Source organism: Solanum pennellii, chromosome 10 (assembly GCF_001406875.1).
Source record: "Solanum pennellii chromosome 10, SPENNV200".
In the NCBI taxonomy this organism is placed as follows: domain Eukaryota; kingdom Viridiplantae; phylum Streptophyta; class Magnoliopsida; order Solanales; family Solanaceae; genus Solanum; species Solanum pennellii.
The window spans coordinates 6,323,965-6,385,876 of record NC_028646.1 but is presented as its reverse complement, the minus strand read 5'-3'; the positions used below and the strand labels follow the sequence as shown (position 1 = coordinate 6,385,876).

Genomic DNA, 61,912 nt, shown 5'->3' with positions numbered 1-61,912 from the left:
TACAAATCTCTCAAGACTCAACTCCCAAGAAGTCAAACCCACTTCTTGTTACAAATCTAGGAATTATTACAACTCAATAATAAACCTAGAACAAATCAACAAAGACTAATAACCTTAGACTTTAATTGATCAAACTTCAATATCCAATAGTTCTGAGTAGAACAGGTTTCGTGAACCTGGTCCTTATGTTGCTGTGATGAAGGTGAACCTGGTTCTTGCGTTTCTGTGATGAAGGCCCTACGTTTTTTCTCCAGAAAATACTCTCTCAAGATGATATATTTCGTGAATATGCAATACCTATTGTTTTGGCTTTGCTGGAAAAATTCTCTCTATTTTTGTGATTGCAAAGACACTTTTTTTCTTCAATTTCTTGATCCTTTTATAGATTTGATTTGCCTTCAACTTCTACAAGGAAAGGAATTACAAATCATTTTCCTTCTTGAACTTGTCTATATTTACTTCTTTCCTTATTTGACTTGAATTATAATTTCTTTATTTCTTTCCTTCTTTGGCTTGGATTGCTACTTTTTTATTTCTTTCCTTCTTTATTTATTTCCATATTTGTTTCCTTCTTTTCCTTCTTTACAGTTCTGCACTTTTTCTTCTTTGCCTCAATACTTTTTCTTCTTTGTCGCAACTCTCATAATTGTATACATACGACACCATGCCTTCACTTTATCAATCATCAAAACTACTTTATTTGTTCTCCTACTTCCCAACAGATCCCAAAAATTTTTAAATCGTGAAAATTTCAGAGTCAGCCCAAATAGCAAAACGAAAATAAGATATCCGGCAAAGGTTGAAAAATAAAACATGTAAAAGTTGATGGATTAATGATTTTAAAAAAAATCGATGAATGATTTGAATTGGTAAAATAAACGTCTTGAATACATGGTAGTATAAAGATAGATACACTAGAGGAGGTTCAAAGAAGACGAATTAGAAAAATACAAAGGCCTAACCTCGATAAGTCTCTCTGAAGTTACATGTCTGATTTATAAATAGATAAGATCTCTTGGCTTGAAAATGAGAAGGAGTTTGTATTTTGATGACACGACAAGAAGGACAAATGGACGGATACACCATATATTGTAGAACAAATATCCAAAATTTGATAGAGGAATATATTAGGTGGCACCACTCACGGTATTCTCCCCGGATGACATCCATTGGTCGTAGTACTTAAGGACTTGAGTGAAGTTTTGCTATTGATTAATGCATTACCTTTATAACCTATAAATAGTAGTTTACACATAATTGTAAGTAACTTGATTCCAAGGAATACAACAACACACTTATTTTCTTTTACTCCAATTTTTTTTCATATTTTACTAAGTCTTTATCTTACAACACTCATTGAATATATCGATCTTGCATCTAAGGCATAAAGCACTCGAACAACATTGAATCTAATACAAATGTTTATCATTAGAGTTCTAACGCTCTACACAGGTTTCTTATTACCTTCTTTCTCATCTACATTAGCTTTTACTTCAGCTACTAATGATCGAACCTGACAAATTAATCTAAAAGACATATCTTTGACCTCATATAAATTCAACTCTACTATTATTCAGATAAGCAATTGTGAGGATTAGGTAGTAAAACATTAGCAACAAGAATATATTCTATTAGGACTAGTAAAATCAACATTTGTTGTTTTTTTTAATCAAATAAATACTAGTGGTTAGGAGAGTGATTGGGGGTATAAAATAACTTCTATAGTGCTAATTAAAAAGTAACACTTTTTCCTCAATGGATGCAAAAGTGCAATAGTGAAAAGGAAATAGTGGACCATCTCATGCTAATTAGCCGGCCAAGAAATGGTCCTATTCTTTTGGATAAAGAGTCTCTTCATATATCCTTAAAATAATTCATTTTCGATAGACAAATTTGTTGGATTTGTTTGTTTAAATTTTCCTTTCACCAAAAGTCATAATTGGGTTGGCTTCTTCTATACTTAACACCCTCTTTTAGTTAGTCAATTTTAAAAAGAATTGATATTCCTTCCGATTTAATTTATTTGTCTAATTTCAATTTGACATAAAATTTTAAAAATTCTAATAAGTAGTTGAATTTCACGATCTTAAATTAATAATATATAAGACATATAAAAATATCTTTTAATCTTATAATTAAATATGTTATGTAAAAAATTAAAAGTAATTATCATAAATTATTTTTTAAAAAAATAAACTTTTTAAAACGGATTATAAAGAAAATGAGAAATAATATTTGAAGGAAGGAGGGGAGAGGGGAGAGGGGAGAGGGGAGAGGGGAGTGCTTTATTTTATTAAGTACAAGTACAAATTTAATTTATAAATAAGAGAATATTAATATCATATTTTTAGACAATATTTTTTAAACATTTTCTTTCATTTTAAAATTGTGTCTCATCAAATACCATTACAAAATAATTAAATTAATGGTTTTGATATAATTTAAATAGATTGAATTTAATATCATATTCTTATCACTTAAACTATTGCATCAGCCTCTGATTTAATTAAATACGTATACGCCATGATAAGCGATTAAGTAATAGGCGTTAATCGTCATTAGCAGTGACTTGATGTATTTATCAATTTTGTTTAAGTATATGATATTCTTATTGATAATATTCCTTTTACCCATTATAACAATTTGAAAAGAGTGAAAACATATAAACCTGCAATATGTGTTGCACAGGGAAAAAAAAAACTATGTATTTATTAAAAAAAATTGTTATCACATTTTTCTTTATTCATCTTTTTATCGATAAGGTTAGTATTAGTAAATTGAAGATGTAATTACTACACAAAAAATAACTTTTAAACGTCAATAAATATACAAATTAATAAAAAGTGTCAAAGTCTTTATACGAGCATTAATTAATTGAGGCTAATTTATTAAGTTGTTGTCTGTAGAATTTGTATCGAAAGGTGAATACAACCGCTTGGGTTTTCCATTAGCACAGCGAGATATATATAGTTACATAATTACAGTGGGCTAAAGCCCAGTATACAGAGTCTAAACCTAAACCTAATCTTAGTCAACACTCCTCCTCAAGTTGGAGCATGAACATCGTGAATGCCCAGCTTGGATAAAAGAAACGAAAAATTAGGATGAGATAAAGGTTTGGTAAACAGATCAGCTCGCTGGAGTCGCGTGGGAACGTAATGAGTCGAGAGCTCGTGACGTCGTACACATTCACGTACAATATGGCAATCAATGTCGACATGTTTCATTCGCTCATGAAATACTGGATTAGCTGCGATGTAGAGGGCAGATTGGTTATCACAATATAACCTCGGAATTGAGGTAGTCGCGACTCCAAGGCAGCCAAGAATATGCTGAATCCACCGAATTTCGTAGCAAGTGTCAGCCATGGCCCGGTATTCAGCTTCGGCGGAAGAGCGAGAGACTGTAGTCTGTTTCTTGGTCTTCCCAGAAATGGGAGAGCGCCCCAACATAACAAAATAGCCGCTGACAGACTTTCTGGAGAGAGGACATGTAGCCCAATCAGAGTCACAATAAGCCATAATCTGTAAATTACTATCTGCTCGGAGAAGGATGCCCTGACCAGGATGACCTTTGAGGTAACGCAGCACACGCATAGCAGCGTTGAGATGGTCAACTCTGGGCTCATTCATAAATTGGGACAGGAGATGAACTGAATAGGCCAAGTCCGGGCGCGTAATAGTCAGATAGATGAGACGACCAACCAGACGACGATATTTACTTGGATCTCGGATCAGCGCGCTGGTCGACGTAGCCAAGCCGTGACCAGGGGGCAAGGGGGTCGATGCCGGTTTGCAGTCGGTGAGGCCGGCTTCCTGCATAATTTCCAGTGCATATTTGCGTTGGGACAGCACTAAACCGGTTGAGGAACGGGCACATTCGATTCCCAGAAAATATTTCAAAGGCCCCAAGTCCTTCAGCTGAAAACAATTGTGTAAATATTTTTTGAATGAAGCACATAGAGTGAGGTTATTACCTGTGACTAAAATGTCGTCGACATAAATTAAGATAGCCAGGAAGTTGGCGCCACGTTGAAAAATGAACAGAGTATGATCCTTATGAGCCTGTTTGAAACCATAACGCCTCAATGCAATTGTCAGTTTTTCGAACCAATTTCTGGGTGATTGTCGTAGACCATAGAGAGATTTTTGCAGTCGACATACTTTGCCTGGGTGTGCGGTAGAATAACCGGGTGGAAGTCGCATGTAGACCTCCTCGGTAATATCCCCGTGTAAAAAGGCGTTATTTACATCCAGTTGGTGAATTTCCCAATTCTTGGCAACGGCAACGGACAATAAAATTCGTACAGTTCCCATTCGGGCAACTGGAGCAAAAGTATCCGTGTAATCTGTTCCAAATTCCTGATGATTACCTAGAACAACCAGCCGTGCTTTGTCCCGTTCTTTAGATCCATCAGCATGAAATTTTGTCTTGTACACCCATTGACACCCCAGAGCGCGTCTTCCTGCTGGAAGGTTAGTCAACACCCAAGTCTGATTATTTTCCAAGGCTCGAATTTCTGTTTGCATAGCCTCCCTCCAATTAGCAAATTTAACAGCATCTCGAAATGATCGGGGGATGTCTGTAGCAGAGATGGCAGCCAAGAAACCACGATACCTGTCATGTAATTTTTCATAATGAACGTAGTTAGTGATAGGGAACCGTGTACTTGAACGAGGACTAGTCGTGGGACAAGTAACGGAAGGTACGTGAGTAGCAGATTGGCACACATATTCAGAAAGGTAGCCAGGTGGATGACGAACGCGACTCGAAGCACGGGCAGGTGGCGGAACCTCGCGCTGGTCGATGGGAGGTGCGGTGGTTGTGAGTGCTGACTGCTGAGGCGTAATGGTGTTCTTCTGTGGCGTACTGTTGTGCTGCTGGGTATTAAAAATAGTGTTTGGATCGGGTGACGAGGTAGAGACAGCAGTGCTGTTCTGCTGAGTATTAGAACCAGTGTTTGGAGTGGGTGACGAGGTAGAGACAGCGACGGGAAAGTCGGCTTGTTGGACCGGTGGTGTGGACTTCGTGGGCTGCGGGTTGGTATGTGTGGGCGCGAAAGGAAAGGTCGTCTCATCAAACGCGATGTCACGCGTATGAAAAAAACCATGAGTTTCCAAATCGTATACCCGCCAACCTTTTGTCCCGGAAGGATAACCGAGGAACATACATTTGAGACTTCGAGGTGCAAATTTATTTGGTGGACGCTGGATGTTTCGAACAAAACACAGACACCCGAAAACACGTAATTGAGAAATATCTGGCGGGGTTTTATTTAGTATTTCGAATGGGGATTTGCCACCGAGGACACGGCTAGGTGTGCGATTGATGAGATAAACCGCAGTACGTACACACTCCCCCCAAAACTCGACTGGTAGTGACGCTTGGAACATTAAGGAGCGTGCTACGTTTAAGATGTGACAGTGTTTGCGCTCGACCCTCCCATTTTGTTGGGGGGTTCCGACGCATGATGTTTGGATAAGGGCACCCATGTCGTGATAAAACTGACGAAGAGGAGTATTAAGAAATTCAGTACCATTGTCAGATCGGATAGTTTTTATAGTTTTATGGTACTGAGTTTGGATTAAGATAAAGAATTGTTTTAAACAAGATGTGACTTCACTTTTATCTTTTACGAGGTATACCCATACAGCTCGAGAATGATCATCTACAATGGTCAAAAAATAATGTGACCCAGAAGATAGACAGGTGGAGTAAGGACCCCATAAATCACAATGAATTAAATCAAAAATGGACGCAGCTTTATTAGAACTAGAAGGAAAACTTGAACGAGTTTGCTTAGAATAAAAACATATCTCACACGACTCTAAGTGTTTGATATCTGAGGGGGTTTTATTAAAAGGAGGGGAACATAACATTGCAGAAGACGGATGACCCAGTTGCTTGTGCAATAACTCGACCTGGTCGACTCTAGAAGCTGACACAAAGGCTTGAGACTGGAACACGTATACCCCGTTACGAGATGTACCCCGACCAATCTCCGTTGTCAAAACACGATCCTGTATCACACAACAACAATCATCAAAAATCACACGACAATTGTTTGACTTAATCAGACAGCCAACAGAGATCAAATTGCATTTCAGGTTAGGGACAAATAACACATTGTTCAAAATTAAGTTGGCAGAGATCTGTATGCTCCCACAAAAATTTGCCACAACTCGAGTGCCATCCGGGAGACCAATAGAACACTCAGGGACAGATATAATATCATAAAGTGATGAAAAATTACCCCTCATGTGATGTGAAGCACCACTATCAATTAACCAATCGGGTGACAGAGCATGTACCGTACCCGTGTTATTGGCTGATTGTGTAGGAGTGTCTAGCATATTCAATAGTCGAGTCATCTGTTCAGCCGACAATCCAGGAAAATTCCCGCCTTGGTTGCTGCCAGTCGTCGCTGCTGGTGTAGGGACTGTCGGCGTGTGCAGCCATGCCCCCACCACGGCCTGCAGGTTGTTCTCGGCCAAAAGGTGGACCACGACCTCCACGTCCTCCCCCATGACCCCTTCTTCCTCCGCTGGGAAATCCAATCAAAAGAAAGCACCGGTCAGCAGACTCAATGAGTGCATTTGTATTTCGGAGGTGGTGTGGGTTGAGTTTCAGCCGCGAATGCCAGTCCATCAGTTTGGTCATCTCGGTTACGCACAATCGACTTATGTCTCTCCTCTTGAGAGACAAGATAATAGGCTTCATTTAGAACAGGAAGTGGTCGGGTGCCGAAGATTCGGGAGCGAGTGGCTCCGAACTATGCATCGTCCAGTCCGAGAAGAAACGCCTGCGTCTTCTCCTCCTCAAATCGAAGACGCATTTTGGCAGCCGCAGGACATATACAGCCGCAAGTTGGATCAATCGAACCATACAATTGGTTCCAAACAGTGATGAACTGATTGTAGTAAGAGACTACAGATTGACCTTTTTGCCGCAACATTTGTAGATCGGACTTTAACTGCCATGATTTTGGAGCATTCGTGCATCTGTACCTTGCTTTTATATAAGTCCACAATTCGTGGGCAATTTTGTGAGCGACTAGACTAGGCTGGATCGTTTCGTCAGCACTGTTAAAGATCCACGAACATATGATGGAGTTGTTCTCTTTCCAGGCATCGAGTTCCAAATCGTTCGTCGGTTTTGGAAAATCGTTTACATATAGAAAACCAATCTTGCTTCTGCCTTCGAGTGCATTACAAATCGCTTGCTCCCAAACGTCAAAGTTATCTCCCTTCAGCAGATATTTAGTTAGAGAGTTGCTTGGTCCTTCCGATGGGTGCAAGTAGTAGACGGAGCTCGAATCATGGATCGGTCGAATCTTCGCAGCAATCGTTGTGGAAACGGTGCTGGATTGAATGGATTCGCCTGTCATGATTTTTCGTGGGGCTGTTGCGATCTGCGAGTTGGGTGGCTTTGGCGTGCGAGATTGCAACGACGATTGGGAGATCGTACGTTGGCGGCGGAGGTGGTCGGCTCTCGGCTAGGATTTGATTCCCGGTCGAGGCTCTGATACCATGTAGAATTTGTATCGAAAGGTGAATACAACCGCTTGGGTTTTCCATTAGCACAGCGAGATATATGTAGTTACATAATTACAGTGGGCTAAAGCCCAGTATACAGAGTCTAAACCTAAACCTAATCTTAGTCAACATTGTCGTTAATTAACTGCCGCTAATTTATTTTTGATATAGTGAACATATATATACGTATTCTCGAAATTGCTTTTAGATGAAATTTTTGTATCCTTTAGTTTGGTGTGCACAAGTAAACATTTAAATTGGTCTAAAGTTGAACAAATAAACACATGTATTTTACATGGCGTCCTATGTGACAGTTGTGTTATGTCACGTAGAACACATGTGTCAACTTTATACAAATTTTAATGGATACTTGTGCATACACAAATTTAAAATGAACATAAACATTAGATAAAATCAACTTAAAATGCATATTTATATTTATACCTAAATTAATTTATACGAACAAAATATTATAAGAATTTTAGTTGTCATTTGATCATAAATTTTATTTGTTATGAAATTTGAAAATCTAATCTTCAAATATTTTTAACATTCGGAAAATTAACCCAGTCCAATTTTCGAAAGAAATTTTATTTTCACACTTACAAAACAACAATTTTTTCCAAATAAAATGTATTATAACTTCAATAACTCAAATTTTCAAACTTTCGAAAGTTAAAGCCGGAGTTTTGAATATTAACTTATTTAGAATTAACCTCTAAAACATAGACCCACACAAGGAGATAGGAGTTAGGACTTCAAAATTTTTAATATAAAAAGCATAGTGCATCAAATTTTTTTTCAAGATGATATATATATGCTGTTTAAGTGGCTTACCACAAATATAAAGAAAGTGATTTATACAAGACCAACACCTGGAATATGAAAAGTTCAAATTCATCATACTTTATTGGAAAATCAAATCTATTAGGAGGGGACACTGTGGCACTATTTATATATTTATCCAGAAATATTTTATATCTAATTTTGGCTATTTCTTTAGTGCAATTATTTTTGGCAAGTGGCCACTTTTTAACAAAGGCATACTTGGCAAGTTGTTTGGCAAACTTCATTGCCTTAGTAGATAGGGTCGCGTGCCGTGCACCACTTCTTAGGCGCCTTCAATTATATGCATTAATCTCAAGTAGAAAACATTTGGAATTTCAAAATAAATATGTATAATTAAATACGATAATATATATTATGTAGTCAACGTGATTACATACTAAACAAATAAGAAATTAAACACAAATAAAAGTTTCAAAATTTACATCGAAGATGTCTCGTTGAAAAATTATATTAAAAATTGAGATGTTCAATTAAAACATTAGTTGATTCAGGTGTCTGAAAGGAATATCTTGATAGATTTAAAGGGATGAATAGATATTAAACTATAGATAAAAATTTCAAAATTTACATTGAAGATGTCTTGTTGGAACATTAATTAGGAATTGAGATGTGTTCAATTAAAACATTACTTAGCTCAAATGTCTAAAAGAAATATCTTATAAATTTAAAGTAATGAATACATATTAAAGTATAGATAAAGGCATAAAAAAATTTAACTATATACTAAGAAGAATAAATTCTATAAATTTATTCGTAAAAAATAGAATATAGAAAGTAGATAGTGAAGCTAGAATATTTTGTATGTTGCGTGATAATTGAATCAATACAACAATGCCCTTTATATAGGTTTGTTCTAGCATGTAGCTTTGGATTCACAAAAATAGTATGGAGTTTTGGAGACCAGATACATCTAGAGAACATTTAATTATTTAAATGTTCATCAAATTTAGATGTCCAAATTTTAATGAAAACAAGTAAAGGTTAATATTTATATAATTTATTTCACCTTCTATTTTACGCATAAATTATGTAAATATTAATTATATATAATTACCAAAACTCAATGAAACATCATATAAAATTAATATTTGAATAACATTAATTTCATACAAAAACCTACCAACCAAACGCATAAAATTAAATATATAAATAACTTTTACTCTATTCATAATTCATCAAATAATATATAAAATATATACACAAATAAATTAAGAGAAATTTTAAGAAATAGCAAACATAATAGATTAAAAAAAGGCTCTAAAACTATAATTTTGATAACTGCACTCTGTAGCTATAATTCATTTTCTATGGAGGCTGTGATTTGTATATTTCTGTCCGTTTGTATAATATTTCGCTTGCGAATATATAAATAGGATAAGTATATACAAATTATGTATTTATATATTTAGAAATTATTCAGAATTCCTTTTGTACATTTTTTTTGTCAAATATGCAAACATGATAATTTATTATGAATTTTTCATAAATAATAGTATACAAGTAGTTATAGGATAAACATATACAAAAATTTGAATTTATACAATCAAACACCGAACTAATTACAATTTTCTTTAACTCTAGTTATAGTTTCTAACATAGGCTAAATATTTGTTATTTTGCATAATTTTCTCATAATGTTACTTGAAATAGGCCGATTTAGAAAACTACTATTCACTTCTCTATTAATAGAGTATAGAAAGTAATATAAAAGAGCATTGAAGTTATGATTCTCTATTTTACAAAAAATAAAACGTAAAATAGAAATGAATCGGAAAGGAATAATGCACAAGTATCCCTTTAATTTATGCCCGAAATCTCAGAGACACACTTATACTATACTAAGGTCCTATTATCCCCTGAACTTATTTTATTAATAATGTTTTACTCCTTTTCGACTTACGTGACACTATCTTATGGCTCCAACGCTGATTGACTTTTTTTTTTCAAGTTAATGTCATGTAGGCCGAAAAGGGGTAAAAAATTACTTATAAAATAAATTCAGGAGTATAAATAAGACCTTAGTATAATATAAGTATATCTCTAAAATTTTGAATATAAATTAAGGGAATACTTATGCATTTTCTCGAATTGAAAATAATATTAGATATGCATAGATTGGGTATCATCACGCAACACAAAGGAGAGTGTAAAGAGGTAACCAATAATGTATAGAGCAATGGATAAGAATTTATCAATTTTGTTCCACATACAATCCTAGTCATAAATGATAAAACTACAATCTACAAAAATCTCCATTCCCCACATACAGCAAATACCTTTTGACTTGTTCTACAAACACAAACATCAAACCCAAAACTATTGTGTATATACCATCAGACACTGACACCTTAACCTCTTCAAACATCCACCTCCCTATATACACCAATACTATTAACACCCTTATATGGAAATTCCATGATTTTCTATGTTTTTCCATTTTTCACGTTTTCTCCGTCTCAATTTATTATGATATGTTTTGTTGAGTTTTCCTTTTAGATTTAGTATTTTCTTTATCTCATTTTGTATGATGTTATCAATTTTGATATGATATTTTTAACTGTTATTTTTAAAATTTATAGTTTAAAATAATTTTTAAATATTTTATATAATGATGAATTATTTTATTAATAATTTAAGAAAATGAAATTTAAATTATTTTTAATTATAGTAAGATGACATTTTTTAGAAACAGATCAAGAAAGAAAAAAATGCGCATAAAATGAAATAAATGAGTATGTGATATTTTTTATTTAATATTTTCTAACCACAAAATTTATAAGATAATATACATTTTTAAATCTAAAATCATAAATTTCATTTTATTTTTTAATTTTGTGTACAATAAACCTCTATCTCAAATTATATGACTTGTTTTTCTTTACCGTCAATCTAAAAAATAATAACATATTTTTATATTTAACTATATCAATTTCACGTTAAATGAAATGATTTATAATCATATGAATATTTATTTCAAAAATCATAACGTTAAATTAAACTACGTCATATAAATCGAAACATCAAAAACAAAATATTCGAATTGGTAGGCATAGAAAGTATATTTTTAAAGTTAGCGTTAGCACATTACTCAACAACTCAGGAGTAATTTCTCTCTCTAACTAGTCTCTTTTTTTAGAGTCATGGGTGCTAATGTTTCTTCTTCCATTGACTCAACACAAAATGAATTATCAAAATCAAAAAAACTCGAAGATATACCTGAGGCCTGCGTTGCTCTAGTATTATCTTATTTAAATCCGCCGGAGATTTGCATGATGGCCCGAATTAATCGGGCCTTTCATGCAGCTTCTTCGGCGGATTTTATCTGGGAATCCAAATTACCTTCTAATTATAAGTATATTCTTCACGAATTACTTGGCCTGAGTGTCACAGGGATAAGCAAAAAGGATATTTTTGCTAAGCTTTTCAGGTCTAATTCTTTTGATGATGGAACAAAGGTTAGTTTGAAAATTTTCTTATTTGATAAATTTTTAAAGGGAAAAAAAGGATAAAGAACTATCATAAATGGTATGTGGATACTCTCTGTCATATTTTAGGGACATAGATGTCCCTACCGTCCAAAAACTAGAGCATATATACTCTTTATACTAACAGACATACATGTGGCACAATCTTATCCTTCGACCCGACATCGGATCGATGGATAAGATTGCGTCACGTGTCTCTATTTAGTCTTCCGTTAGAGTGAAGGGCATATACGATCTAGTTTTTGAACGACAGGAACATCAATGTATCAAAAGTATGACGAAAGATATGTACATGCAATTTACGATAGTTCGAGAGTATGTTTATAATTTTTCCCAAATATACTATTTAAGAAAAAGTTATCGAGTTTGACTGAAGTCAAGAATTTTTTTATGGTTATAGGAAATATGGATTGATAAGAATAATGGAGGAGTTTGCTTGGCAATTTGTTCGAAGGGAATGAGGATTACTGGTATTGATGATCGGAGATATTGGAATTATATTTCCACGGATGAATCAAGGTGGGTTATATTTATTAGTTACTATATATATTAGTCTCACTCCATCTGAATGAAACTAGATAGATAAATAAAAAGATATTATTTTATTTTGTGTTTTTGTTTGAGATTTGAAATTCGAATTCTCTATAAAATTTTAGCGTAAAAAACTTTTGAAGATTATTATTAGTCATAATTATTCAATCTGGTTATTAGCTTTTACATGACCTCCTCATAAATCTAATCTCGTGAATATTTTCTAAATTAATTTATTTTTACTTCGGTTAAATCGCAGGAGCTCCACTTTTTTGGAAAGATAAATAGTGGTAACAATAATGAAATTTCAGCCAATTATTTTTGCCTGAAAGGAAAAAGTTATCTTATCAAAGTAGATTCTCATTTAAAAAGATTTATGTGTTAAAAAATAACAAACTCTAGCCAAATATCTCATATATAAATTTGTCCACCAAATAGTTGAAATAATAAATCATTGGATCTTAAATAAGATATTTACACAATTGCAATTTCATTTTTTAAATATAGTAATAATATCTAAAGAGAAGAAATACACCGTTAATAATTCATTATTATTAACAAAACTAATTTTATTTGACTAAAATGATAGAGATCAAGCCAAGTGTTATTGTCTAACTCATTTTATTAAAAGTAACGTGTAATAGGTCACGTATATATGCTCCCTTTTTTAATGGAAAAAAGAAAGTGACACTTTATTAATAATAAAAGGAGAAAAGGCAATAGATAAAAACACAAGTTGAGTGTTTCTTTTTTTCTTTTTGAGATGCAGTCTATTTCAATAAATAAAATAAAGAAATAAGTTTAAAGGTTCCTTAACAGGAATGAAGCATATAATTGGGATTTAAAAGTCAGACTGAGTATATTTTTGTTTTATTTTCAATAATTTATGGGCATTGTGCATATAAAAAAGAAATATGTTTATCAATTTTGGATTAAATATATTTTAAAATGAAGTATAGTTGAAACTAGGATTTAAAAAGTGAACAAATGAATTAGTTAACTTTCTCTTTTAATAAATGAATTTAGTATTTTAATTCAACAACTTTCATTATTAAATGAAGTTATGGACTAAATCAACAGAATAATTACTACTACAAATAAAGCAAGAGTTGATTTATATAAACAAGATATTTCAATTTTATATTTCACTAAATTATGCTCTTTGTTTTAACTCTACACTATTAAATTTATCTTATATACACGAGACTCTATCCTTCATCTGGTTGTTAAGGATTCGATTCTCCACCTTATAATCTTCTTTTCAACTTCCCTTGGTGAGGGTTCGATTCCCCATCTTATAATTCACGATAGACTGATTGATTGACCAGTATTTTCTTATAGGTTTCAAACTGTTGCATATCTTCAACAAATGTGGTGGCTTGAAGTTGATGGAGACCTTGAGTTCCAATTCCCAGTAGGGACATATAGTCTATTCTTTAGACTTCAGCTAGGCAGGGTCACGAAGAGGCTAGGCCGTCGAGTCGTCTATAACTCAGAACACGTTCATGGTTGGGACATAAAACCAGTTCAATTTCAATTAACAACATCAAATGGTGAACGTGCCATATCTCGTTGTTATTTGGACAACGTAGGTACATGGACACATCATCATGTGGGAGATTTTGTAGTTGAGGATCCCATGATCATGACAAAAATAAGATTTTCATTGACACAAATAGATTGTACACATACTAAAGGTGGTCTATGTGTAGATTCTGTTTTAGTTTGTCCAATTAGTTTAGCAAAAGTGTTGAGGTCTTTTGATAGTTTGATAGTTACCAAATGATCACATCATGTTTTGGCATATAGTAGAGAAATCATGAGTGTATATGTATAGTTTGTTTTTAGTATATGTTGTTTGTTTCTTGTATATATTGATTTTGTGTTTTTCTTTCTTATTGCAATTTTTGGATCTTAGATGAATGTATGTACATTATTATTGAGTTTTTTCACAAAGTGAATTGAATTTTCATTTTTTTTTTTGGTTGTTCAAGAATCAAGATGATTGAAGCACTTGTGTATATTTATATCAGTCAAAATAATTAACTATATGTATAAAGAATACACATATATTTGTATATCTAGTAAGCAAAATTGGGCGAGGGGGGAGAGATGATCGTGATTGGGAGAGGAATGAAAGAGGCAAGAGAGACATAGAGACTAATTGTATTTATGTATCGGTTAAATAGTTGTATATTATATATATACATTTGTATATATGACAAGCTAGATTGAGAAAGAGAAGAGAGAGGCAAGTGAAATTGGAGAGGGAAGCGAGAGGCGAATGAGAGAGGGCAGAGAGTGGGAGAGAAGTGAATTGTATATGTATATCATATATACTAGATTTGTAAAGCCCGTGATGAGCACGGGCCCAAACACTAAAATAATTGTATTTAAAAGTATTTGAGTTAACATCAACGTCAAACATATACCACTCTTGGACATTTCATCAACTAAGGATACAACTTTTTCAAGTGATTTCGATTAGTGTATCCCTTGTATTAACATTGAATATGTAGTGTGATCAAAAGAATATTCCTTTAGCTTCATATTCTTGAGGATATCACTTGCTGAATCCGATATGCCATGTCTTCAATTTATGAGCTGGAACAATTCTACATTATATTCAACACTTCATGACTTATACCATCTCTGTCAATATAAAATGTTTTTCAAGAACATACATCTTCCTAGACTAAAAAGAGGTGAACAAGTCAAAGTTGACAGATTTTATTTGATACAAAGTGGATCATCATTCCTAGATCAGTAGGATAAATTATAGTTTACCACAACATATCGAGACAAACACCAAATCAACTGTTAGCGAAAACGTGAAATTATAGAACAAGGAAGAACAACAATATTTAACGTCGTTCGGATCAAAATGATCCTACCTCCACCAAAGAACAACTGCACCAATATTTATTTCACTCTACAAAGAATACAATACAAGAGAGAAAACACAAATGCCTTAGAAGGTGAGAAGGCAAGTGAGAGAATGATTTGAAAATGAATTAAGAGCTACCTATTTATAGGAATAAATTCATCCTATTGATGCCATACATGACATCACTATATGTCAAAAATGTCAAGGTTAAGAATATGAAACCATTTTATGGTTTGCCTAAACTTCACCTACCAAGATACTATCTTTGACTTTTATTTTGTGCTAATTTTCTTCCTACCAAATATTCATGTTAATTCATCTTCCATTTAGTTTAATTCCAAAACAACCAAACCAACTCTTTCAATCTTCACCTTGGTTTGTGTTCCAAGCATGCGTATAAACAACTTTGGCCAAAACTTCTAAGCTTACAGGGCAATCCCACTGTAAGAAACAAGAAGAATCAAACCTTTGTTGAACATACCAACTCTACCTACCAGTTGTTCTCTTAGAGTTGCATCAATTGATGCATACTCCCGCCAAGTCCTTGCAGTGTGCAAACTTGGCAAGCGGGACTATTTTGGTCAACATGTCTGCAGCGTTATCGTCTATGATAACCTTCTCAACCTTGATAGCTCCCTCTTCTACGACATCTCGAATAAAATGGAATCTGACATTAATGTGTTTGGTGCGCTCATGAAATCTTTGATTTTTAATCAAATGAATAGCACTTTGACTATCACATCTTAGAATTGATTCAGGCTGAACCTAACTCAATTCTGCTACCAAACCTTTCAACCAGATAGCTTCTTTCACTGCCTCCGTTGCTTCCATATATTCTGCCTCTGTTGTAGACAAAGCGACAATAGACTGTAAAGTCGATTTCCATCTAACGGCACTGCCAACGAGAGTAAAGATGTATCCAATTTTGGACCTCCTTCGATCAAGATTCCCTGCATAGTCAGAATCTACATAACCGAGAATTGAAATACCTTCACTTTTCCGGAAGGTTAGGCCAACATTAGGAGCTCTTTTGAGATATATCAATATCCACTTGACAGCTTCCCAATGCCTTTTTCCTGGATTTGCCATATACCTGCTTACCACACTTACAGATTGGTCAATATCTGGACGTGTGCACACCATAGCATACATTATGCTACCAACTGCGCTCGCATAAGGAACCTTTGACATATGATCCACCTCACCCATAGACTAAGGCTTTTGTAACTCTGAAAGCTTGAAATGAGAAGCTAACGATGTACTTACAGGCTTGCTCATATGCATATTAAATCTTTCAAGAACTTTTTCGATGTACCTCTTTTGAGAAAGTGTACAACACCATTTTCTCTTGAAATCTCCATTCCAAGAATTTTCTTTGCAACTCCCAAATCCTTCATGTCAAACTCCTCCCTCAACAGTTTCTTTCAAATATTTATCTCTGTGATGTTGTTAGCAGCAATAAGCATATCATCATACAACAATAGATAAATCATAGAATTACCAGACATCTTCTTGTGATACACACAACTATCAAATGCACTCCTCAAAAATCCATGTTTAGTCATGAATGCATCAAATCTCTTGTACCACCTTCTAGGGGATTACTTCAAACCATACAAAGACTTCTTCAGTTGGCATACATGGTCTTCCATTCCTTCATCTAGGAAACCTTCAGGCTGATCCATATAGATTATCTCTTCTAGATCACCATGTAAGAAAGCAGTTTTGACATCAAGCTGTTGAAGCTCTAAATCAAATTATGCAACCAATGCTAGTAGCACGTGAATTGAGCTATGTTTCACGACTGGAGAGAAGATCCCATTGTAGTCAATTCCCTCCTTCTGACTGAAACTCTTTGCAACCAATCTCGCCTTGAACCTAGCATCTTCCACTTCTGGAATACCTTCTTTCTTTCTGTAGACCCATTTGCATCCAATTGTCCTCATCCCCTTTGGCCTTTTAACTAAGACCCATGTCTCATTTTTGTGAAGAGACTCCATCTCTTCCATCATGGCTAACTGCCATTGTGCAGCATCTTTGCAATAAGTTGCTTCAACATACGAAGAGGGCTTGAGATCCTCAATCTCTTCTTCTGCAGCTACGAACCATGTGCAATCAAATTTTCTTGCTCTATAAGACGTTTCGGTTTTTGTATTTGTCTTTTGTCCCTTCCCTTCGCAATTGTGTATGGTTCATTGGCAGCAAGTTCTTTAAGATCTGCATCTTTTAACTCATCAATTTGAGTCTCTTGATCTCGTTACTTGGTAAGCTCCACCGGTAGAGATCGTTGTTCCGGTCTCTTGATAACTCCATAGAGACTTTACGAGGATCAAGTATAGAGGATTCATCAAAAGTAACATCTCTACTAACTACAAATTTGAGTAAAGACAAACACCAAAGTTTGTACCCTTTTACTCCATCTACATATCCTACGAATATGGCCTTTTTAGCCCTTGATTCAAGCTTTCTTTCATTAACATGATAATAAGTTGGACACCTAAACATTCGTAAGTATGAATAGTTAGAGGGTTCCCCTGACCAGACCTCATTCGGAGTCTTAAAGTCAATCGTTGATGCTGGAGACCGATTGACAATATGAGAAGCAGTATGAACTGCTTCAACCCAAAATACTTTGGACATCTTGGCTTGTAAGAGCATATAACGAGCCTTCTCAAGAAGAGTTCTGTTCATTCTCTTGGCAACTTTATTCTGCTGTGGTGTATGTCTGACCGTCTTATGCCTTGGGATCCCATGAACCTTGCAGAAATCATTGAACGTTTCACTGCAAAACTCCAAGCCATTGCCTGTGTGAAGATACTTGATTTTCCTCTCCATTTGATTTTCCACCAAAATCTTCCACTCTTTAGATGCTCTTTCCTCCATTCGATGGAAAAGCTTAGAGGGACCCCATAAATCTGAATGGATGTAGTCTAGAACCCCTCCTGTCTTGTGTTTGCCAGTGCTCAAGCTGACCTTTTTCTGCTTCCCTAAGACGCAGTGCTCACAATATTCGAGTGTGCTGATCTTCTCACCATTCAAAATGTTGCGGTTGCTCAATATCTCCAATCCTCACGCGCTCATATGGCCTAGTCTCATGTGCCATAATTTTGTCTTGTCATCATTAGATAAATGCAGTGTAGATGTATTTATAGAGCCAATAATGGTGCTTCCCGTAAGTGTGTAAAGGCCATCCTCCAGCTTGGCCTTCAACATGACTAAAGATCCTTTAGTCACTTTCATAGTTCCTCATTCACTCATGTACTTATAGCGTTGTTTATCTAGTACCCAGGGAGATCAAATTCTTCTTCAGATCAGGAACATGATGGACTTCTGTAATAGTCCTCATGACTCCATCATAGCATCGAACACGAACTGAACCAATGCCAACTATTTTACAAGTTGCATTATTGCCCATTAGTACGGTTCCTCCACTTGTTTCATAGCTACTGAATCAATCTCTCCGGAATGTCATATATAGAGTACAACCAGAGTCTAAGACCCATTTGTTGTCATAGACTCCACTTTTACATGATGTTGTTTGTACATAATCATCATCATTATCATGTACTTGCTCAACAATGGATGCACTCGCCTTTTCTTTGGACTTCGACATAGGACAATCTCGTTCAAAGTGCCCCTTCTTTTGATAGCCCCAACACTCCGCATTCTTTTTGTTCACACGAGCTTTGATTTGTACTTCGATTTGCTCCTTCCCTGTTGGCTAGTACGACCTCTTATAAAGAGTTCACTAGCTTCGTCACTTTTGTCTCCTTCAAAATGCATTCACACATCACAAGAGTTAAGTGCTTGCCACACTTGCTCAAGTTTGATAGGTTGTTTTCTATACATCATTGAATTCTCAATATCACGATATTTTGAAGTCAATGAATATAACAAAGAACATGTAAGCGTCTTCTCGTCCTTTTTAATTCCAGCAGTTTGTAAGTCCATCACTAGTTTATTAAACGCATCTAGATGGTCTTGCGACAAAGTACCTGAATCCATCTTAAATATATGAAGATGCTGTTGTAACAACATTCGTGTTCTCACTGACTGATCCTGGTAAAGCCCTTCCAGCTTTTCCAATAACTCTTTGGTCGTCTCTTCGGTACTTGTACTCACTTCATAGAGTATGTTAGGTGCAAGGGACAATTGGATTACACTCAATGCATCTCCTTCAATCTTCTCCTTGTCGGAATCCGATATCTTATCGGGGTATTTTCTATCAATAGCATGGATTGAACCTTCCCTTCTGCAGTAACGCCATCATCTAGATTTTTCAGATATTGAAGTTGTTGCGATCTATCAATTTCAAACTTCATGGAACTCACTTTTTTTTACTTGTTCTTCCTTTTCTACTACAATATATTTGGAAGAAAACCAAAGTAATCCTTTTCTGGTGTGGAAGTTCAGACTGTGCTACAACCACATAGCCTACTCAAATAGAACCTTGGCTCTGATACCAATTGTTAGCGGAAACGTGAAATTATAGGACAAGGAAGAACAACAATATTTAACGTGGTTCGGATCAAAATGATCCTACGTCCACGAAAGAACAACTGCACAAATATTTATTTCACTCTACAAAGAATACAAGTGAAATACTATAAGAGAGAGAACATAAATGCCTTAGAAGGTGAGAAGGCAAGTGAGAGGATGATTTGAAAATGAATTAAGAGCTACCTATTTATAGGAATAAATTCATCCTATTAATGTCATTCATGACATCATTATATGTCAAAAATATCAAGGTTAAGAATATGAAACCATTTTATGATTTGCCTAAGCTTCACCTACCAAGATACTATCTTTGACTTTTATTTTGTACTAATTATCTTCATACCAAATATTCATGTTAATTTATCTTCCATTTAGTTCGATTCCACAACAACCAAACCAACTGTTTCATCAAAATATTATCGTTGCACATTCCTAGACAAAAAACTCTGCTTCTGCAGGAGAAGCACACGAAAAGGAATAAAAGTAAATTCAAATCTCAAGTAGAACCACAAGAAATAAAAATGAAAACACTAAATCTGAAGTAAACATATTTTTTATTAAACAAAACCTATGTTAAGCTTCACCCAATTAGATTTAAGTTTTCCAATGAAACATGGCCAGTGCATTTGCTAGCTAAATCTAGTGGTATATTAGCTTAAATCTTATAATTGCACGTCATCCATCAAAAGCAAGAATGGATGCTAAAGTTAAAATTCGTAATGATTCTAGTGATGTGTATAGTATATCATGTTCGGTAACTTGACTCATTTTCAATTTGCAAGACCAACTTACATTCACAAGAAATCAACATATTGTGAGTTCGCCGAAGATTTATACAAAGGTTTTTTTCATTGGTTTAAGCCTAAGTGATATTAATGATCAAATGATCATCATCCTTTTTCTGTTGTAAGTCATCGAATTAATAGGTGTATGCATAGAATTTTTTTGCACTTGATAGGAAAACATAAAGGCACAATCCAATCTGATCTCAAGGATGTATGGTTATCTCAACAAATGATATTTGTCAGCTAGGAGTGTCCAAATAAAGAGTGTTAGATAATTGAAATGTTCCCTTGCAGAACATAATTGTTATCTCCCATAATGTTTCTGTAAGGCCAAAAAAAATGAAGACTCCAAAAAAGGGAGTTTACATTCAGATGAAAACGTCACACATTATAGGGACTCCAAAGTAGAGTTTAGTATTATTTCATGATATTATATAAGCCTGTAGTCGACTTTATCCATCGTATAATGTATTATAATCTAAGATTACCAAATTGATCTTAAGCATCATATCTTATCCTTACATGATCATTCTTTCAATTACACGAATTTAATTATTAGGATCATGCAACAATCACCGTATTAAGTTATTGCTTCACACTATCTGATGAAAAATTCTAAACCATATTCAACTTAGATAAATATCCAATTCACTACAAAAACTTAATTTATTGGTGAAGTGTTCTCTAACTTGTGTTCCAATACTATAGTTGCAACATTTATCTAATCCAAAAACAACTTTTCAATACAAATACAACACCAAAATTGGTAACTGTCCATTATCAATACACAAACTCGAGAACTGAAAATTCTTTCAACATCAATTTGAAGCATCTGAAAGAATGTGGAATTATACCTGAAGGCTTGGAAATTGGAGAACGTGAAATCAATCTTTTTGTATAATTTGACCTGCTTATTGTTTTGGGCTTGGAAGCAGCCATCCTTTGAATAAAGCATAATAGCTCACTGGTTAGATATCATGAAGTCTGATTTAGTTTTCTGACAACTTAGCATAGGTCTCTCGAGCGACATATGTTCTTTCTCTGCAAATTGAACTTACGATTGTCATGTCAATTATGTGGTCATTTTATTGGATATCTGTTAATTCTACGCAAAATAAAAATTTTATGACTGAACTGATGTATAGATTAAATGATGTATCGATAAATTCGAATTCACCAAAAATCACATAGAAGGACCTTTTTGTGTCTTACCGTTTCATGTGCTCATTTATGTGACTTCCCCTTCCATTTTGGTTGTATCTCTTATCCCACTTTTCGTTTTGTTGTCCTTCTGTTTTCATTAGAAGTATTATCCATGCTCAATCTGGAGAGTAGTTGACCGCCATATTACTTAATTTTGAAACAAAAGAACTCAGAGAACACTAAAGTGTGTAACAAACATGATCGAACACCACTTGGAACTTGAAGTCTACAACAACAGTTTAGCAGAAAGAGGAAGAGATTATGCTTATTCAGTTGAGGCGAAATGTAGAGCACACTTTGTAAGAATTTTATAATATTTTAATTAATGTTCGGTACTTATATATGGGAACCTTACAATTGTTTGAGAAAGTAGACAAATGAGTAATTTTTGTATTCTCTTAATATCTGGTTTTCCATAAAGATACCTACATCTCAACCTTTTGAGTATCAATTCACCAATAATGAGACTTATTTAAAGTTCATTTAATGAATCCACACATTCTTAAGGCTTTGTGTTTAGCCAGACCACTAATGGTGATCTCTCTCATATTGGCCCTTTGTTTCAATTCCTTATATCCCTTCCAGCTTCATTCATACGCAATCACGAACACATTATAATCATAAGGTATTTACCATACACATGGGAAAGTCGATTGTTGATTAATGAGGAGAAATCCAACACAAAACATGTAGGATGCAACTACCTACTCCAATTCGTGTCATGAAAGAAATATATGAGCAAAATATACTTCTTCAATCATTTTGCAACTTTTTGACCAATCTCTTGTGACTCAAGTGTATTTTGCCTCAAAATCTCACTTGTCATATGTACCAAAATATGTAGGACTTCTAAACTTCATACAATGCAAAATCATAGAGTACTTGTTTCAATTAAAAGTACCCAGAGATTCTCAGCTCATCCATTTTAGTGTCTGAAGGTTCCATGATAGGTACTTTCACACATCTAGCCTAGGCCGCATAGCTAATGCAAATTATAGTGTACAATCAAAGCTTTCTAGGTGCAGCTGGGAACTTCCACAAGAGCATTGCTATCAACATTTACTCCATTCTTCTTACTATTCACAAACACCAAACAATTAGAGAGATCGAGTGATTTCATGATCCCTTGCTATTTGATTCAATTTTGAGCGAAAAATATAAAAAAGTCTAAAGACATTCAGATTATTTTCACAAAACAATAGTATTAATATAGTCCTTAGCGTCATTATGTAGTCAAGTACCTTGACTTTGAGTGTCAAAATTTTATCTCCGCGGATCAAAATGATTTCCACCAAATGTTTCTTAATGCATAGAGTGTTGACTGTCATTTTTTTCTCTTAAATCGAACATCACGAAAAAGTTAGATAAATAGTAATGCTACTGTAGAATTATACATGTAAATAAGTGAAATACCACTACAAAAGATCAATAAAATTAAGGTAATTGTAAAAAGACTTAATTGGTAATCCCTTCTTCGCAGGAGAACAATATATTTTAGATAAAAAGCAAAAGATAACAATAAGCGGAGGGAAGCACATACTTGAATTTCATCAGACTTTCGACATTTTTTAAAGTGGCCAACTCTTGGTACTAAACTCTCTTCACGAGACACAAGTCTTTTTTCGTTGGGAAATTTATGCAAACACAATAATGACATAAATTACTTATAAAGTCATCTGATTGGCAAGAGAATATATTTTAGTATTTCAAAGAAGATATATTCATAACCAAAAACACTAAGAAGAAAAAGAGGATTTTTATCTTGTTGTGGGTTATATGCTTCAACTCTTGTTGGCTTATATAACACAAACATCAATCAATAGAAACATCAAATACTAATCGAACCACCATAAATCAGCGAGATTCGACATTCAAAACACTGTAGGAGAAAAAGAGTGTTTTTACCACCATTACAGACAATCAATAGACCTATATTTGTGCGGAGAATCTAACATCAAAGTGCAATACAACTGTTTCTTGCAAAGACAAGTACCTACGTGTCTAATAGCCAATCAAATAAGCCACAAAGCCCAAACTATTGGTGTTGACATAAGATAAAAATACGAAATTATCCTTAAAAATTACAACTATTGATGCATTTTGGTATAGCTGCATATAGCAGTGTTTAAAAATTACAAACTGATGGTGCATTTTGTACAACTGCATATAGCAGTGCATATAGCAGTGTTCGTACACTGCTATATATATATATATATATACACACACACATATATAAATATATATGTATACACACACACATATATGTGTGTATATATATATTTATATATATGTGTGTGTATATATATGTGCGTGTGTGTCTGTGTATATATATTTACATATATTTGTATACACAAATCTGATGCATGAGATACAATAATAGTTAAAGTAAGATATATTACATTTTATACATGATACACTGATCTGATATATATTTTATACATGATACATTAATCTGATGCGCGAGATACATTAATCTGATGCAAAAATACATTAATCTGATGCGTATAAATGGGAGATTTTGGAATTTTATAAAACTAATAGGAAATAATGGTAATAAAAGAATTTAAAGTGGAATTTCTGTCATTTGCTCCGATAATAACATATATTTAGTTAGGTAGTTTTTCCATGTAAATTTCCCGCAAACTTTTGGACCGGTAAGGCCCAATTCCTTTTAAGCCCACCCCATCTCGATCGTATAGAAGAAAAAACGACATGATTTCATGTACCGATCACACAAGTAAAAAAACATTGACTGATCAAACTTGAGAACCCTTTTTCAGTTTTCTTCTTCACCGATTTCCAGGTAATTTTGAGATTTTTCTATGTGCTTCCAATTGCTTAATCGGTTTATGGGTTATTTGTTTTCTCAGCTGTATATGCTTATGTTGACAGCCATGTATAGTGTGGTCCAATTTTTAGACGACAGCAACTTTTTTCATACCATAAGATATAGCGGAGGTCAAAATTGCTCTATATCTTATAATTGTAGTATTATAGGGCTTTTTCAGTAGAATTATAATTGGATGACTGATATGAAGGTTTCTTATGTAATAATCGGGAGATATCTGGTGGAATGGCAAGTCCTTAGGTTTGTTGAGTTAATTATATGGAGATAAATAAAGGTGGGGTATTGGAAAGCTTTTGAAGGAAATGAGCATAATTTTCTATAGTGGAAGATTAAACTCTTGTATTTAAGTATCCTTTTGGTGCATCCTTGTAATGAAAGGTGTGGGCGCCTTTTGTAGAGATCCATTTTTTTTTTTTTATTGTTTCTTCCATTATTAAGGAGTATATTCCTTGCTTGATTAAAAAGGGATGAGGTAGACCTGAAATTACAGGAGTGGAAAGTAGTTTAGACAAGCATACAACCAGTTGTGGTTGATGTTTATTCAGCCGAAAATCGAACAAAATGAAAGCTAAATACTTGTATAGGCTATACTGATTTTCTAGGATTAAGACTTCAAATTCTTATTGTTACACTTCAGCTTCAGGCTATGTTGCTCGGACTCTTCAAAAATGCCAACGGGTGCATGTCCATTTTCCGAAAGTAGTGTGTTTTTGAAGAATCCGACACGGGTTCGTCATCAAAAGTAAAGAGTTCGCCCAACTAAGGCTTCGGGTACTGGTTAGGAATCCTTCTAGTTTGTTGAGGATTTTATGTCTACGTAGAGATATTGGTGAATTTAAGCAACCCTTGATTTGCGTTAAAAGACTATTTGGAAGTGGAATGAACATGGCTTCTGACATAATGGACATAGAGGATTGATTTAGTTGATGCCAACTTAATTTGGATAGAGGTATAATTAATTGATTGTTCGATCTTTTAGGGACCTGTTTGCTATTATTTATTTATTTTTGAATTGGCAAATATTGTAGATGATAGTTGTTATCTTTTACTGTTCTTCCTTTTCCATTTCTTAAATATTGATGATTTTCATGCGAATTTATATATGGTGCTGTACCAGGTTTTGGAGCTTGACGTCGATTGGATTGACTTTTATAGTGGCTGGTCAATCAGAATGGAGTCTCGGGCTGATTTTGTACAGTCTCTTGAAAGTGACGTGTCAATTAATATTCTGGCATGTTTGAATGAGCCAGTAGATGTGGTCCGTGCAGGCTCCGTCTCAAGCCTTTGGCACCATTTTGGTGAGTTACGCAAGCTGAAGTGTGATGAAAGTTATTCTTGGTAGTGACATATTAAAAAGTATTTCTTTTCTCATAATAATAACTCATCTTGCTGAGCTTCACATTTCCTTCTAGTATTGAAGCAGTCTACTGTACCCGTTTCCTATCTGAATATATTTGTTCACGTAATTGGTGGTTATGGGTATTTGAGGGCCATACCACCATAGTCTGCAAAAATGAAACCATTTTGTATCTTCTTAATGTAGATTTACCCTCATATTAATTGATCGTAGATTAATGCCGGAGATGTAAGCCATTTTAGGATTGTCAATTCACAACAGTTTCTTTGTTTGCAGCTAGACCTGTTTTTAGCAACCAGGCTATAACTAAGGGGCCGTTTGGTTATTGGTTAGAGTTATGCAGACATTAGTTATGTAGGGTTAAGTTATGCAGATATTAGTTATGTAGGATTAAGTTATGTAGGTATTAGTTATGCAGGGTTTAGTTATGCAGGTATTAGTTATGCAGGGTTTAGTTATGTAGGTATTAGTTATGCAGGATTTAGTTATGCAGGATTTAGTTATGTTGAGTTTAATTATGCGGTATTAGCTATGCGGATATTAGTTATGTAGGTATTATTTTGTTATGTACAGATCATAATACATGAATTATTAACTATTGACTATTAAACTTGTTGTAAATTATTAATATAAATTATTTACAAAATAATAATACATGGTAATAAAATGTGGAATATATTGAATAATATATATAATGCTAATATTTGATTAGCATATGTACTGTCAAAAAATATACAATTAAATTTTTAATATTAAAAAAATGTTTATATTTGCATAAATAAATAAAAATGGTAATTTTATATAAAAAAATGAAAATAGTCTATATATAATAGGAAAACAGTAAAGTTTTCAATTAAAAAAAATTTAAAAGAAATGAAAATGGTCTATATATAAAAAGAAATAAAAAATAAACATATATAGAAAACAGTAAAGTTGCCAATTAAAAAATAAAATAAATTTATAGGGTAAATGTGTAATTTATCATTTTAATACATGTATAACTAATGCCCACAACTTATTTTACCTTCTACCCTGCATAACTTTATACATAGATTCCCTCATAAGTTATGTTGGTATTAATTATGTAGGACTACAAAAAATGCAACCAAACACCGTTTTAATTAATACATGAATAACTTTTATACAACATTTAAATTCTTACCAACCAAACATGGTATAAGTAACTTTTATACCTAACACAAAACTTCTACCAAACATAGTAAAACTAATGTAACTTTTAATACATGTATAAGATGTTTCTTATACAATAACCAAACAGCTCCTAAGAGCCTATTTGGATTGACTTTTGACTTATGAGTTATAAGCCAAAAGTCTTATGGATTTTGACTTAAAAACAAGGGCTTATAAGCACTTTTTATTTTTATCCAAATACATTGAAACTAATTAAAAATTATTTTGGCTTAAAGGCATTTAAAATAAGTCAATCCAAACAGGCTCTTATGTATTGATTAATGACTCAGACTTCGAATTGTGAAAAAAAAAGAAGAAGAAACTGTCGTCTATCATAGGCAAATATTATGTTGCATATCTTGGGTTTTTTCTGTATTGATATGTATGTGTTTGACTCTAAATTGTACAACGGTAGTGTCCATGTTCAGTGGCGGAGCTAATTTTTAATAAGGGGTTCAAAATCTGAGAAGTGAACACACGAACTAGTGGAAGGGGGTTCGACATTAATTATACATATCTAAAAAATAATTTTAACCATATATAAATAGTAATATTTTCCGCCGAGGGGGTTCGGATGAACCCCCCTACTTATGTGCTGCCTCCGCCCCTGTCCATGTTCATGAAGATATTACCTATTATATTCCTTGTTTCTAGTGTTACCAGGTTTGAATCTAATCAATGAGAATGTGGCATTACCTACATGACGGGATGGTCTTGGTGATTTTGCCAACCTAATAAAAAACTAACTGTAAATGGTCCAAAAATCTGAGCTTCCTCCTCTTTTTCAAAATAAAAAAGATGAGCTTTCTCTCAAGGTGCAAAGGAGAAAACATTATGAAATGTAGTTGTTTTAAAAAGAAATCAGGCCATCATGCTGCGGGTGTCTCTTACTTAAGTCATAGACGAATAATTCTTCGAATGGGTAAACCATTTCGTTCATCTTCCTCTTTTCCTTAGAAAATAGTGATGATATAAACACAAATTCTAGTTACTTGTTTATGTTCCCAGCTTGTGTCAACTAAGGTAGAGCATAGGGCAAATGATCTGTCACACAAGTTTCATTATTATCGAGAATGTTGCACCAAAGGGTATAGTCTAACATGGATTATAGGAGGCCAGGGTTCAATTTCTAAGAGAGGCAAGCAAAAAGACGATAATTTCTTCTCATTTTTCTAAGCCTTGTTGAGCTTTTTTTTTTTTAAGAATAGGCCTTGTTGAGCTTAGTTACTTTGTATCGGTACTGATGGGAGGTATCTATACTCAATGGGTCAGTTGAGATGAAGACATATTGCTGTTTACATAAATAGCTTTGTCAAGAATGTTTGATTCCTCTGTATGTTTATTCAGATGTCCAAAATAATTAAATTAAAGAAGTGATCCCCTGTCTACTCCCCTCCCAAAACACCCCCACCTCGAAGAAAATTAAAGAAAAAAGAAAAAGAAGGATGATAATGAGGAAGAGCAGGTCAAGTGAGGTAGCCTATAGGATGTTAGATAACTTACTTGCATCCAAATGTGTAGAGAATGATTATTCGGTCAATTGTATGAATTTGTGGCTGTAACTTCAACTGGAATAAGAAACACTTTTGTTTCCTCTTACTATAGAATAGGATGAAAACACAAATGTTGTTTAACATATACACCGTTAGCTGATATAACTAGGTATTTGATTGCAAATGGTGCGATGATCTTCCGTCAAGAAGTTTGATCTAGAAGTGATCCCCATGGTCTATTTGCTATTTCTGAAGTATTGGTGATGTGATCAGAATAAAAAATTCTCAAGTATTGGTCATTTGATCTAATTTAGTGTTGCCTTCCTTGTTGCACGTGGTCTTGTAATAACGGCCTTCTGAAGCTAGTTCCTTCTCCTCCTCCTTAAGCATAGGATTCTCCTTGGTCCTTTTTATGCAACACTCTGGGTTTCCCTAGGGGACTATTTTTCTCTTTATACACAAATATTGGCAACAAACACGTTTGGCTAATAGTTCATCTTCCGAATCAAATAAATACCTATAACAAAAAAAGTCCAAAGTCCATTGAAGCACTAGAAGAACATTACTACTATTTCCAACTCTTTTCAAAAAGCCATTTGTACGCCTTAGAGTGAACAGATAATCATGGCCACAAGATTTTCATACTATTATTAAGATATACTTAACACTCAACTGTCCCAACTCTTATCATATCTTTTTTTTCATTTCTTCTTGAACAATCACAAATACTTTTTTGATGTATGGATTTATTATCAGAAATTCAATGCATAGTCTCAGCATTCAATGTGATTTCCTGAATAATCGCTTTTTCAATTATTCAATGTTAAACCATATTAGTCGGTCATAAAAGAGAAGGAGAAGGAGCTAGCTTTGCCACCAATCTTCCGCTGACCCTCGTCTTCCAATACTTCTCCAGTTCTTCAAAATTTCCAGAGAATTTATTGGCATTGCGTGATTCACCCCAGCATGCGAAAGAACATATGCCACTAATTGCAGTTGTCTCACAATACAAAAAAAGAAGCTCATTGTTTCAGCTTCCTGTCCACAATGCAGGCATCTTAAGCAAATCTGAAGGACTCTTCTTTGTAGTCTCTCATGAGTTAAACAAGCCCTTTAAACTATAATTGATCAGAAGGATCATCATAGGGGAGGTGTGTTTTAGGTCATATTCTCGATAGACGTGCCTGGGAGAGTTCTATAAAATGATTTTTACAAAACAAAACATTCAGAAGGGAGAGATTTTTACCATTCCTTAATAAGCTGCCGTCTGACCCAATTAATTTATTTGAAAGTTGGAATATTTCCTGGAAATACATTGGAATGCCAGTTGTTAAACTTACTGGATTTCCAGCTTGATAATGCCACATAAAATTCACAATCACTGTACACAAAATTAGTTTAGTTGGCCCTTTATTCAGAAAAAATATGGGGATGCCAGTTTTAATACTAGGAAGTGGGGAATGATAAGGTGAAGCAGAAAAGTCATTTGAGATTCATTATCATTTGGGAGAAGAATGTCCTTGTTTTAAGTAGAATAGTAACATTGTGACTTATTTTTTGCAGTGATTACCAATGGGATTTCCAAGCAACTATGTCTGAAAAGGTTTCCTCAGCTTTCTGGGATTGCACGTATAACTGAACCAGATTGGATAACAACAGAAGCAAATGGTGCTGGATCCAACAATTCCAGTTGGGATATTCTGAAGAGAGACCACAATGTTTATGCTTCTCTCCTTCATGCTATTACAACATTAAACACATGTCAGTGTGAATGCATAGCATATGCAGTTAGTGCCTCTAGTACAGATAGATTTCCTGCCGAAAGTGTTGCCAATACTTTAACAACTAGGAGATATCTTGGTGGACATTCATACTGGTCAAGTAAAGGTCATGCTGATCCAGATTCCCCCGAGACATTAATTTACAAATTGAAAGCCAATCTGTGTGTTATTAGTGAAATTAGTCTACAACCTTTTGAAGGTGATTGCTTCGTCTTTATTCTGTCTTTCTGTTATATCTCCCAGAGGCCTTAGATACCCCTCAATTATTTCGGTATAAGTTTCAAAGTTTTTGCACGTTTTACTTGATCCTCTTGATTAATATGTAATATCTTATTCAGCTTTTTACCAGCCGGGCCAGCCTATATACTCTGCAAAATCTGTTCGATTTCGGTTAGGACACCCAAAAAATTCACTAGACGAAAATGATGTCCTGCAAATGCCTCAGCAACAGGCTGCTGATGACAAGTTTATATGGACGTATACATCAGAAGTATACCATATGGAACAGGTAATCTTTTATAACTTTTTTTCCTTACAAAGATGGTATCAATTTTAATTTAATTTGTTTTTGTCATGGCAAGTATTTCCCACTAAAATATTGCCAAAGTAGTGTCATGTATTATTTCAATTAGTTTGAATTTTATCTATAAGTCCTCAATAGGAGCATAGTATTTTGCATGGAAAGAATTAACATATTCTAACATTGATGAGCAGAAAAACTGCTTGCAACAGTACAAGCTACCAGAACCAGTACTTTGCATTGGTGGATATCTGCAGATTGAACTGCTGGGTAGAGTTCAGAGGCAACATTCAGACAACTTGTTTTACACATGGTTAGTTTTCCGCTCTCGTCTTCCTTTAAAAAATCAATGACTCCTCTATTGCTCTACCCATTGGCAAGATTTATGCGCTTGTGTCATAAGCATAGAGATCTTTGCTGAGGCTTCTATCTACGCTAATTTCTCTCATGTGATTATATTCCTGTCAATATGTTGCAGACAATATAGAGCAATTCTTAGTGTCTTTTTTTTATTTGGTATAGTATTGGTCAGTGATGATCTTAGATTTAGCGATATGATCAGTGAGGACTCAGATAATCGCACTCAACTGATCGGAATTGAGGCGCAATAGTTGTTTGTTTATGTTGTGATTGATAATATGCTGTTTCATTCACATTTGCAGCGTTAGCCATGTGAAAGTCATGGGTGGTGGTCCTCTGTGCCCTGCATTTGACATAGATATCCTCGAACCATCAGGGAAGTTTGCGTTGAAGTACACCCCAGGAGTATTCCGATGAATGTTGCCAAGCTTTTCAGAAAACTCAAATATGTCTCCAATACCAGCAGAGGAAGAAGCAGTTGAAAATGTAGGTGTTATGGGGTTTCTGTTACAGGCTTACCATGGGGGTATTGAACCGATGGTATGGGATGAACCCATGGAATGGGATGACGACGATGAAGAAATGGATGAACTTGGTGTACTTTAGTAGTATGAACTTGGATGATAATCTCTTGTATTTAGTTTTAAAATTTCCACCAAATAACTGTCAAACTTGTGTACTTGAGTTGTTTGCCTTTGCAATTTGCTTGTGCTAGTTTTCTTCTTATATATGAGGCTTGCTTACATGCAAATAAGCAATTAATTCAGTCACAAAAAAGGTGCACCATCTCTATTGTAGGTTGGTACCTCCAAACCAACCATTTTTTTTAACCTATTTAAAAAACATAGGGGAATGCTGTTTGGATGGTGATACTCCCTGTGAGATAATACACACATATTAAGAAAATCATTCAAGAACATATTGTTTTTTGTGAAATTATAAATCTATCGAATTAATCTTATCTAATTTACTTTAAAAATTAGTTAAATTGATTTTTGCAAAACACAACATGACGAGGGAGTATAATTTTGTACTCCCTCCGTCCATAATTGTTTGTCTGTATAAGGTCATGCACTTCCCTCAAGGAAAATTTAATACAAGAGTATCAAAACTCTACATAACTTTTCAATTGAACAAAATGGAGTAATTATTAAGGGTAGAATTGGATGAAAAATAGCTAATTCTTTCTTGATTGTTTAAATTGACAATTAATCTTGAAATTTATTTTTAGCATATACCTGCCAAACATTTGTCGACGGAGGGAGTAAGTACTAATTTATTTCCTAGAAAATTTAAAACTTCAATAAATGAAAGGGTAAATATAAAAAAAAATTCAAATATTCATCTTGAACTTTAAACAATTCAATTGTTTTAAACAATGAAAAATCTCTAAAATTCACTTAATATGAAACAAAGGGAATAATTCTTCTTTGTCCAAATCGAGAAATGAAAAAGACAAACATACAAAGAAGACTATGACTTCGATGAATATGAAGTTTTAATTTTTCCCTAAATTTATTCTATGAAAAAGATTTACTTTCATAAATATTAAAGTAAACATTGCTACCAACACAATTTGATTTAAATATTCCATTTGAGCTTAATACAAATGAACTTCTTGACCTCAATGTTGAGGTACATCGTTATATTGATGAATATTTAAATTTCAGACATAAATTTAGATCCTAATAAAATAAAAATACACAACTTAAATTAAAATGGCAAGAAACATCGGAAGAATCATAATACATAAAGCTCTTAATTCACTTTCGAATTTGATATGATAATTTATTGGTGTGGGAGCTCAAGTTTTCTTGGTATAGATGACAATAATATTTGTCAATTAAAAAAATTTGAATTCGTCTAATTATAATTGAAGGGTAAAAATGAAAGAATATTCTAAAATTTATTTTAAAGAATAAACAATTAAGTTAATTATATTTGAAATATAAAAAAAATATAAATATTTCAATTATTTTGAAGCGGAAGAAGTAGTAATATAATACACACTAACACTTACGGCCTTGGTGCTAAGTGCTTAACATCCAACACCTTTCATTAATTCAAATTTCTGAAATAAACAAACATTCAAATAAAAAAATTTAACTTTCTAATGTGATTCATTAACTTTCTTAATTAGTTTCATATATTATAGTAAGATACCTTAATCATATGTACTAAATTACTTTTAGTGAACATGAAGAGCTAAATGTCACGACCCGCCAGATACCCAGGCAGATCGGGACCCGTCTAGGCAGCCAGCAGCCGGTGCAAGGGGACAAGCAGCCCAAAACGGTCAGCAGACCAAGGGGCAGGCGTTCAAGCAGGCAGCAGGTGAACAGGCAGGCGTTTCAGCCGTTACAGGCAGTTCAGCCGTTGCAGGCAGTTTTAGCCGTTACAGCCGTTTCTGCAGGTGAAGGGGCGGCAGGTTCCAGCCTTGGAGAGGCTTGTGCAGGGCCTCTGGAACGTATGGCAGACTAGGGAGCAGCTAGGAGTCCCTTTTTGGAAGACTTAGATACATTCTAGGAATGTAGTCATGCCTTGAGTGCATGAACCTAGGGGCTTGTATAGTGTAGCATTTATTTACTCTTAGTGTTTAGAGTAGTATAAATAGGTAGTCATTGTATTTGTAATACATCCACCAACATATGAATACAAGTCTTTCTTCCAAAATCTGCCTTTGTATCTCTTTCTTATTTCTCTTAGCGATCCAAAATTGTGAGAGGCTTACTTGAGTTTGCGAGATACGTGAAAGAATCGTGAGCAAACCGTCAAGTGCCGCACGGAGTCTTGTCTAGATCGAAAAGGCCGTGACAAGTGGTATCAGAGCAGGTTCATCGTATGAGAATGACGAACGAAGGAGACGGTAGCGGCGCTAGCATCACCCCCAACGTCCGCACTGACGGAGGCAAAAAGTCCAAGAAAGGGAAGAAGTAGCAGAAGGGGAATGACGTGATTCTGCCCCAGGCCACACCAAGCGACGGGCAAATATCTCACCCGCCCACTATTGTCGATGGAAGTGACGAAAACACCGGCGAGGAGTCCGTGGACGTTACTGTCGGACATGAGTGGATTGCCAGCGTCGAGATGGCAAGGCAAGCCGTTGAGATCATAGGCCAGCGCTTGAACGGAACGGACAGAAATCTCAAAGCTCTTGAAGAGTACTCCCTTGAGGAAGTTGAGAGCGTCCGGAAGGAGTTGGAGGCACGCCAGCGAGCCGAGTACGAGACAAAGGAGGCCATTACTTCCTTAGAGTTCAGATTTAGGGAAGCACTTGGTGCAGATGAGTTGCTTAAGGCCAAAGTGGCATCACTCGAGGAAGAGAGAGAGGTTGTTGGATCCTCATCACATGACCGGGAAAGGGAAGCCAGAGTTGAGGCGCCCAAGCCACCTGTCTTCAAAGGCGTCCGTGACGCGCAAGAGGTGGATAATTTCCTTTGGCACTTGGAAAATTACTTCAAGTGTATGCGGGTTCGTAGTGATGTGAACAAGATCAACACGGCTGTGTTGTATCTTTCAGAGTTGGCCATGCTATGGTGGAAGCGTAAAGAGTCTGACATCGCAAAGGGGACATGCGCGTTGAACACATGGGAGCAATTCCGTGTGGAGTTCAAGAAGGCGTTCTTCCCTAGCAACGTGGTCTATGAGGCAAAGCGCAAGATGAGGGAGTTGAGACAAAAGGGCAGCATACGCGCGTATGTGCAGGAGTTTACCACCCTTACATTTCAGATTCCCAACCTCAGGGACGACGACGCATTGTTCTACTTCTTGGATGGGCTGCAAAACTGGGCTAGAACGGAGTTGGAACGGCGGCAGGTCAGGACTATAGACGACGCCATTACGCAGGTCGAAGCCTTGACAGACTTCAGGCAGGAGAAGTCTTTCAGTGCCGAGAAGGACGACGAGGTAGGCAGTCATGATGATAGTGGGGAAGACAGTGGCGAAGGCGAGGAGCAAAGGCCACAACCCAAGAGGCGTGACACCTACGGGTCCAATGGCAAGAAGCCCGAAGATCGTGGCAACACGGTAAGGGATTCCAAGGATGGTTGCTACATATGCAAAGGGCCGCATGGTTACAAAAGATGCCCTGAACTGAAAAGTCTTGGTGCTATCCTCCGTGAGCGGAAGGAAGAGAAAGCCCAAGAGGAAGAAGTCGGGGAGACTAAGCAGTTGGGCGTGGTAAGCCTATGCGGGGCTGTCATCAGGCAACCATCGACGAGGCCAAGGCAAGATAAGCCAAGGCAAGCGGAGCCGAAGCATGCTGATCAGGGACTTGCGAAGTCTAAAGCGTGGGCTCAAACGGTCGACATCACGATCAATGGGAAACCTGCTCGTGCGTTGGTCGACACCGGTGCGGAGGTCAATCTTGTGACCAAGACGGCAGCAATGAGGTTGGGACTGCGATATAATGCAAGTAACGACCAAATCAGGACTGTCAATGCACCACCTACTCCCGTGGTTGGAATTGCGCACGGGGTGAACATCACGATAGGCGATTGGCAAGGGAAAACCAAATTCACCGTTGCTCCCATAGATATCTGTGATATTATTCTTGGGCAGAGGTTCTTCCAGCTGTGCCATGCAGTTATCGATCCTTATCTCCAACAATTGATAATCATGGAGAAGGAAGGAACATATATGGTTCCCATGGTAAAGACACAAACGCCGGAGGGACAGGTTCGTTGTACAGCCATAAAGCTCGAGAGGGTCGACGTGAGAAAAAGGTTAGCATCGGTAGCAACCATTGTAAGTTCGAGAGAAGACAATGGTGCTGAAAAATTCTTGCCTCCGCAAGCAAAGAGGGTTCCGAGCAGGAACTCTGCCGTGATGAAGAAGAAGCCGCCGAGGCACTTGCCTGCGTTGAAGGAGGAAGTTCGGAAGATCGAGTCGAGAAAGGTCGGGCCATCGATGAAGAGGATGCTCGACGGAATTGATCGAGTACGCGAGTTGATGGTTGCCCGGCAGAACTCAACGCCGATACGGACGCTATGCGACGCGGTCGTCGCATCATCAGGTGGGGGAGTTTGTCACGACCCGCCAGATACCCAGGCAGATCGCGACCCGTCTAGGCAGCCAACAGCCGGTGCAAGGGGACAAGCAGCCCAAAACGGTCAACAGACCAAGGGGCAGGCGTTCAAGCAGGCAGCAGGTGAACAGGCAGGCGTTTCAGCCGTTACAGGCAGTTACAGCCGTTGCAGGCAGTTTCAGCCGTTGCAGGCAGTTTCAGCCGTTACAGCCGTTTCTGCAGGTGAAGGGTCGGCAGGTTCCAGCCTTGGAGAGGCTTGTGCAGGGCCTCTGGAACGTGGGGCAGACTAGGGAGCAGCTAGGAGTCCCTTTTTGGAAGACTTAGATACATTCTAGGAATGTAGTCATGCCTTGAGTGCATGAACCTAGGGGCTTGTATAGTGTAGCATTTATTTACTCTTAGTGTTTAGAGTAGTATAAATAGGTAGTCATTGTATTTGTAATACATCCACCAACATATGAATACAAGTCTTTCTTCCAAAATCTGCCTTTGTATCTCTTTCTTATTTCTCTTAGCGATCCAAAATTGTGAGAGGCTTACTTGAGTTTGCGAGATACGTGAAAGAATCGTGAGCAAACCGTCAAGTGCCGCACGGAGTCTTGTCTAGATCGTAAAGGCCGTGACATTTAGCTCCCAAAACAAAACATAACATATTTCCGCCGGTTTAGTTCATTTCTTTCGGGTGTTTAGAATAATGACCTTTAAATTTAACAAGTTTAAAAGTTATCATGTAAGATATTATTTAAATTAAATTAATAATTAATTTTGCATTATAATTAATAAATAACGTTGTGTTAAACTAACTCAAAGATCAATAGGTTTGGTTAGTCGAATATAGAAATACACCACCTCACATTAATTACTCTGTATTAAAAAAAGGGAAAGAAATCTAATCGTTTCAATTTGTAAGAAGAATAATGCTAAATGGCAAAAAAAATTTGTCCGCAAAAAAGACTATAATATCTTTATTTCAATTTTTGCATTTATTCCATCATACTTTTCTCTTAAAAAAAAGTAACTTTTTCCTAATCCCAAACTCACTGAACAACTAAAATACAAACTTTTTGGCTACCAAGAAAAATAGAAGTGTTTTTGTGCATATTTATGTGTGCATAGTTCATTCGATTATTTTTAAAAATAAATATTTTTCAGTTGATTAAAAAAATTGTACGCTTTAATAAAGAAGATATTTCAAAATAAAAATATAAATAATAATAAAAATCATATACATATATATATATATATATTGTATTGTTTATAAATACTTAGGCCCTATTCTTAATTAAATTATCAATAAAATCATGTATATATATAATCAATAAATTCTATTAAGGTATATTTTTAAATTATACAATCAAAAAACTATATTAACTTTAATTATCAAGTGATTACAATTCAATGGATAACTATTGATTTGATATAACTTAAACAACTATGTAAAAAATATTTAAACATATGATTTAAATTTATTTAAATATAAAAACTATAAAATTACTTGACTGGAGGTTATATTATTACTTAATAAATATAAGTAATCATGTTTAAGTTATCAAATAGGATAACCCATGGGCAAAGACCTACAACATTGATAGATAGTTCTCTGAGGTTTCAATTAATTATATAACTAGGATTGATGTATATAAAATAGAGAAAATACATTAAAAAAAAAATTAAACTTGGTAAGAAAACTTACTTTAGCACTTAAACTATACAGGGCGTTTAAATCCCCTTCTTAACATCTTTGAAGAGATTAAATACACACCTAGGGGATGACATGGCAACAAGAGTGAGTTCACTCTCCTAATAGCGTGTGAAGGAGTTAAAAAATATTTTTTTTTAAAAAATCATACACATGACATATTTTTATTGGTCAATACATAATAAATATTTTAGATATTATTTCATGATATATTAACTTATATTAAAATATATGAATATTTTTTTTTGGCCCATAAAAACTTTAATTTTTTTTCTCTTTATTTTGTTGTCTTCCCCAATATGCATTATCTTTTCCTCCATCTTCACCTTTAACTCTATTAACTACTTCCATTTCACAATCTCTTTAGTAATCCACAAAATCCAACTCCACTATCTTATTATTGACGTTAATTTCAGACATATAAATTTTATCGATCTTCACCGGAGCTAAAAAACGTTGCTAGTTTGCTGGATTTTTGGGAGGAAGAATCAATGATTTTTTTTTATTTTTGAATTTTTTGGATACATAGGTGACAATCGGAGGCAGTGATGACAGATCTTTTATCTCTCCGGTGTTGGAGGTTTACTAAACAAGACGCGAAAGGAAGATAAATGGAAAGTAACGTTTGATTGTTGTTGTTTTGTTGCTCTGTCTAAGAGCTTCGAAGCTCACTATTGATGGTGAAAGTGATGATGAAGTGGTGATTCGGTTGTTTGTTGAAGTTTTGGAGAATCTAGTAATGGAGTTTCGATGGTGATTTGAGAGTTACGATGAAAGGAGTTTGAATGGTGGAGGTAGTTGGAAAATATGGAGAGGAAAAAAAATGAATATTGAAGAGCTAGAAATGGTGAAGAAGAAGGAAGAAGAAAGAAGTGAGGGGGTGGGTGGGGGCTGGGTATGGGGGAAAATAAAAATGGGTCAACATTTTTAATTTTAATTTTAGAAAATGTACTTTGAATTAATTAATTAGTGTAAATTAATTTTAAGAAGTGTTAAAGAAAAGTATGAAAATAATTAATGACGTGGTGCTGATATGACTATGTTATGGCACTTACATGACTATGATGTGACAAGTGAGAGTGGAATAATAATCTCAGAGTGGTTTTTAATTCATTTCAAAGATGTTAAGGAGAGTATTTAAACGTCTGTATAGTTTAAGTGCTAAAGTAAGAGCCCGCTTGGATGGGCTTAAAAAAGTAGTTTTTAAAAAGTACTTTTGAAAGTGCTGAAACTTATTTTTAAAATAGGCAGTTATGCGTTTGGATAAAAGTGTTGAAGTTAAAAAGAAAGTTGTTGATGTGTTTGGTGAATAAGTGCTGATAAACAACTTTTTTAATCTAAATGTCTGAAATACCCTTAAAAGTTGTTAACATGATAAAAGTTGATTAATTTATATTTTACATCCATAAGTAATTATATTTTGCTATCATTCACATATTTCTTTATCATCACAAATTATTTATAAGAGGATATAAACTTATTATAGATTTTAAAGATATATAATTTTGAATAAATTAAAGAACGATTTAAGATTTATTTTAGTTTCATCCATAAATAATAATAATTGTCTATCATTCACATACTTCTTTATCATCATAAAATTATTTATAAGAGGAATATAAATTTTTATTTAAGTTAATTATATATGTGCAACTTATTTACATTTTAATAATATATAATTTGAATAGCTCACTTGAAAGATTTAAGATTTATTTTATTTTCATTCATTAGTAATAATAATTATTTATCATTCACATACTTCTTTATCGACACAAATTACTTATAACAGGAATATAAATTCATATTTCAAAAATGAGTTGTTTGATTCAGATACAAATATCAAAATGAAAGAGAACACTTCACTAATATAAAAGTGGAAAAACTACAATAATACAAACGTCAAACGTTACCAATTTCATTAGCAATCATGTCACGAAGCCCCATCCAATAAGTATCATTTTGTTCTTCCATATTGTTTTCTTCATTGTTAGTGCTTGAACTTGTGCCAAATTCGGAATCAACCGATGGGATATATCTCTCATCCTCAGCCGTTTGAAATGCATCATCCACATTGCATTTTTGTTTAATATAATTGTGAATGACCATAGTAACAAGTATGATGTTCCTTTGAGTATCAATGTTATAATAAGAAATATCTCGCAAAATAGACCACCTTGCTTTCCAAACACCAAATGTGTGCTCTACTATATTTCTACATGAAGAATGCATATAATTAAATTTTTCAATATGTCCTCTTGGCTCACGCAATTGACTTGTTGCACCACGACGAAAGTCAGGAAGATGATATCTCACATTGTCTCCTTGTATGGAGCTATATATCCTTCATATGTGCATATATTGCATCCACTAAATAATATTTGTTTTCAGAAGGATGTGGAAAGTTAAGTTCTCTTCTACGAAGAGTCTCACCAAATATACGACTATCATGAGCCGCTCCTTCCCACCTAGCCCATGCAAATGTAAAACACATATTAAAATTCACAACGGCAAGAATATTTTGAGTCGGATAACCTTTACATCCCATATAAGGTATTTTGTTGATCTTGTGGCAATCTAGCTTTGACATGTGTGCCATCAAGTCATTCGTTTTTCCGCTCCATGTGCACAAGTCATTAAAAACATGCCTAACATTTCCTTTATAGACATTCCACGGATGGGCTTAAGTCCATATTTTTCTTCTAAATCTTTGGATAGATTAACAAACACCACCTTCTTTAATCGAAAATTTTCATAACAACGAGTTTCATTTTCTTGTAATATTTTTTGAATAAATATATATCCGGAACGCTTTGATGTACGATAAGGTTCAACATAACAAACACCTATATGTAAATTCAACACAACATATACATTTAAATAAATTCAACATAACAAACACCTATATAAATATTCAACACAACAAATGCATATGTCTAAACACATTTACATAAATTCAATACAACATATATATTTTAATAAATTCAACACAACAAACACATTTATATAAATTAGAACTTCACTTAAATTAACCATACAATGATAATGTCTAAACAAAATTCAAGATATTAAATAAAGTTCATGCGTACAACCGTGATGTCAAACATAAAATAATAAATTACTTTTTCCATAACAACACATTTTCACAGTTTCTTAAGGTATAACTGATAGTTATACTCCATCCAAGACTTTCAAGCTTCATCCATAGGCATCTTAAGAAACACTTGTAGAATGTCTTTTTTAAGAAACATGTTCACAAAATAGTTGTACATTTCACCCCTTTCAAAAATATTGGGAATATTTGCCAAAAAATCCATACACTTATCAATGGTGGGATCATCTACCGCATGGATGTAGCAGTACTTTTGTTAGACATTAACTCTAGTAAAGATTTCATATCTTCTTTCATTGATGCAGCTGTAAATTTTTGTCTTACTTTTTTTCACTTAATCACTAGTTCCAATACAATTACTTGAATTTGATCTTTTTATTGATGGTTTAGGAAACATAGTAGAATTCATATCTTGTGAATCATCACTTTCATCACCCCCTTCATTATTAATATTAATGAAGTGCTCCATACATCATTATTAATACCATTTGGTCTTTCTTCGTCATAATCTACCTCACTTTCAAAAAATTGGAATTGATTTGAGGCACGTGCTCTTTCCCCCGTAGCAACAATATCAAAAAGTAATACATCATAGTGAAATCATATTAGTGAAAGATTCTTATTCCTAAATTTTCTATATTGAACATCCTCCTATAACAATAAATGAAACAACAAATTTAAGCAAGTAAAATGTAACATTAAAATAAATAAAAGATATATAAAAAATGTGAAAATGTACCTTAATTTTTCGCTTCCACCAATCATCATCTGCCATAATTGTATTTCTAGTGGCATCCCATCCTATACCTGTATCTCCTCTCATCAATTGCTCAAAAAGAGTCCACTCGGCTTTCATGCCATCCCAATGGTTTTCATTTGTATTTTCGTATAGCGTCTTCCCTTTTTTCATAGAATGTTTTAATTGTATTCTTCCATCCATATTTAGATAAATGAGTGTTTGGTCTATTTCCTTTCCTAATCTCTAAGTCACATAACTCAATAAATTTGAGATGAGCATCATTATCACACTTAGCATTAGTTTGTGTTCAGACATGGTGTAATTGATCTGATGATGAAAATTGATAAGAAAATTTAAAATAACTACTTCCCATAATTTTATATGGCTGAAAAATATATACTACACACAATCAACATATATATACATAATCCAAAAAAAAAAAATTTCACAATAGAAAACATTGAAAAGGTCCCATAATATGAGTCCTATCTTCAATCATTTGTTTCCATAAAACTAGCTCATGTGGTAGGCTAAATAAGGAATAAAATATCATCTTCCCTATGGGTTGTGAAATAAAATCTACTCATTAGTATAACATTAAACTCGATTTACTGTATTTCCCTTTCTTGAGCTAATAACTTTTAGCATCTGCATAGCCACACTATAAGATGACCTGATTATCTCTTACATCTCCATCCTCCCCCTTTCCTCGTGCTTTCCACTATCTTTTTCCTTTTTTTGTTTTGTTCCCTTTTTGGTGCTTATTTAATGAAAAGGTCCACATAACAGAAATTAGAATTTTCTTGTTTCAATGTTTTCTATTGTCATAGGTAAAAAAAATAGCATTTACAGTTGTTAACATGCTTTGATTTCTTTTATCAATTAAATAAGATGCACAAAAGTATACATAATCAAAAAACACAAAATAAAAAAATACATTGAATGAAATCAGTTACAGAAGACATACAAAAAAGTATATGATAAACGAAACTCAAAACAAAATATGCTCAGAAACGAATCAGTTACAGAGGCTAAAAAATACATGATAAAAAACATAAAAATAAAGCATTCAAACTTAGGGCTTTTGGCTAGCAATTAGGATTCAAAACAACTAAAATTTCATCTTGACTCATGGTGCTATGCTGAGAAAAAACCATATGTATGACAAACCACACGTCAAAAGTGAGTAAATGAAGCAAATCAAAAAATATTATCAGCATAGATCGAGAATATTTTCGACTGATTTTGTTCTTTCAACATATTATCGGAATCAATCGAGAGAAAAGGAAGAAAGCTAATAAAAAAATAATTGAAAAAACTTATTTCAAGGTTTATCTTCACTTCAAATTGGGAGAAAAGGAAGAAGTTAAGCAGTAGCAATACCAAACGTGAAAAAGGAAAAAATGGAAGAAAGAGATGTTAGGGTTATGTGGGCAATTTGAAGATCGTATAAAAATATTAGGGCAAAAAGGTAAAAATATGGTCAACTTAAAAGAGATTTTAAGCTAAAAAAAAAAGTTTCCCTTCCCCAGCTTTTAGCTTTTGGCTGTTTTTTCTGACTTAAAATAAGTCACTTTGATAATTGTCAAACACTTAAATAAGTCAAAAATTAACTTTGAAGTCAGTTTAACCAGTTTTTAAGCTAATCCAAACAGACTCTAAGTTTTCCAACCAAGTTAAGGGTTTTTTTTTTTTGTATTTTCTCTATGATATATATGATTCTATAATTTTTATGATGTATTGACAATAATGTGTATCGAATTTTTAAATGTTGTTATTAAAATAATTTTAAATATTTAAATATAAACTAATTTAAAATATTTTTTGTGATATGTTCATTTCTAACATATTTTTTATCTTTATAAAAATATTGTGCAAAATATGTTTAATTATTATTATTATTATTATTATTATTATTATTATTATTATTATTATTATTATTATTATTATTATTATTATTATTATTATTATTATTATAACTTTACGTTCTAAATTTGACATACTTCTGTTAAATAAAGTGGTTCACAAATATCTATTTTTACACAAATAATTCAAAAACTTTTCCGTATGATGGAAGTGAAAGTGTTGATTTTTCAGAACTTATTTGTTTTAATTTTATATGAAAATTGAACTCATATAAGGATATATGATTCATCTCATAAAGTTCAATAATATATTTGGTATTTCTCACAAGTGTTTTTTTATTTATTTCAATGATTAATTTCAATTTTAAATATCTTCTTTGTGAATTTATTTGCTTATCATTATCTGAATATTTCATTTTTATTTAATTTCTTATTTTGATTCGATAAAAAATAAAAAGAAAGGGTGAGAATGGCATAAAAGAGTCAAATAAAAAAAATTAAAATTATTTTCTTTTACAGTCATATTTGTAATTTTCTTGTAGTTGTGAAAAGATCGATCGACATATCTATGATATACTTTATAAGAAGAGGAGTTTGACTTAAAATTATTTTGAATTTAATTTTATAAGTAAGTTTATTTTGTAATTTAAATTTTTATATTCTAAATTTTAAATTTTATATTCTAATTATCAATTTAAATTTTGTATTCTTCATAGATTATTTATCAGAAACTTAAGAAAGAAAGAAAAAACTACATATGTATTGAACTTTGACCATTTCACAATATTTCTAAAAGAAATTAAAAGTCATGTATGTATTGAAACTAGAGAAATTTAAAAATTAGTCAATTTACTATGTATTGAAAAACATTCTCATTTATTGAAGCATAACTAATGAATAAATTAATAAGAAAAATACAAATTAGACAAATAGGATATAATTGTCAAAAATAAATAGATCAGTTTGTGGAGTGAACTTGTATTTGGGGCAGTATGGCCAAATTTTGCAAAAGGATTTTTCCTTGTAAGAAATAGCGTAAGTAGATGTAATAAATTACTTTAATGAACATAAAGATTCAAAGCTCCCCAAACGAAATAGAGAAAATGCTCAAATATACTATCGAATTTTGAGAAAAGTCTCATATACGTTATCTGTTAAAAGTTTAATTCATTTATATCATTTTCTCTTGACAAAAGACTCATCCATACCATTATTTGTTAACTAAAAAAACTTGTATATTTAAAGAGAAAGAAGAAACTAAAAGTATTTCTCTTGAGAATTTGCTTAGAGTTTTGATTTGAAATTTGAAAGAGCTAAATGAAGTATATTTCTGGAGAAAGTCCTTATTTAAATTGAGTTCGGACCTATTATTTGAAAATCTTGTTGAAGTGTGTAATTATTTGTCCAGCTCTGATACCAAAAATTTTGAGAAAAATATTTAAATTTTAAATACATAAATAATTACTCTCTCCGTTTAAAAAAATAATCTCCTTTCCTTTTATGACTATATCTAAATTTTATGATTCCAATAATACCCTTACCATCAATTTAACAATTCACTAAGCATGAACCCACTAATATAGAAACATGTCAGATTAATATTTTTTATTGGATAAAAAATACAGTAATATTTTAAAAGTACCACCAATCAAATTGTGTTGACTTTGTCACTTTTTAAATTTTTTTTCATTTTATTCTTTCTGTTGTAAACAAAATTAGTGAATGTTAATTATATCCCTCTTATACCTATAAAAGGCATTGTAACCTATATGGAAAATACACCAAAAAATAAGGAAGATAAAAGTTTCCTATTTTATCATTCTACTAGATTATTCTCTTCTTAATTGTTATTAGTTTAATTTTAGTACTTAGTCTTTATTTTATAACACGTTATCAGCACGAGACTCTGTCATCTCAAAGTTTGAAGACTAAATTTGAAGGCTAAGGTATTACTATTTTTCTTCTTTTTATTATGGCTAATGTTACTAAACTTGAGTTCGTTGCCCTTCATAGTTCGTCAAGAACTACCTTTCATTGGTACTGGATGCTGAAATCCATCTGGATGCTATGGATCTTGGAGACACCATTAAAATTGACAATAAAGCATCAAAACAAGACTGTGTTAAAGCAATGATATTCTTACGTCATCATATTGACGAAATTTTGAAAATTGAATATCTCACAGTCAAGGATCCACTCATTCTGTGGAATAATCTAAAAGAAATATATGACCATTTGAAGCTGATCATTCATCCAAAGGCACGATATGATTGGATGCATTTAAGGCTACAAGACTTTAAGTCTATTCATGAGTACTGTCATGTTCAGTATTACTTCTCAATTGAAACTATGAAGAGATACAATTAATGATGTTGATATGATGAAAAAAACTTCATTATAAGTTATTTTATATTCTTGTTTTATTATTTCTTGACTGGACATCTAGAAATTAATCTAGTGTCTAAATCTTGAATTGACCATAAAAGACATTCGATAGACCGGAGAATATAGAGAGCTCGGTCCGCCCATTAAATTAAGGAGATTAGTGTTCAGGAGTGACACCCGAAAGACAAACATCTTGCTTAGTTAGAAAATAGGATAAAATATAAATGCTCGCCAGTTAATCTATTTATCCCGCTCAACGATATAGTCAGATAGCTAAGTGGGGTATGCGATGAGAGGTGGTTTACCCAGATCATACTATCAACCCTATAAACCAGTAATTTGACAACTAAAATTAGTTCTACGCAATAATATGATACATGAAATCTAATATATGTTGCAATCTTGGATTTTCCAATTTATTATTTAATTTCTACATTCTTTTTTTTTGGCATTCTTAAATAAATAATTAGACTAGTATAATTTGGTAACAATAGTTAACTGACAAGTCCTTTGGGTTCGATAATCTGGGTCTTTTAAGAGCCGCTATATTACTTGCGCCATGTACACTAGTGTGCATATTAGGGAGCAACATCCGGCGTCGATTATGAAGAGACGTACTCACCCGTTATGAATGTAATAACATTGTGTTATCTCATTAGTTTGACTATCCATGAGAAACTTGAAATGCATTTGATGGATATGGTTACAACCTACCTTTATGGATCACTCAATAATTAGATATATATGAAAATTATCGAAGGATTCAAAATGTGCAAAGCATACAGCTCAAAGCCTCTAGAAATGTATTAAATTAGATTGCAAAGATCAATGTATGGTTTGAAGCAATCTGGACGCATGTGGTATAACCGTCTTAGTGAGTATTTATCTAAGGAAGGTTATATTAATTATGTGATTTGCCCATATGTGTTTATAAAGAAAACAATATCAGTGTTTGTTGTACTTGCTATTTAGTCGATGTCATAAACGTTATTGGAACTCCAATGGAACTTCACATGTCAATCGATTATTTAAAGAATGAATTTGAGATGAAAGATCTTGAAAAGACAAAACTATGTCTTAGTTTGCAAATAGAGCATTTGACAAATGATATTTTTGTTCATCAATCTGCATACACAGAAAAGGTGTTGAAAATCACATCCATTAAAAACTCTAATGGTTGTTCGATCACTTGATGTGAATAAAGATCAATTTCGACCTCAAGAAAAGGATGAGGAAATTTTCGGTCTTGAAGTACCATATCTTAGTGCAATTGGTGAACTAGTGTACCTTACTAACACTACAAAACCTGATATAACCTTTTTGGTTGATTTGTTAGCAAGTTATAGTTCTGCTCCTACTAGGAGACATTGGAATGGAATCAAACACATATTGCGATATCTAAAAAAGACTATTGATATGGATATTCTAATGATTGTAGTCTAGATCTTGTTGGTTATGTTGATGCATGATATGTGTCTGACCCACATAAAGCTAGATCTCAAACAGGTTATTATTCACATGTGGGGGTACTGTCATATCTTGGAGATCTACGAAATAGTCCATCGTGGTCACTTAATCAAATCATGCTGAAATAATATCTATTCATAAGGAAGGCTGAGAATGTGTGTGATTAAGATCCATTATACACCTTATTCGAGAAAATTATGATTTGAAATGCGACAAAGTACCCACAATCTTATATGAAGATAATGTAGTATACATAACAACACTCAGGGGAGGATTCATAAAAGGTGATAGAACGAAACACATTTCGCCAAAGCTTTTCTTCACACATGAGCTCCAGAAGAATGATGATATCAACGTACATCAAATTCGTTAGAGTGATAATGTGGCTGATTTATTCACAAAGTCTTTCCAATCGCAACTTTCGAAAAAATGGTATACAAGATTGAAATGAGAAAACTTGTGTAGTTAAATCGTGATTTTCATCAGGAGGAGTAAAATACGCGTTGTACTCTTTTTTCCTTAATCAAGGTTTTATCCCGCTGGATTTTCCTGATAAGGTTTTTAATGAGGCAGCAGATAATGTGTATTAGGAACAACTATTTGCAGTTTTTACTTTACTAAAAATGTTATTTTACATGGACATTCAAGGGGAATGTTTTAAACAAAATTAGTGAATGTCGATTATACCCCTCTTATGCCTATAAAAGACATTGTAATCTATATGAAAAATACACCAAAAAATAAGGAAGATAAAAATTTTATATTTTATCGCTCTATTACATTCTTCTCTTATTAATTGTTACTAATTTAATTTTAATACTTAGTCTTTATTTTATAACACTTTCCTAATTTTTTGTCTTTTTCATTTTTTTCCTAATGCAATACTTAAAGCATGCTAGACATGTCATAAGTGTATTAAAGAAAAGGAAATTGAAGAATAATTTTATGGGAGAGCATGAAAAACTTAAAGAAAATAAAAAATGGACACACATTTAATGTAAATGAGAGAGCATGCTTGACATGTCATAAGTGTATATTTGAACTTTCTTTTTGGTATTAACACGTATCCTTATACTTCTCCTTTTTTTCATAAAAGTTCATTAAAAATCATTGTTGTTGAAGGGCATAATCGATAGTTTATACATATTTGTGATGATATGACAAAAGTCTTCCCTTAATATTAAATTTTGTGTCAAGTCAAATCAGATTACTCTTTGTAAAACGAAGGGAGTATTTTTTTTGTTAAGTGTTTAGCGAATATATTAAGGGTAGTGGGGATGTCACGCCTGTAACATTCTAGAAAATTTACTTATCTATTAAAGAGCCTAATAGATTTTAAGAACATGTATTGGGATACATAGGCATTCCAATGCCCAATATTGAGTAATATTGGGCTTATTGGAGAATATTAACATAAAGGTGTTAGCCAATTTGTAAGTATTAACAAAATTTAGAATACACCTTGATGTTCAAATGCCCCAATCCAAGCTTGTTTAGAAGTTGTACCTGCAATGAAGACCCTAAGCTAATTTTTTTCCTTTATATCTCACACACATTAGGTACGAGACATCCAAGTGTCAAGCCTAGGTACCATAGCACATAACCATTTAAAATAATCATGTAGATTAAGAAGTGCCCAAGGACATACTGAGGATCCTTGGACAAGGAGTGAACTTTTCAGATTGCATGGTTAGGAAAGTGCACGGCAACACATGTTCTACCAACGACCGAGAGACCAAGCCAACCGATTTGTTAGGGCGGTTAGGGAGCAGGCGCGCGAACGACATAAGCCACGTGGGGCCTAGCTTCCTAACAAACTCTAGGCTCTAACTAACTGACCTAACTAGATAACTAATCTAGGACAAACAAAAATGAACTAACTAGTGCACCCGAAACCCTAAGACCTAACCGGATGACACTAGCCGAGTAACTTACTAAAGAAAAATCCTAGTACCTAACCTAGGATGGTCCAAAGGGGTTGGTTATGGTCCTAATGACTTAGGGGTATTTTAGTAATTACACTAGGTCACTTAATTAATTAAATTAGCAACTTAATTAATTAATTTAAATCCTGGTCAAACCCGAGACCCTTAGTCAAACACTCTCCTAGTTTTAGTCGATTTAGGAGGATCTTTTTGGTAATTTAAGTGGAGGGTCTTTAGGTTAATTCATGGGACGACTATATACTGATATTAGGTTAGTTTTAGACCACTTTTACATGTCTCAAATCAGACCACACAAAAATCCTCTCATCTCTCAAAAAACGCACTCTTTTCAAAACTACATTGAAGAACAAGAAAAGCTTAGGAAAGAAAACAAAGGTTTCGAAGTTTCCAATCAGATTTTTCAAGGATTCTTCATCTATAAGGGATGGTCATTCATCCTTGAAATCTCTTTCTTCAAGAAGTCAATTCCAATGATTTTCAAAGGTGATCAAAAACATGATTTATCCAATTTCATGATCTAGCCATGTTTTCTTGCATTAAAAGTTGTAAATCTATATTTTAGAATAGAATTGATTTTAATGCAATGTATTATAAATATAATTCTTATGAACCCATGCAAGCCATGCAAATTCCTATTTTGACTATTTTATGGGTTAAATGATCATGTCTCTATACTTACGAATTATAGTGTAGTTTTTTATGGGCTATATAATGATGTAAAGATTATATAAAATTGATGTCTAATTGGTCTTAGATTGTTAAATCTATATTGAATTGACCTACTTACACCTAGTATCATGATTTATACTTTGAATTGATGTTCATGGCCATAGGTAAGGGCATTATGGTATTAAATTGGATGATTTAGACATGGATTGAAGTGACGAGAATGGATTGGTGGTAAGTTGCCCTAATTCTCTTTATCTTATGTTAATTAGACTTCAATTATGTTGTGATTGGTATGGTCTACCTATGGTGGGGGTGCAATGTTCTTTACTTGCAATTGATGTGGCCTCGTCGGCGTTATTTTAAGTATATTTATGAGCAAGGCCTTGTCGGCACTACTTGAAGTATTATGACGATTTATCTAATTGATTATGTGAAGTATAATCATATCTATATACATTCTAGTAACGTGAAAGTTTGTGTTCTTCTATGAATATTAGGTGATCATGTTGGACTATGACTATGTGTTTATGTGTTTAGTCTTAGAGTTGATACATGATTATTCCTACTTGACTATATGAGTCTATGAAGGTTATATTGATAATGTTATAGTAATATATAGGATGACATAAAGATGATAAGGGGTCATTCCTAAGTGCTTCAAAGAATGATATGTTATATGAAATAAAGTAAAGTATGTTGTGTCTTGTTTTGGTAGATTTGTGTCCCTTACTTGATACATGTATATGATGAATACGGACATCTTGACTTAGTAAGCTTATGCACCTTTGTATTGTATGTGTATGGATGAATGTTTAATGGAAGTCTAGGATCAATAGACCTAAGATAATGCCTTTCTAAGCATGACTAATATGTGGAATCTTCCATATAGAAAGAAGGTTAAGAATGATCTATCCTTATAGACCATTGAATGGCAGCCCTAGTGGACCCATATTTGGTATGGGCATTATAACTAGGTTATGACTAAGAGATGGTACCTTTTCATATGACCCTTATATTGAACTTACTCTATGAAAACAAAACCTAGAACAGAGCGAATATGTTATGGTTTGTAGCTCTACTTGAGAATGAGACTAGAGTACAATGTAGCTCTACTTGAGAATGAGACTAGAGTACATAAAAGACCTTGATATTCCTTAAACATGTGCCTACATGGGATGTGTCCTAGTTCTTCCCTTGGCAAGTAGAACACCCTCATCGGAGTAGGTTAGAACTCCGGATTCCATGCCTAGATAGTATGGTCTATGTCGTTATTGCCTATTCTCATCATGTGGGATAAATGCTAGTGTTGGATAAGTTTTAGGAAGTTTAGGTAGTGGAATGGGACGCTATATTGACATTGCACGACTAGACTTTGAAGATGTTAGTATATGAGTCCCTAGGTCTTTCCAAGACCATTATGTGAAGTCTATAATAAATGAAGTGTCTTCTAATTGACTTAATGAACGATCACGACTTTAGCTAACGTACAATGAATAGAATGTGCTCGATCTAGGGTTGTTTAGGTAAACTTGAAGAGGTTGTATGGGCGGTCTCTTATTGTTCTATCTATGTGAACCTTAGAGTAACCTTAGGTGGGGAGTTAATGAAAGGAAAAAGGGAATGATCTTATCTTAGGATAACCTTTGGTGAGAAGAAAGCAAGCTAAAAGAGGTTACTGTAAAGTTGAACTAGTTCATTGTAATGTTCTTCAATATTTGATAAAATGCTTATGTGATATCTTGTATGTTTCTAAGGTGTTAAATGTTTTTCTTATACTTATAATATGATGTTTTAATAAAAAAGAGCATGTTTTATACGAATGTCTGTTTCTCATGATCTTATGCAATACGCCATACTTAGTACAAGTGTTTGTACTAATTCCATACATTTTGTCTATATTTAAAGGTGTAGGTGGCATTTGAAAGGAGTCTCGAAGTTGAAGCTTGGATTAGTGTTCATTCAAGCAAGGAATTTGGTATATCCTCATTATATCCGAGGACATCTTGAAGTTTAGTTTTCCTTATTGAAGTATTGTAATAGACTTAGCTATTTTCTATATGATGAAGTATGGGTCGTGTCCCAATATATTCATATGTCTAAGATGGCGACTTTGAGACTTAGCCTTTCATTATGTTTTTCTATAAAAATAGATATTTTGAAGTAATATTATTTCGTATGAAAAGTTTTAATTCCGCACTACTTTTCATATATGTATGCAATGAATGGTATGAAAGGGTTTGTGTTAGACCTTCGAGAGGTCGATGATGTTGTGCCATGATTTGAGAATGGTCTAATTTTTAGGGGGTACTCTCGGGTCGTGACAAAACTTGGTATTAGAACATAAGGTTATTAAGTAGTCTTAGGAATCAAAAAGTCTCAAAAAGCCACGTAGAGTAGAGTCTTGACCATCGGTGTTAGTCGCGACATATCTATGGGCAAGAGGCTATAAGACGATAGAGATTCTTTTCTTTTCTACTCCTATGTCGTTACAAAGACTAAAAAGTTATAAGTGCTCTTTTCTTATCGTTTTCCTTGTGTTTCTAGGAAGATGAATACGAAGAGAACACCGTCTATGAGGGTTGAAGAGAATGATGTGAATGAGGGGCTTCCTCCCTGAGGTGGACATGTTCCACAAGTTGAGAAAGTTCCTCAAGGTGTTTAAGAATATCAAGTACCTATTGTGGAAAGAGGTAATGAGGTTCCGGTGGTTCCCCCCGAAATGGCTAATGGGGGATTAGAGAGGATCCTCTTACCCTAGCCCGAGCTATGACAACTCAAGTGAATAGAGAGATTGGGCCTAGGGTGAATTCTATGGAGAGTACTATGACCTCTAGATCGAGGGAATTTATAAGGATGAATCCTCTTACTTTTTTTGGTTCTAAGGTGGGAGAAGATCCCCAAGCTCTCTTGGATGAGGTGTATAAGATAGTGCATGCAATGGGTGATTTCTAGGGAGAAAGCGGAGTTAGCTTTGTATCAATTGAAAGATGTTGCTCAAGTATGGTTTACTCAATTGAAGGATAGTAGACCGGGTGAATCAGGTCCCTTAGAGTGGGAAGAGTTTAAGGAAACATTCTTAGAAAGGTACTTTCCCTGTGAGAAGAGGGAGGTTAAGATTGAGGAATTTATAAACCGTAGGCAAGGTAGCATGAGTGTTGAGGAGTATTCCTTGAATTTTGTCTGATTGTCTAAGTATGCTCCATCCTTGGTGTCTAACCCTAGGGATGAGATGAGTAGGTTTTTGATCGGTGTTTCGTATATGGTGAAAGAAGAATGTTGTACAACCACGCTCCATGGTGACATGACTCTATATGGGATTAGGATGTACGCTCAATCCATTGAAGAGTCTAAACTTGGGAGGAGAAGTAGAGATGCTAAGAGGGGAAGAACTGATGAGCAAGTTCAACTTCAGTTAAGAAGAGGACCTCAAATCAAGATAGTTCTAGTGATCCTAAGGTGAATCAAGAGAGAGGTGGTGGTTCCCAAATGGTTAAGCCTACCTGTGCTACTTGTGGGAAGAAGCATTTTGGGAAGTGTCTAGCCGGTACTAGTGGGTGCTTTAGTTGTGGGAAGGATAATCATAAAGTGAGAGATTGCCCTGCTCTTGCGGCTAGAGGAAGAGAAGCCAAGCAAGATCCTCCTAATGTTCCGGATGGTGGTGCTCCAAAGAGGAATCACTTCTATTTCCGAGCCAAAGGAACAAAACCGGATGATGATGATGATGCCGGTAAGTTATAGTTTTCTCTTTTTAGTTATATGAGTTCCTTAGTAGTAGGGGAGTACGGTGAGTAGTTGTATTGTAGATTGTTGTCTCATCTCTTCAATTTAAGTCAATCTTGAGAGATCGAATGTCATAGTAGCATGTTGCAGCGTTGTGTTTAGGAGTCTAATTGAATTTGAAGTTAATTGACTTGTTTTCTAAATAGGTGCATATGTTTTGGTAAAAGATAGATACAACTAGAGTTTTAAGGAGATGTTTTCATACTCTATTCTTGCACTTATATGAAACATGTATGCATATGTATTCTTGAGATTTTTGTTGTTGTCTTGAGAAGAACAATAATACGGTACTCTTTGATGCATTCTGAGCTTATGATAAGGTTGAGAAGGAAGTTCCTCACTATGTGTTATGAATATGTAGCTCTTATATGATTATGCGTCATGAACTGGGTGATAAGTGTAATGATATGTTATGTGTTGGTTGTGCTGCTAGTATTGAGTTTATTTCCTACCCTTCAAAAGATTTTAGTGTCATTCAGGGACAAATTTTCCTAAGGGAGGGATAATGTAACAATCCAGAAAATGTACTTATCTATTGAAGATCCTAAGAGATTTTAAGAATATGTATTGGGATACATAGGCATCACAATGCCTAATATTGAGTAATATTGGGCATATTGGAGAATATTGGTTTAAGGGTATTAGCCAATTTCTAAGTAGGCATAATATATATATTGGACCCTAAACATGGCTCCAAATTTTAACTTGGACCTCCAACTTTCATAATGCACAAACATGCACTTTAACTATCCGACTTTTAAATAAATAAACACATGAGTCTTACATGGCACAATACACGTAGGACACCACGTAGGATAAAAAATGTCAAGTAGGATGACATGTAGGACATATGTGTCTATTTGTTGCAATTTATACGTTTAAGTGTCTATTTGTGCACATCCAAAGTTAAAGGGAATAAATGTGATTTGAAGCCAAGTTAAAGGGCACATTTATGTATTATGCCTTCGAAGTATTAACAAAATTAAAATACACCTTGATCTTGAAATGCCCCAATACAAGCTTGTTTAGGAATTGTACCTGCAATGAAGACCCTAAGCTAATTTTTTTCCTTTATAGCTCACACACGTTAGGTAGGCGGCATCAAAGTGTCAAGCCTAGGTACCAAAGCACATAACCATTTAAAATGATCATGTGGATTAAGCAGTGCTTAAGGACATAGTGAAGATCCTAGGACAATGAGTGAAATTTCCAGATTTCATGGTTAGTAAAGTGCACGGAAACACATGTGCAAGCACATGTGCTACCAACGACCGAGAGACCAAGCCAATCGATTCGTTAGGGCGGTAAGGGGGCAGGCGCGTGAAAAGCTTAAGCCACGTGGGGCCTAGCTTCCTAACCAACTCTAGGCTCTAACTAACTGACCTAACTAGCTAACTAACCTAGTACAAACAAAAATGAACTAATAGTGCACCCGACAACCTAAGACCTAACCGGGTGACACTAGCCGAGTACCTTACTAAAAAAACATATTAGTACCTAACTTAGGATGGTCCAAATGGGTTGGTTATGGTCCTAATGACTTAGGGGTACTTTAGTAATTACTTTAGTTCACTTAATTAATTAAATTAGCAACTTAACCCGAGACCCTTAGTCAAACACTCTCCTAGTTTTAGTCAATTTAGGAGGGGAATTTTGGTAATTTAAGTGGAGGGTCTTAAGGGTAATTCATGGGACGACTATATATTGATATTAAGTCAGTTTTAGACCACTTTTACACATCCCAAATCATATCACACAAAAATTTTCTCATCTCTCAAGAAACGCACTCTTTTCAAAACTCCATTGAAGAACAAGAAAGGTTTAGGGAAGAAAACGAAGGTTTTGAAGTTTCCAATCAGATTTTCGTAGATTCTTATCTATAAAGTATGATTATTAATCCTTGAAATCTCTTTTTCAAGGAGTCAATTCCAATGATTTTCAAAGGTGATCAAAAACATGATTTGTCCAATTTCATGATCTAGCCATGGGTTTGCATAAAAGGTTTTAAATCAATGTTTTAGAATTGAATTGATTTTAATGAAATGTTTTAAAAATATAAATCTTATGACCCATGCAAATCATGCAAATTCCTATTTTGACTATTTTATGGGTTAAGTGATCATTTCTCTATACTTATGAATTAAAATGTAGTTTTTTATGGGCTATCTAATGTTGTAAAGATTATATGACTTGAGTCTAATTGGTCTTAGATTGTTAAATCTATATTGAATTGACCTATTTACATCTAGTATCATGATTTATACTTTGAATTGATGTTCATGGCCATAGGTAAGGGCATTATGGTATTAAATTGGATGATTTAGACATGGACTGAAGTGATGAGAATGGATTGGTGGTAATTTTCCCTAATTCTCTTTATCTTATGTTAATTAAACTTCAATTATGTTGTGATTGGTATGGTCCACCTACGGTGGGGGTGCAATGTGCTTTACTTGCAATTGATGTGGTCTCGTCGGCGTTATTTTAAGTATATTGATGAGCAAGGCCTTGTCGGCACTACTTGAAGTATTATGATGATTTATCTAATTGATTATGTGAAGTATAATCATATCTATATACATTCTAGTAACGTGAAAGTTTGTGTTCTTCTATGAATATTAGGTGATCATGTTGGACTATGACTATGTGTTTATGTGTGTAGTCTTAGAGTTGATACATGATTATACCTACTTGACTATATGAGTCAATGAAGGTTATATTGATAATGTTATAGTAATATATAGGATGACTTAAAGATGATAGGGGTCATTCCTAAGTGCTTCAAAGAATGATATGTTATATGAAATAAAGTAAAGTATGTTGTGTCTTGTTTTGGTAGACTTGTGTCCCTTACTTGATACATGTATATGATGAATATGGAAATCTTGACTTAGTAGGCTTATGAACCTTTTTATTGTATGTGTATGATGAATGTTTAATGAAAGTCTAGGATCGGTAGACCTAAAATGGTGCCTTTCTAAGCATGACTAATATGTGGAATCTTCCATATCGAAAGAAGGTTAAGAATGACCTATCCTTATAGACCATTGAATGGCAGCCCTAGTGGACCCATCTTTGGTAGGGGCATTATGACTAGGTAATGACTAAGAGATGGTACATTTTCATATGACCCTTATATTAAACTTACTCTATGAGAACAAAGGCTAGCACCGAGCAAATATGTTATGGTTTGTAGCTCTACTTGAGAATGAGACTAGAGTACAATGTACCTCTACTTGAGAATGAGACTAGAGTACATAAAAGACCTTGATATTCCTTAACCATGTGCCTACATGGGATGTGTCCTAGTTCTACCCTTGGCAAGTAGAACACCCTCATTGGAGTAGGTTAGAACTCCGAATTCCATGCCTAGATAGTATGGTCTATGTCGATTATTGCCTATTCTCATCATGTGGGGTACATGCTAGTGTTGGATAAGTTCTAGGAAGTTTAGGTAGTGGAATTGGACGCTATCTAGACATTGCACGACTAGACTTTGAAGATGTTAGTATGTGAGTCCCTAGGTCTTTCCAAGATCAATCTATGAAGTCTATAACGAATTAAGTGTCTTCTAATTGACTTAATGAATGATCACGACTTTAGCTAACGTACGATGAATAGAATGTTCTCTATCTAGGGTAGCTTTGAGGGTTGCTTAGGTAAACTTGAAGAGGGTGTATGGGTGGTCTCTTCTTGTTCTATCTATGTGAATCTTAGAGTAACCTTAGGTGGGGAGTTAATGAAAGGAAAAAGGGAATGATCTTATCTTAGGATAACATTTGGTGAGAAAAAAACAAGCTAAAAGAGATTACTGTAAAGTTGAACTTAGTTCGCTGTAATGTTTTTTCAATATTTGATAAAATGCTTATGTGATATCTTTTATGTTTCTAAGGTGTTAAATGTTGTTCTTATACTTATAATATGATGTTTTAATCAAAAGGAGCATATTTTACACGAATGTCCATTTCTCATGATTTTATGCATTATGTCATACTTAGTACAAGTGTTTGTACTAATTACATACATTTTGTCTGTCTTTAAAGGTGTAGGTGGCGTTTGAAAGGAGTCTCGAAGTTGAAGCTTGGATTAGTGTTCATTCAAGCAAGGAATTTGGTATCTCCTCACTAGATCCGAGGACATCTTGAAGTTTAGTTTTCCTTATTGAAGTATTGTAATAGACTTAGCTATTTTCTATATGATAAAGTATGGGTCGTGTCCCATTATTTAATATGTCTAAGATAGTGACTTTGAGACTTAGCCTTTCATTATGTTTTTCTATAAAAAGTGATATTTTGAAGTAGTATTATTTCGTATAAAAAATTTTAATTCCGCACTACTTTTCATGCATGTATGCAATGAATGGTACGAAAGGGCTTGTCTTAGACCTCCGAGAGGTCGACGACGCCGTGCCACGATTTGAGAATGGCCTAACTTTTAGGGGTTATTCTCGGATCGTGACAACGTCACCCTTGAAACTTCAACCGAAAATCTCTCTCTCTCTCTCTCTCTCTATATATATATATATATAGTATTTAAATAAATATATAACGTGACACCTAGGATCTAAACTGCCATGTGGTGCCCATGGTAATAGGGCGAAGTACTAACGCTGACGTTGTGAGATTGCATTTCAGGCACGTTTTATAAGAAATAAATAGCCTCTATGGAGCGTTTTTTTAATAATTATTGTTGGCTTAAATTAAATTAGTTATTGAGTGCTATTGTTTTCACTTTTCTCCATTCATTCACAATCTTTTATAGAATGTAAGTTTGTAATCCTATTTTTGAAGATTTTTTTATCTTTCTTGAGTTCTTTAAGGCTTTGATGAGCGATGATTGATTTTATATTAGACAAGAATTTTGATTTTACTTTGATATTTCAATTTTCTAATAAACATTGTTAGAATATTATTAGTTAGAAATTGTGTGATATGAACCACATTAATTTGAATTAACTATGACTTATCCTATTAAGTTTGAATTATTGTGAGTTGAATTGAATTCTATACTAATTTTTGTAGGAAAGTGTTTCAGTTTCGTGTATTGAGATGGAAAACTTTCTTGTGAAATTTAATCATTCTCAAGCAAGTTCTAGTACGAATGTCAATTATTTTTGTCTTATACTCTTATAGAGGACATTAATTTGGATTCACTTGAAGTGGATCCAGGAGAAAGAGTACCAATTGCTCACTATAATCATTGAATAAAGGATGAAGTGAGAAAATATTATATTCAAAAGGGGTTTGGTCAACCTCAAATTATTTTATATCCTCCAACTGAAATTGGAAGTAGAATACGCCAATTTTGTAAAAATTGATTCAAATGTCCATATTATAAATGGTTGGAATATAGCTTGGAGAAAGATTCTGTCTATTTTCTATGTTGTTATTTATTCAAAGATGAATTTTTTCATGGAAGTACCAATGAGTTTACACAAAAAGTGATTTTAGGACTTGAAATAATGCATTTGAAAGATTCTGTAAATGTGTTGGTAATGTTAATAGTATTCATGACAAATGTTTCGATAAGATGCTAGATTAGTCAAATCATCATTATATCAATTCAAGTTGCTCTTGACAAGTCAAAATTTAAAAAATAAGTACCGAATGTGTTTGGAAGCCTCAATTGATGTATCAAGACTTCTTTTGCAATATGAATTATCTTTTCGAGCTCATGATAATAGTGAATGTTTAACTAATCAAGAATTCTTTTTAGGATTTTTTCAATGGCGCGGGGACAAACATCCGTATGTGGAAAAATTGGTATTAGAAAATGCCCCCACAAATGATACTTTGACTTGTTCTATGATTCAAAAAGATATTATCAATGCTTGTGCGAAAGAAACGTTGAAAGCAATAATTGAAGACCTGAAGGAGATTACTTTGGTGTATTAGTTGATGAGTCAAAAGACATCTCTCATAAAGAAAAAATAACTCTTGTTTTGTGTTTTATTAATAAGAACGGTGAAGTAGCTAACGATTTATCGATCTTGTTCATGTTAGTGATACATCAGCTTGCTCAATGAAGAAAGCGATATATTCTTTGCTTTCCAATCACTCACTAAGTCCATCCAAAATATGTGGACAAGATTATGATGGATTAGTAATATAAAGGAAGATATGAGTGGGCTCAAAACTTTGATTATGAAGATAGTCCATTGACATATTACGTTCATTCATGCTCATCAATTGCAACTAACACTTGTGGCTATTGCTAAAAAATATTTGGACATTAAATAATTTTTTGATCATGTTAGTAATGTGTTAAATGTTGTTGGAGGATATTTCAAGCGTGGAGACTTATTCCGTCATCACCAAGCTAAAAAGTTTGAGCAATTATTTAAATTCGATAAAATTCTTAAAGGTCAAGGATTACATCAAGAACGTGGACCTCAAAGACCAGGTGATACTCGTTAGGGATCACACTTCAAAGCTTTGGATAAATTTATTGTTGTTTTCTGATTTGTTGTTCATATTCTTGAAGTAATTGAACTTGAAGGGTTCTTATCAAGAGATAAAAATCAAGTGGAGTATCTTTTGACAAAGATTAAAATATTTAAATTTATTTTTGTGGTTTACTTTATGTTGAAAGTGTTGGCAATTGCAAATGAGTTGGACAAAATTTTACAAAAAATAAGAACAAAATATTGTTAATGCCGTGAAATTTCTTAATATTACACAGAAAAGAATGCAAGATATGAGGGAAAATGGATGAGAATCTTTGTTGATGATTTCTCATTTTATGTTTGCATGATATCTTGATTCCCAAGTTGGATGAGTCTTATTTTTTTGAAAATTTAAAACATAAGTCTTTAAGGGTTAGTTATGCACACCACTTGCGTGTTGAAGTCTTCTTTGTTGTCATTGATGTGCAACTTGAAGAGCTTAATGACCGTTTTGATGTAGTGAGTAGTGATTTGCTTCTTGAAATGGGTAGCTTATATCTATTCAATTCTTTCTCTAATTTTAACAAATGTAAAATCATGACTTAGCAAACTGTTATCCAAGTGAATTTGATGATGGACAAATTCGAGATTTGAGCTATCAACTCGATACTTTCATTATTCATATGAAGTGGTAATCCCAAGTTCTCCAACTTGCAAGAATTCGTGATTTGGTGAAGGGACTAGTTGAAGCAAATCTTGTGATAACTTATTCACGTGTTTATTTACTTGTAATGTTGACTTTGATTTTGTATATTGCTATGACAACTGTGGAGAGAGCATTCTCATCAATGAAGCACATAAAATAAAATGTGAAATAGCATTGGGGATCAATATTTAAATGATTATCTAGTGTTTTAAATTTAGAGCGTGATATATTTATAAATGTTAGTAATGATGTCATTATCGATTGTTTTCAGACTATGAAAAATCATCGAGGACAATTGTAAATGAATGATAAATATTTATAATATTGGTAATATTATTGAAAGATTTAAATTTATTCACATCATGCTTTTAGCCGAATGTGGAGTGTAAATTTGTCATATATGTAATACATAAATATTCATCTTATTATTCATATTTTATTGATAAATTTATCACATATATTGAAAGGACGAATAATTTGATCAAATCTAAAGTTAATTCAATCAATGAGTCTACTTGGCATCCAGAAACTTTAAATCCCGAATCCACCTCTAAGTGTATAGACAATCTTAAATTGTTGTAAAATGGATGTCCACGTAAATATGTTTTGTATTGTAAAATACATGTACACTCAAATACTTTGTGTTATAACATGAATATAGACACATTATACATTGTGTTGTAAGATAGATGTATACGCAATATATTATATTACGTAAATTAGGTGTTCATATAATATTCTTGGTGTCCAAGTATATACATGTCAAATATATATATATATATATATATATATATATATATATATATATATA

The 61,912-nt window shown here is 33.8% G+C and overlaps 2 protein-coding genes and 1 pseudogene across 2 annotated transcripts; 2 read left to right on the top strand and 1 right to left on the bottom strand.

The window, feature by feature from the left end:
* The first annotated feature begins 11,424 nt into the window (after positions 1-11,424).
* LOC107032397 (F-box protein PP2-A13-like) lies at positions 11,425-14,380 on the top strand. The gene is made up of 3 exons (XM_015233993.2): positions 11,425-11,839; positions 12,270-12,388; positions 13,742-14,380. Exons 1-3 carry the CDS (start codon positions 11,525-11,527, stop codon positions 14,184-14,186), a joined length of 879 nt encoding a protein of 292 aa, XP_015089479.1. The 5' UTR covers positions 11,425-11,524; the 3' UTR covers positions 14,187-14,380.
* A 10,065-nt stretch (positions 14,381-24,445) lies between these two features.
* Positions 24,446-32,068, top strand: LOC107032042 (F-box protein At4g00755-like). The gene is made up of 6 exons (XM_015233598.2): positions 24,446-24,578; positions 25,741-25,921; positions 30,228-30,644; positions 30,784-30,953; positions 31,160-31,278; positions 31,628-32,068. Exons 2-6 carry the CDS (start codon positions 25,795-25,797, stop codon positions 31,740-31,742), a joined length of 948 nt encoding a protein of 315 aa, XP_015089084.1. The 5' UTR covers positions 24,446-24,578; positions 25,741-25,794; the 3' UTR covers positions 31,743-32,068.
* A 9,122-nt stretch (positions 32,069-41,190) lies between these two features.
* LOC107032684 lies at positions 41,191-42,202 on the bottom strand (annotated as a pseudogene).
* Positions 42,203-61,912: the final 19,710 nt, after the last annotated feature.

What these genes read in the sequence shown, in the direction of transcription:
- LOC107032397 (XM_015233993.2), top strand. Translation starts at nt 11,525, where the DNA reads ATGGGTGCTAATGTTTCTTCTTCCATTGACTCAACACAAAATGAATTA. An exon ending in CTTTTGATGATGGAACAAAG is followed by an intron (nt 11,840 to 12,269) that starts GTTAGTTTGAAA and finishes TTATGGTTATAG; the next exon opens with GAAATATGGATTGATAAGAA. An exon ending in ATTTCCACGGATGAATCAAG is followed by an intron (nt 12,389 to 13,741) that starts GTGGGTTATATT and finishes ATTTTCTTATAG; the next exon opens with GTTTCAAACTGTTGCATATC.
- LOC107032042 (XM_015233598.2), top strand. Translation starts at nt 25,795, where the DNA reads ATGGAGTCTCGGGCTGATTTTGTACAGTCTCTTGAAAGTGACGTGTCA. An exon ending in AAGCCTTTGGCACCATTTTG is followed by an intron (nt 25,922 to 30,227) that starts GTGAGTTACGCA and finishes TATTTTTTGCAG; the next exon opens with TGATTACCAATGGGATTTCC. An exon ending in GACAACTTGTTTTACACATG is followed by an intron (nt 31,279 to 31,627) that starts GTTAGTTTTCCG and finishes TCACATTTGCAG; the next exon opens with CGTTAGCCATGTGAAAGTCA.